A 60948-nucleotide genomic window follows, 5' to 3' on the forward strand; every position below is an offset into this window, starting at 1 on the left:
GTTCTCTATAAACGACAAGAGACATATAGGTTACTATTTTATAAAAATATTACGTACACAAACTTAGGAAGGTCTTCTCTCAAGCTAAGACTAAAAACATATAGAAAACTGTTGTTTGCATTATTAGATTACCTATCTTGATTATGGCCAATTCATGATTCCTATAAAAAAAATAAGACCATTATCGATTTCAATATATCACTCGAAATCTTTTCCTAATCAAGATCTACAATCCCCAATTCGAAATAGAGCATCCAATTTTTTCTAAACCCTACATTTTATTTTTATCAAAATCAAATACTTTATTTGTCAAACACTATATATCCAAATTAGGGAAAAGAGAAGGAATTTTTTATTTTTATTTTTTTTTTAAAAAAAACCCTTCATTAAGATTGATATTAGAAAAGTCAAATATCTCATAAATAGTATTTTTATTTATTTATTCTAATATTTAAGAAATAATTGTCAAAAGTTGCTCCCGCCCTACATTGAGGAGGCTTAGATTGTAACAAGATAATCAATCTCAATCAAAATAGTTTCAAAAATGTGATGGCTCATCTACCTCCTTAAAAAGGTCACCAACCATAAATCTCTAAGTGGGGTTTTTACTAACAATAGAACTACTTGGATTGTTTCATTTCTTGTAATATCTCTCATTTGCTCAACTGTCTATTTCATTAACTTCATGGACCACTAATCTTAATTCTTAAACACACGTGTATTAGCTTAGTCATCACTTTAATTAATATCAGATTATCTTATTGATTAACAGTGTGAACTCTCCAATTGATAAAGATAGTAGCAGTGACTTTGAACAGTCAAATCAACATGGTTAAATATTATTAATTAAACTAGTTTATAAGCTACTTATAGGCTTGGCTTAGTGCGTGGTGCAATAAACATATTTATTTATTGAATAACATATACGAGTACATATTTGATTAGTTAACATACAAATTAAATTTATGCGACTCACTAACAACATTCCTATTCACTTCAGCTTAATTTCAGTTCATTTCAGCTTAGCTCCAATTAGTTCAGCTTAGTTCAGTTCAATTCAGCTTCTAATTTATTTCATTCTCTCATAAAATATTAATTTCAGCTTTGTTCAGTTCAGTTTAGTTCACTTCAGCTCCAATCAGTTCAGTTCAGTTCAGTTCAACTCCAATCAATTCAGTTCAGTTCAGTTCATCTCACTTCAATAAATATGAACAAGCCATGTTACTTAGGGCCTGTTCACTTTAATTTAGCTTAATTTCAGTTAAGTTCAACTCCAATCAGTTCAGTTCAGTTTAGCTCCTAATTTCCTTCTCTTATAAAATATTAATTTCAGCTCTATTCAGTTCAATTCATTATTTCATGCAGTTCTCCAATCAGTTCAGTTTAGTTCAACCCCAATCAGTTTAGTTCAGTTCAATTCAGCTCAGTTCAGTAAATGTGAACAAACCCTTAGTTGTATCACGGGCTAGCGAGCTGAAATGATGCTTTATTGGTCTTGATGAAGCTAAGGATACATGCATATTAAAATATATTTTAGGACAAAATCTAGTAAGGACAAAGTTTGTATAGTACTCCCAAAACTGAAATAGAAAAGGCCTTGAAACTCGGTTCAAGCAAAATTTATATAACATACTTAATTTTTAACGGTAAGGAGAAGGATCCTGACCGAACTTCAACCCTCACAAGGGACAAGCTGATTCAAGGATAACATACATATACTTTTTGAAACCAATAACATACATATACAATATACTTGAAAGATGGAATCATATCGTAACTTATTTTAATGTATATTTGCGATAATTATTCACTTGATTGCAGAGTTAGAAACCAACACGGTTACGTGTACTTGGGCACAAATGGAAGACCCAAAGGGGGAACCAAAAAGTAATTAATTGAAAAATATGCTTAAAAAAGTAAAACTTTTGATTAAGGGCGTGCGCTTAAGTTACTAAAACTATAAAAATTGTGTGTCGTGGGAGCCATTAATTAGTAGTGTTTTGAGACATCTTTGTTCATTTTCTTTTTGGGTGGTTTTGAGGCTGTTCTTTTAACCTTGGCTTGTAGCTTGACATAATTATAAAATACATGTACTATATGGACTTATATATCTATATTGCGGTTGCTTTGTTCATCAAAAGTTGTGTTTTTGGGTGTTTGTCTCCTCTTCAATGATCCATGCTTTTTTTTTTTTTTTTTTTTTTTTTTTTTTTTTTTTATTTTAATAATTAGGGTTAGGATTAATCATCATGCAAAAGGCATGCATGCATGTTTAATAGAAAATAATTTATTTATTTTTGTTTCTATATGAAATTGTTATGTCATTTATATTAGAAGTAATTGTGTTTCTTTTTGTGTGTTTGTCATAGAATGCATGGATTGTGCTATTGCAAAATTAGTTTATAGGTTGATTTTAACTCCCAAACTAATTGGTTTGGTTATGGACACAATAAATATTTTTCAATAGAAAAAATGTGCAATTGATCACACATATAATTTTTCTTTACTTGCTTAATTCCTTGAATTGATCGAAACCTAGAGAGAAAAGGCAAAACGAAATTGTAGGGGAGGGTAGGTAGGGATAGTCATCCGTGGTTACAAATGTAGGGATAAAAAAGAAGGGAATAAGTCGGAGGTATATGAATAGGGTGAAAATGTAACATTCAATCCTTAAAAAAAAGCTTTAATTTACATATATCTCTATAAAAAAATTTTACGACCACTCTTAGAAAAACGAAATTCTATCACATCTTTAATTATTCCCTCTATGATTATATTCTAAATTGTTCCCTCTTATCAAATACAAATTAAACATTCTCATACAAGAATGTGGCCAAGTATAATGCCATAAAGCTATTCGTATAAATGAAACACCTAAAAAGTAAGGCACAAATATGTAATGTAAAGCTTCTCTTTCCCTCCTTAAAGGTAGCAGTAATATACCTTTCTAGAAAGCATCAAAATAAATCAATAAACACAGTTAATTAGCAAGCCTTATGATTGCGGACCCATTATTCTAAACCAACGCTATTTTTTTTCTACTCTCCTTTTATTTTATTATTATAATATGAGTTTAGGGCTATATAATCATATTCATGGAATTTATTAATTAAATAAAAGTCTTTTTTTTTTTTTAATAATAATTTTAATCATGAAGGACTACATGAACTTAATCTTCCTAGTTGCATGAGAGCCAAAAAAAATAAATAAATAAATAAATAAAACCTATAATAATTTGAATCCTATAAATGTGAACTCGACCAAGCCTCCAAGCTAGAAAGTGGTGATGCTTCTTTGTCTTTGGTGTTGTAGGCTTGTAGATTAATTAAGTGCTAACAATTGTTTTAAAAAGTTAATTATCCATCTCCCTTTGTTCAAGAGATCATTATATATGGTACAATAATATTTGGACCACCATACCATCAATTTAATAATTAACGAAGAGAACATATGATCGAAGTTTTTAATTACTTGTGCTCATTTGAGCTATTAAATACTATACATATCCATTTTGTTGTGAAAAAAAAGGGCAAATGCACCCTCATCAAAGAAATGTTATTGGCTAGAACAAGGAATTGAGATGATAGATGTCTAAACACAACATGAAAAGGTGTCCTTAAAGTTTATTGCTTGTCATTAGTGATAGGATATATGGGAGTAATAGTTTTTATGAATTTAATTATATTATTACATATCTTATAATTTTTTTCAGCTTAACTTAAATAACTCCTTATAATTACTCTGAATTTAAATTTTAATGTTAATACATTAGTTTATCAATAATAATTTACTCTAAATACTGTCAATTAATTTTAAAATGAAACCTCTTTTTAAAATATCACTTAACTTTATACTCGTACTTCTTCATCATTTTAGAAAAAAGGTATCAAAATTAATAATTAATCCGATAGAACTTGATAGTTTTCATAATATAACCCAAGTGGCTACTCATGTGATTAATCACAACTATGAGTTTTGTCTTCTTAACAAACATTGTTATTTACTAGTGGCTCTAAAAAGTTGAACCTTCACTCTATAAAAGACAATTTAAGCTATGAATTAGCATTAAAGAATACACTAATTTGACCATTCATGTGATTGCTCGTGGACTTTCTTTCACTTAAAGGATGCTTTTGTACTCGAAAATATTATTTTTACCATGAATATAATGATTTGGCTAATTGAGCATTTTGTTTGCCTCTTGTCATGTGTATATTTTATATCATATATAATGTCAAAGCAAATTTGTCTTTCCTAAATTTCTAGAATGTGAATTATTTTAATTTAATTTTATCAAAGTTCATGCTAACTATCATCACAAGGGATTACATAAACAATTTCCTAGAGTTAATCTTAGGGTAAATTTTACATTTAATCTTTATTTTTAGTTTTTAATTGGGGGTGTTTAGTGAGTGTTTGAGTCAAAGTGAAATTTTTTATTTGTCCTGTAAAATGTAGAGATTGTGGATTAGATATATAAAATATCAAGTCAAATTTTGGTCCTCATTTGCTAATCCAGCTATTCTTATCTGTAAGAATCAAATTTGTACTCTTTTCACCAATTAGATTAGCTTATAAAGATCATATATTATATCAAATAATTCTGAATTCAAATCCTACAAACATCCGATAAACCTATTAAGCTTTCTTTGTCTCTTAGGATATTATCCATATAGCCTCTATATATTATGCTAATTGGCCTAAGAATGAATAATAGATATATACAATAAAAGTCCATGCAAATTGTCAAATATAATAAAGTTTTTAATATTGTGCTTCATCTACCATAAATTGACCTCCCCTTGATTTGAATTTCTCGTTTCTTAAATCCATTTGGTTATTATTTCTAATATTATGGTAAAAAGATTTGAGTTATTCACATAAAAACATTTGAACCTCTTACAACAGTTACAAATAAAAGTGATTAATTTTGTATATATGAGAAATTTTATGGGAAAAATCTTAATTAATTACTTATTTAACTAATGAGTTATCAATGTACTCCGTATCTATAAGAACTAGACGATAATAATAAAAACATAATTTTTTTTTTTTTTTTTTTTTTTTTTGTATGAGAAATGTTATGGGAAAAATCTTACTTAATTACGTATTAACTAATAAGTTATCTATGTAAATTTTTTTTTGAAGGCAAGCTAAGCATATATTAATTAGAAGATAAACAATCCATAAATACATATGGAGCAATTTCATGAGGACAAGAGTTTTCCCGTATTTACTCAGAACCATACGGAATAAGCTTAGCTAGAGCGTGTGCAACATGATTTCCATCACGCTTTACATGAGACTAAAGCAAAGACTTTAATTTGGACCCTAAGAGAATTATATCCCCAAGCACTTTATCATATCAGCAAATAATGTTTCCCCTTTCGAAAGTTTGTCAACAATGAGCTTGCAATCTGATTCCAGAATAACATCGATCATCCAGCTTGAACCTCTTCCCCAGCTGCAAAGCGAACAAGAGAGCCTTACGCCTTTACCCTCTACTATATAAGAACAAGACGACAATAATAAAAACATTATCAGATTTGAAATTTAAGAGCAACATAAAATAATTTTTTTTTTTTTACTTGACACGTTTTGATTATACATGTGTACCATGCATGCTTGACCTTGAATTTGATCAATATCTTATATTTATCCGTTTATCACTCATTAAAAAGAAAAAAGTTAAACCCAATAGCACTGTATACATACTATCAAATGCTTTATAGAGTAACAAAATAAATATAACAAAAATTTGTGACTAGAATTTATCCTTAATTTAGCTTTCAAAACACTCTTTAATTTCTATTTGTTTTCATTAGTGTTGATCATTTCCATAATTCCATGGCATTAATTATACCTTGATGATAAATTGATAACCCATTGTAGTCATATTAGTTTTGATTGTTTTCCGTACGTATAAGTTTTATTTTAACAGTTTTATGATGAATTTGTTTCGTAATAAGATTGGAGATTAATCATGGACATTTTCCATGCAGTTTCCTTTATTGTAACCATCGATGATTATGGAATGTAAATATGGTAGACCTAACAGGCACTTGGTTTTTTTTTTTTTTTTTTTTTTTTTTTTTTTTTTTTTTTTTTTTTTTTTTTTTTTGAGTATATGATTATACTTTTGTGTAGAAAGAAAAAAGGACTTTAATTTAACCCCAACATGTAAGCAATAAGCGCAAAAGTACACAACTATTCAATACATGCATATGCTTGGTGCCATTAGCTCTAACTTCTAAGGACAAATTATTTTTCTTCAAGTGGTTATATACTTATATGACTTTGATTAGTCATGTATTTTATGCTTAGCTCGCTAGCTTGCAAGAAATACCATTTAACAAACCATATTGATAATAAATAATATTTGTGTTGAGTTGATCTTCTTTAATTTCTAACGGGGAATCTAGAGCCAACGTGACAAGAGGTCGAATCGTGGCATATTGTTCACTACATTTTTCCTGTGAACCCTTTCTTGCAATATGAGAAAGAGGTCGTGGCGAATTCAAATTGATAACAAAATTATCAACTTCAAAGGTTTTATTAAAGGAGAGTAGAGTTTATTCGGTCTCATTTTATAAGTATTTAATTATTAGATTCACTGTAAATTTTGGTTTAAAAGTGTCATTTCCACATTATACAAGTAAATTATTATAATTTCATTAACCGCAAATTATTTATATCATAAACAAAATGTTTCAGAATGGAATCAATGGATCAATTAAATTGAGACGGATGTAGTATAAAACTTAATGTCACATATTCACATGCAGCTGGCTGTTCGGTTAAATGGAGCACACTGGACAAATGTGATTTGACTTTGCCATATAAGGTTAGTAGTAAATTATTCCTAATAGGCATGCAAGTCAAACCAACAAAAGTCAAAGCCATGAGATTAACTAATTAATTAAGACAAAGTCAAAGACATAAGATGATTAACAACCCAAGTCAAAGACATAATCAAAATTTTCAACCTCTGTTAAAAGAGGTCAACGTACGACTGTTTAGGTCAATAAACATTATTGATGAAACTAATTTATTCCTTTCTAACAAATGATTGTTAGTTTTGCACAATTTATCTTAGAATAAATTATAGGTACAAGATTTTTTTTTCTTTTTGCACTAAAGCCTAATTCTATTTGACGCAAAAATCTAATATGTCCAATGTTACCTTTTTTTTGTTAGTAGTTGCTTCAAACTAAGGATGCATAAGTTTTGAAAAAGTCCAACTCAAATTAGACGAAATTGCAATGATTATGATGACTTATATTTGTACTTGAAAGTGTAAGTGGGTTGAAAAGAAAATTACTCCGTAAAAGACTCAATTTAAAGGTAAAAAATTAAATCATTTTTATGGCATGTTAGACTTTAGTATGTATATATAAATGTGTTTTGAAATTTAGAGCCATTAGAGATTTAGAGGAAATAAGAAGGAAATTCACAAATAAGTCCAATTTATTTCGAGAATGTAATGACTATATCTCACTATCAGGTACTAGTTTGGAGAATGCTGTGCTGAAGTCTATAAAATTATTGCTTTAACCAAATTTCCAAAATATCAGAGGCTTTTAATCAACAACGTATGGTATAATTACAATTCACGGCTAATACAAAATTTATTTATTTATTTTTATCTACGACAATTTCAAATTAAATGAATAAATCAACAATAATGATGATCGATTGAAATCACATGGTAAATTGATACATTCCTATAGCGTATAGTGAGTGATTTTAAATCTTTTAAAGTTGTAAGGAAATTTATTTGCAAGGTAGAATAATAGACTTAGCTTAATCAATGGTGTGTGTATGGGTAACAAAACAATCAAAGGCAAAGTACTGCTTACCCTGTCACGTGTATGTCTTGTCTGATTTAATTGTACATGATTAATGGGCGGGCTGAGCTGATCCAAGCTTCGAGCCAAAATATATATGTGTCTAAACCCGCCCAAATAGCCGGTCCGGGCCAAAAAAAAAATTAACTAAATTGCATTAAATTGATTTTCCAAGCCTGCCCATTTTTAAAAAGTGTCGGGCCCGACTCGATTTCGAGCCGGAAAAAACTGCCCAAAATTGGGCCGGGCTCTCTTGATAAGGTCTACACATAGCATGTGTCGATCTTCTATCTCCTCACACAAATTTCATGTATATATACCCATAATTTAAATGCATTATTGACAAGAATTTATAGCTCAGGCTCCCTAAGACTTATCACAAATTCACAATGTTATTGAAGAAACAAGACATGTCAACCATACAAACTAAACACACGTATGTTGAGTTTATATTATCTATATCTAGTTCAGATGACACTAAAAACTTAACATGAAAAAATATAAGTGAAACTATATTTCTTTTTTGTCACATACCGTGGTTGTAGCAACCACTAGTACACTCTAAGGTAGTATAAAAGGTATCAACCTTCATGTCTCGAGCCACCACCATAGCTCCTTTAATTTTGATACCTTTTAAGCATGACCTTCCCAATCATATAGTTCTAAAATTCTAAACCAACATGAGCCAATAATGCAAGTTGACCTACGTGCCAAAATTGGCTTGGTAATATATACCGGCTAACATCTTCAAGTTTCCTCAAGCTCCCATTTGAAGTCTTGATCATAATATCTTATCTCCCTTCCCCAAAATATTCAACTATTCATCATTCACAAGATACGCGTTTCCAAACTTGTCACTCTTAATAAAGTTTCGAAAAATCTTTCTACATGGAGAGGAATAATGTAATAAGCTCTTGTATCTAGGATCTAAGACTCATTGTGCTAGACTATCCACACGTTTAAGATCAATGTACCAAGCTCATAACTGGAAGCTAAGATAACTGATGAACTTGCATCATCATGGTTCTTATTAGGGTTAGATTCAACCTTCTTCTTGGAATTTGGGCATTATTATGGTTTTTCGTTTCAATGTTATTTCACACCACACCCCCAACACACAATGTTTGTATTTCCCCTTTATTTGCTCCTTATGTCATCATATTTCAACTTCTCCTTTCTAATAGAGTTACTAATGGCGACTACAACAATATTCTATGTTTTTGACAATGATGACAACAAAATCAAGACTTGCACCTCCTCCTCTAACTTAATCTCAATTGAAGCTAGTGAGACATTGGCCTTGTTTGGCAATTGGCTGTTGGCTGTTGGCTGGTTTGATTGGCTGTTTGTATTGGCTTTTTTGTTGGCTGTTTGACTTTTTATTAGTCTAAAAACATGTTTGGTAAAATTGGCTGTTTAATATTATTAGTAACTTAGGTAGCCAAAAGCCAATGAAAAAGCCAATGAAAAGCCATTTACCAAACAAGCCCATTATCATGTCGAATTCATTGATATGATTAGTGGTTGAACTGGTATTTTTCATCTCAATTTTAAACAAAATACACATCAAGGACACTACTTTATTCATATCCGAGGGTTTCTCATACATATTGGACCACGTTTAGCACATTTAATTTGTCATTGTCTTTTCATCGTTGACATTGTAAGTAAGCATGGGCATCGTGCCGTGTCAGGTCGTCACGGGCCATTCCTGGGTAGGGATTGTGCCGGACCGTGCCGTGCCAAATTTTGGCACACCCCAACGCCCACGGCATGACACGACCCACGTGCCTGGCGGGCCGTGCCGTGCCGGTCAGCGGGCCAACCCGTTGATTATAATTTTGTTTTTATTTTTTTTAAAAAAATATATATATTTTTTAACAACTTTAATTTAATTATGTTAATAATTTATATAAACTTAATTAAATAAGTTTATATAAATAAACTAATTTATTTTTTAATTAAATAGGTTTATATAAATGAAGGTGGGCATGAGCCGTGCCACGTGCCGGGCTGCTGGGCCGTGCCGGCATGCCCGTGTCAGATTTCAATTTTTTGTTCACGACACGGCCCACGGCCCACAAATGGGCTGCCGTGCCGTGCCGAAATCGTGCCGGGCCCGTGCCGGCACGACCCATGCCCACTTATAATTGTAAGCAACACATGTTATTTTTAAGGTCAATCTAATCACTCCAAGGGCTTGCCTATCCAATATTTTCCAATCTTCCTCCTTCATTTTGGATGGTTTCTTGTCCTTATAAGGGCCATAAGGCTAAAATACGTTCTCTTGGTACAAATACAAACTCTTCTATTCACAATGAGAAAGAGTGAAACATAATTTCAAAGAATCAAACTTTAAACAAATAAAGACCCAAACTTTGAAAAACAATCACAAGGAACAAGTTTCACACAAACCCTTAGTCACAAATACATTAAGGATTCGGTTCAACATGGGCACAGGGCTCTAATATGAAATGTTGTGATTTAGATATGAAATGTTTGCCACCCAAAATCAACATAGAAAGAGCAACAAGCATCCAACTATGAAAGAAAATAAACAAAAAAGAAACAAGTTTACCAATTACCATCCCGTCGAAAAAAAAAAGGTTACCAATTACCATAAGAAACCCGCGAGCCAGGTGATAGAGACCCACCTTTGCACAATGAAGTAGTATTGAATATTGACGATGAACAAATCAAAGCCACAAGCATAAATTGTATGAAATTCAAATGCTCCTCGATCTACATCTTGGTTCAGGTAGCCTCCAAGTTCTTGTTTTTAGGCTCGGGTTCGGGCGGATTTAACTTGTTACCTTCACAAGCATAAGCAACCCCTTATGAGTTATGACCTCTTATTGGATTGATCTTTTCTCCACACCCATCCTAACACCACAAGTCCATGAATCCATCAACCCAAACTAATACACATTAATTAGCCCAAGAAAAATCTCTCAACATCCACCTATCTTCTGGGCTTACCATATCAACCCCATCTTCTCTCTCCACTCTACTCACTCCCTTATCTGCGTATCTCAACAACAACAACAGTAGCAGAGGAAGAAGAAGAAGAAGCTCAGAAGAGCAATAACAATGGCGGCCTTAACACAGCAATTAGCAGGAGGATTAAGATGCCCACCACTCTCAAACTCCAACCTTTCAAAACCCTTTTCATCCAAACACACTCTTAAGCCTCGATTCTCCCCAATTGTATCTGCTGTTGCTGTTAACAATGCTCAGACTAGAGAGAGACAGAAGCTTAAACAGCTCTTTGAAGATGCTTATGAACGATGTCGTACTGCTCCCATGGAAGGTGTTTCCTTCACCATTGATGATTTTCATACTGCTCTTGATAAGTATGACTTCAATTCTGAACTGGGTACTAGGGTAATTCCTCTTTTTCTTTTCTTTTTGCAAATTTTTATGATTATTTGGGTAATTTAATTGATTTTGTTTGATGGGTATTTCTTGGAATTTAGTTTGTTTCATGGTATTGATTATATATGCTTGATTACACTGTATGTTTTGAGATTACATATTCTCCAATTTTGTTCTTGGTTGTAATTAGGTAATTAGACACAAAAAAGTTGATTGATAACCATGTGTTTATTGGGTGGATAGTGCTATAATTCTGTGATTAGCAATTCTGTTTGTGGATGGTTTTATGCTAAGTTGTGAGTTTGATTGGTTTTGATTGGTTTCGGATTTTATGTCGAAAATTAGAAGCTTAAAAATTGTATGATGGAGTATTATATAGCTATGATGGAGAGAAGGTGTCGAAGTGAATTGTTTCAACTTATGCCTTTGAAATGAGTACAAAGCCAACTAGAATTACTGTAGTTAGAAATTCAGCTAAGCTGTGAGATTTTGATTAGTTTCAGACCTTTATGTCGAAATTGTAACATTAAATGTTATGTGATGGAGTATTATAGCTTTGAAGGATAGAGAGTGTGGAGTGTCAAAGCAAATTGTTGGACTTTTGCCTTTTGGTAATGAGTATATACTAATTAAGCAAGTTAGAAGTACTGTATTTAGCAATTCTGTTTGTGCCTGGTTATTGTATGTTAAGCCATATATTTCATCGGCTTTGGTCTTTGACGTTGAAACTTGAAAGTGGAAGCTTAAATGTTATGCAATGCAGTAAATTAGCTTTGATGGCTAGAATTAATGTATTCTATATGAAGGGAAAGACTAAATTTCATTATGAATGTATTTGTAAACTATATGAAGGGAAAGACTAAATTTCATTATTAATGTATTTGTATTGAACTTTGGCTGATTATTTCCAGCTTCTAGGTAATCGCATAGTCATTTACCATGTATGAACTGGTTAAGTTATAACTTACAAGTGTTATAAGCAGATGAGTCTTATAAATTTATTCTTTCCAAATTTAAATCAGATATATGCCTGGTTAAAACCTTTTTGTGATAGTTTAACATTCAAATGTTTTCTCTGCAAAATTATAATTAACGCTTAGTATAGAAAATTATTAAAATGTATCCTGTTTTGTGGGATAACTTTTGATGCCCACTTAACTAACAAAGTTTATATGTGAGATTAAAATCTACTATGGAGCATAGAAAATAAAGACTTGAGGAGATTTATGGACTGGAGCCCTTGTGAATTCATGTCTTATAGCTATGTCTAAACTTGTTCATTATCATTTTCGTATAACAATGCCCAAATATTTAACCTTTGCTGATAACATTGGTGCATTAGTCTCCACTTTTCCAGAACATTAAATTATTTTGCTTTAAGAGCACAGTTGAATATGCACACAAAAAATTATGGCGGCGTTGGAATTTTATGCTTAGCATGCATTTCATTCTCTGCCTTCTAAGAACAAATCAGTTGACAAGGTAGTTTATATCAGTAATTGTTTTTAATCTGACTTGCCTTTGAGACAATTACCCATTCTCCTTTCTCCTTATTTTTTTCTTTTAGAGTTTCATATGCCTTGCTCTATTTTTTATTCGCCCTTAAAATGTCATATTTTCTTTCTTTTCTTCACCTCAGGTCAAGGGTACAGTATTCTGCACAGATGCTAATGGGGCATTAGTCGATATAACTGCAAAATCTTCAGCATACTTGCCTCTCCAAGAGGCCTGCATTCACAGAATAAAACATGTGGAGGAAGCTGGGATACTCCCAGGAGTAAGAGAAGAATTTGTAATCATTGGTGAAAATGAAGCTGATGATAGCTTAATCTTAAGCTTGCGACAAATCCAGTATGAGCTTGCATGGGAAAGGTGTAGGCAGTTGCAAGCTGAGGATGTAGTAGTTAAGGGGAAGGTTGGTATCATCTTTCTGACATATAATCCAAAGTCTTTGGTAACATTTTGAGCAATACCTTACTTGGATCAAATGGAGTGACTGTGGGTATTCCAATGGAGTTCTCTGAGCCTGATAATTCATAGTGTTGCAGATCATTCACATATTATTCTTATTGTCTTAGATTGACTTTTCATGCTGTCCTCTGAGCCTGAATGTTGAAGGAGATAATTTATCTTTTAACCTATTTAGTAATAGCTCATAGTTTGCTTTCTTCATGTCAGATTGTTGGAGCGAACAAAGGTGGAGTTGTGGCTCTGGTGGAGGGCCTTCGTGGCTTTGTTCCCTTTTCACAAATATCAACTGTTAGTTTCTTCCATCTTGCTTTCTTCCCCCTTCCCTTGTAATTTTCACCTTTCTGACTTTTAATTGGAACTCTTATGCTGCTAGTTGAGCATTACCTAAGCATCAATAATATGTTGTCATGGTTTTGTACAGAAATCTACTGCAGAAGAACTTCTTGAGAAAGAGATCCCTTTAAAATTTGTCGAAGTTGATGAGGAACAATCTAGGCTAGTAATGAGTAACCGAAAGGCCATGGCTGACAGCCAGGCACAGCTTGGTATTGGATCAGTTGTTACAGGAACCGTTCAATCTCTTAAACCTTACGGTGCCTTTATTGATATTGGTGGAATCAATGGCCTTCTGCATGTTAGTCAAATTAGTCACGATCGTGTTTCGGATATTGCAACAGTCCTACAACCTGGTGACACATTGAAGGTACTACTAATATATCTGTCATTTAAAATGAATTAGCCTTTTAATACAGGAATATGATTAAATGCTTGAAAAATGTAGGTCATGATTTTGAGCCATGACCGTGAAAGAGGTCGGGTGAGTCTGTCCACAAAGAAGTTGGAGCCCACTCCTGGTGACATGATTCGTAATCCAAAGCTTGTCTTCGAGAAGGTAATTTATTCCATTTTCTACTCCTATGAATCATCCAGTTCTTTCAACGTGCCACTATGATGGGATAGATCAATAATATGTAGTATGTAGTGTGGAGTCAACAAATATCAAAAACCTACTCTATATTAGGTGCTCCTGGGAGCATGTGCTCTTAGGCAATATGACAATGATTCAAGTGGGGAAGTATGGGTTTTCCTTCCTTTCATCTATCCCTTGATGGTTGCCACATCATCTAAATGTCAGAATACATGATCTTTCAGTCACTTGGATACCTATGTGACTAGATCTTGATGTTTACTATATTTCGACTTTGAACTTTGTTCTCTTTTCACCTAAGAGGTCCTCTCCAATGAATCTGTGGAGGGAAAGGATGAGGAGCTTCTTAATGTGTTGTTGTGGCATCCAATTCTTTTTAAGAATCATGTTTTTGATTTAAAATTTCTTGGTTGAAGCTGAAAGCTGAAAGGAAGAACCTTGAGAACCTAGACTAGATAGTTCTGTTGTTTTTCTGAGTTAATTGTCAAAGGAAAAACGTGAAAATATTGAAATCCATCAAACTTACAATCATTTATGTCATCATAACCAGGCTGAAGAGATGGCTCAAACATTCAGACAAAGAATTGCACAAGCAGAAGCTATGGCTCGTGCTGACATGCTTAGATTCCAGCCTGAGGTATTACCCTGCTTTTCTTTATAAAAAAAAATAATTCTTAACATCACTTGCAATATTTTGATCAGAACTACATAAGCATAGTGCCCCTTGTGCACATTGATCTTACTATTTAATCTGTTAAACTTGCAGAGTGGTCTCACTCTCAGCTCTGATGGAATCTTAGGCCCTCTAACTTCAGATTTGCCAGCAGAGGGGCTAGATTTGAGTGCTGTTCCACCTGCTGATGAATCCTGAAAATTTTTGTCCATCTTTGGTCTGTCAGTTTTGAATTATGTATCTTAGTTTGTAATTATAATTACTGGCATCATATTCTTTACACTTGTAATGAAATCTGTCCAATCATCTCATCTGGCCAGTAGTTTTATCGCAAATATACTTACTGTTTATGTTATAGTATAAATTCAGCGAGTTATATTTGAGAGAGCCAATGGATCAAATGTTGCATTGTTTTGGTACATGTTTACTGCTAGATATCTTGATCTTAAAATATGTTCGATAGATGGTCTTTTTCTATAGAATATCAAGGGAGGTTTCCTGCAAATTTGAACCATCACCCCCCTTATGTATAGTAAGCTCTTTGCAGAGCACATCTATGGCTTCCCTCAATAGTTGGATCTTTTGTATCCAGCAAAATATGAGGAAAAAAACACAATCTTTTGTAGATTTCAATTAGCTACATCACCCAAGAAGTTTTTGGGATAGATCTCTTCAAGATGTAGTTATTTGTAATAATTGATATACTCTCTTACTAAATCTTCGATTCCAACTCTTTGAAAATCAGTTATTCGATAATCATGCCAAACAGAAAAACTTGTGTGAACCTAATTCACAATAATATTATTGTGAACCTGAGGTGTATACATATGCATCTGACCTTATATTGAACATAGTGACCCTAATATTAAATATAATAACCTAAATTTTAACATAAAAGCCTTTATTAACAATTGTGTGATTTTTAATATTATTGCAAATCTATGACAGCAAAACTAAATTTTATAGTACATCAGGTTTTCAATAATATTAGAAACCTTTTCAATATGCCAAAAGCAATTTAGTTTTGCTGCAATAGAATTTACTCCTGCCTTTTAAGAGTTTGTACATGCCAAAAGCTTTCATATTTGCTGTTGACTTGACAAACCTAGTTGCTTTTCATTTCATTAGAACTAGGTGCGTGCCTGCAGCTATTAATGAAGTTGAAATTCAACTAACTATGAAAGATCGAATTGGTTAGTTTCAAGTTTTAACAAAGTTTTAGAATTTGCTGAATTGCTCACTTTGCTGAATTTGCTGAACTCGAGTGATAGAGATTAGGTGACTCCTGCAATTACATTGTTACGTAGTAGTAGGCTCTTATTTATGTCTTAGGGTGCTCCATCAAGTTCCAAATTCCTGTATCCTTGTATAATTTCTATAGTACTATACCATATTCCCATCACCCACTGATTCTATCCTTTCAAAATTTTCACTGACTGCCTGGTTATGTTACAGGCTAAACAAAGTTTAAGTAAAGCTCTACAAGAGATCCTCTACGATTATAGATGAAGTCCAAGTATGTAAGAATTTACGAGTTTGTATAGTCAGTTTCTCAACCCTGTGGAAACTGGAAATAGCTGCTAAAAGGCAGGAGTAAGTTCTATGATAGCAAAACTAGATTGCAGCTTTCTGTACAAAACAAGATTTCTGTGGCCGTTGGGGGACAGCTTCAGCAGTATTCTCCAGATTTAGACAGATGGAGCTAGCTTCCAGCTTTGCTAGCAGCCTTCTTTCCTTTCTTTTGCTTCTGCTTCAATTGACTTAAGCCCGCAGCAGTAATCTTTGAGTTTCCAATCATAGCCGAAACCAGTTCAGGATCAGTACATGCTTTCATGAGCTCCTTCTCTCGGCTGGATGCTTCAGGCATGTAATTAAACAAATTCATCGCGGTTTTTGCAGCTTAAAAAAAAACAGAGAGAGATGTACATCAGATCTTAGAAAGGTGATAAATTCATAATGATCTAACATATCCTACATTCATCTGATCCAAAACTATTTCATGAAGTTCAAAGAAATTTCTGTTAACAACTAAATCCACTAATGTCAGCGAAAAGATTGTCTAAAACAGCATATATGGTTGATGGCTTCCATCGGAGAGAAAAAGTTGTGCTATCGTATGAAAATCATACAATATTTCCGCATGGTAGTTTCTGTTCACGTGTTAAAATATCTTTCAGATTCCAAATTACAGTGGCTAGAAAACACTTACATAGATATATGTCCTAAAACTTCATTTAAACACTAAATCCATAAAAGATTATTGGTAAATGTACCATATTGTTCACTTTTGTAAAGCAAGTGGAATGAACTGTTTTCACCTAAATTGACTTCTAAACCTGAAAGGTTTTATATAAATTATATAAACCTGAAACACTTAATCACTTAAATGAGCTGCGCCTTAGTTACTTAATGGCTGTTTAAAGGTGAGCATATCAAATCAGTTAGAATAAACAATGGAATGGAGATGGTCTCAATACCTTTTCCTTTCTTTGCCGTGCCGGGAACTATCTTCACTCGGTATTTGTATGTTTGTAATGCATTATATGGACCGCAGACAGGCACAGCATATAAAAGAACATCATTCGGTAGTGGGTTACCAGTCAAATAATCCACATCATTAAGCTTCCCTTTTTCTTCTTCACCTATCTCGTGTATATCATCCTCCTCCATTGCCAACTCTTCCATCTCAGAAGCAGCAATAGCTGAATCTCCATCAGGATTCTCAAGCTTCCCATTCTTATGGTCACGTGATATACCTTCAGACTGCTCTGGGCATTCACGAGAGAGATGACCAGGTTTCTTACACTTATAGCATAGTTTCAGAACATCTTCTGAGCCTGTAACATAAGAATAAATCAGCCAATTCTTCGTGGATACCTATCTAATCATATATAGTTCACAAACGTAATATAGTAATTAACACGCAGTTCCCTCGTCACAGTGGATTTCAAATTATAAGAGTATTGCAAGTGTTATAACTTATAAATAGGCGATTTCTTTTCTTTATTTTTTTTTTTATAAAAAAAAACACACTTTATGCTTTTGTCCAATACTTTATCCACCTTTTTCACACACGCACAAACAGACGCGCGCCTGCCCTCCCCCCCCCTCCCCCCCCCCCCCAACTCACACACAAACACGCGCACACGCGTGCGCATAGTATAGACATCCTTCACACACACACACACACACAGAGTACAGACATCCTTCACAAAATCTGATTTATTGCTCCCATTTAAAGCATAAAAGTCAGTTTTCTACTGTAGATCTGATCGTGAACCACTGCTCAACCCTTGGCCACATCTCAGTACTAAATTCATGAGAAAAGAGATGCCTCAAGTGTCGAGTCACAATTGACCCACTAAACACCTTTAAATTACCACATAAAACAAAATTTATTCCAGACATCGACTAGAGGGACTACTAGCTGTCTTACAATGGACAAACACGAGCAACTCTAAAAGTAAGGCAGAAAAATGTTTTCTGAAGCATATTCCTCCTCCACCATTACTGTTATACTGAGAAGGCAACTATTTGTTTGCATGCTTGATCAATCCTAGCTAATCAATGCTCTATCCTGATATTATTTTCTATCTTTGTCTAAGAAAAGAGCTTTGTATCCCAAAAGCTCAATTTGTTCAACATCAACCAAAAGCACAACGATTCCACATGTAATGCTATATGTAAGGCAGAAAAATGTTTTCTGAAGCATACTCCTCCACCATTGATGTATACCGAGAAGCCAACTATTTGATTGCATGCTTGATCAATCCTAGCCTATCAATGCATTATCTGATTCTATTCCTTATCCTTTTCTAAGAAAACAGCTTTGTATCTAAAAAAACTTAAGTTTTGCATATTCAATAAATCAAAGGCACTTGATTACTGAATCCCTGATAAGCTTGAGTTTTGTATTTCGAGTTCCATTTTATCTTGATGTTGTTCTTGTAAATAATTGGTTCAGTGATCGGTGGAGGTGTTTGATTCTTATAAGCTTATCTAACTCTTATTTATGTAATGCTGTAATGGTAAATGTGTGCTCAAGGGAGTGGCTTACATCCTCTCAAGGATTACGGCAATTTTATTAACTTTAGTGGTAGATGTTCTAAGGAGAATGTTGGAGAGGAGGGTGATGGAGGCTGAGATTGAAGATTTTAAGATGAGGAGGGATGAGATGCAGATTTCCCATTTTGCAAAATGTAGACAATACTCTTTTTTTTAGGGTCAAAAAGTTGTTATAAAATTTTGAGGTGGTTTCAGGTTTGAAGATCAATCTCTTTAAATGTAGGCATGCAGCTTATTAGGGGCGAATCTTGAGATTATTGTTTTGGTAATAGTTTGCAGCTCTGTAGTTTAGTAGACCTTCCACGAGGTCCACCCATCAGGAAGAATAACTTTGACCTGATCCAATCACGTATGTCTATCTCTCTCTATTCAAGATTCTGGTTTCTGTTGTAATTAAAATAGAGAATGAGGAAATAATTTTTTGTGGACTTGATCTAGTGATGTGGGGATATACAATCATATGGGCTGAAATAGGTTAGCCGGACAAAGGTAAGAATGCTAGTCTTTAGTGAAGTGGTGTCCATATTGCAATTCTGGGAAATGTGTGTGGCATTTTTCCACTAGTTTCTCAAGCCATCAAATACAAACATAGTTAGCATAAAAATGGGTAGCTCTTAAAGTTTTCCTTGGATGTTCATCTCAACAGTGTTCAATCTGCAGTCCTATAGTGAGGTTCAACGTAGGAATAGTTGTATTCAATTTTGGGAAGAGATTTGGAGGGGAGAGCAGACTTTGTGTTCAAATTTATTGGTTGTATGCCCATGTTTTTTACTATTATGATAAATCAAGGGAGTTGCATTTTTTAAGGCCACCACATGATAAGCAGATAATGGAGCTCTCTTTACAGGTAAATTAATTGAGGGGTTCGGTAAGGAGAAGAAGAATTTCTTATGGCACAATGCTTTAATGGAAATTATGTGGTGCATGTAATAAAACAAAACTCCCAGATATACTCACGACTTCACGAGTTGCTTTGTCTTCTAATTTATTGTGGAGTAAGGTCAATAACATAGCATTACTATGGGCTATCAAGAGTTACCCGGCTAATTGGGGAGTTCCAAAAAAAAAAAACAACTGGGTTAATAATAGCCTTGCCCTCATGATTGATATTCCCGTTTTTCAGCTTTGAAGAAAACAAAAAAACAAAAAAAAAAACCCCTTTTTACAACAAAAAAAAAAAAAAACCCTTTTTTCTTATCCAGATCTAATAATCTCTATAGCCACACACCCAGAATACTTTATAAATAAAGATAGGAAACTGGTCCCATGCTCACAAGTCACAACAGCCGATAATCCTAAATAATGACTCCCTCCGTCCGTAATTAGTTGTTACACTTTCCTAAAAATCTTCATAACTAGAGAATTATGGATACAACATAATTTTACAAATGACCCTAATAACTATCCTCTCCCTGTTACTAATTAAGCAGTGGCAAGTTAAGAAATGCAATCACAAACAAATATTATTATATGAAATTACAGTTATTTTTAGACATCCAAGAATAGCATATGTGACTGGAAAACTTGGGTGGATGGAGTAGTTAATAAGCAAAACTGCTTCATAATGCTCCTGTGTCGTTTTTCAATGTCATGCTTGGAATTTTCACTTAGAGGCCCCCCAATGACAAGAAGACAAAGTAGTTCACTTTTAAGTTTAAAGTTTCTAGGGTGAAGATGGATGATTGGTCAGGAACCTTTTCATGTGTGCCTTCTTTTTATAGTCTAATTTTACCTCAGCAACTCTATTTTACTTGAAAGGCTACGGGTTCCACCTAGGTGAGAGCATTTGTTGAGTGACCTTGGTGCTTTGGCACTAAGAAAGATTAACGCTCTATCACTATAATGATTATGCTCCAAAAGCAAAGGCCAATCTGGATAGCAGTGAGGCTTACAAGCACGTCATTTTTCATTATCAAGTGTCACTATCTTCGGACGGAGGTTGTTTGCAGTGCAAGGTGAATCTTGGGTAGTTGGGTCCTTCCTCCCCCCCCCCCCCCCCCCAAAAACACTCTTCCTTTTAATTCTAGATTAGTAGAAGAATAGATTGGTATGGAGTACTATGGACTGTGGAGTCAAGAGGAAGAAATTGCTGTGGCACAATATTTTTACAGCAATCTTCAGGTATGTGATCAGAACAGAATTTGCGTATTGTTGTGGGAGCCATCTTATCATGGCATTTCCCATTGGATAGGGTAATTTATACTTTGTCCTTGTGGCTAAACTTCTGTAGCTACATGATACTTCTACGAAATCAAGAATTACTTCGTTGGGATCCCAAGGAACTGAATTAAGATGCAAAGGATTCTTCTAATTGAATACCGCATGTGATCCATTTAGTACTCCCTAAATGCTGTTGATGCATATATTCTCTTCTAATAATGAAATAAAAAAAATAAACATTTCACTTATTGTAGCATAGAATCAACAGCATTTCAGACAGCTGGGTAACATCTGACACATATTTAATCAAACTAGTAAAGACATACCGCCATGAAGTTCCTTTCTTGTGCTTGTTGCCACATTTTGATCTTGGGCATCATTTTCATTCTTGTCACCCAGTGTCTTTCCAGCGGACTGAAATTCCATGAAAAGTGAATATAAGAAAAATAAAATAAAAGAATATACAGTATTATATTTCACATCAAACATACATTTATTTCAGGAATCCTTGCCACGTGGCACAGGTGCATTGACCTTCCTTATAATCCTTACAAGAAAATACATTTTTATCTCCTCGATAAACTCAGATTGTAAATCAAGTGGCAAACTTGTAAATAAATCACGTAATAATGAACGGTTTATAGGTAAAACTGCTACAACTATGCCACTGAATAAACAACCTGTATTTAACAAGGTGATTAACATGTGCTCCCTATAATCTTTACCATGTAACTTGCAAAGCATGAAACAAGTGTGCCAAGACTTAAAACCTTCAGCCCTTTCCGATAAAAAAAAAATTATAAAATTTACCACCAATCCAATGGAAGAATGATTTAGTAGTAGTCCAATGCATTCTATCATTTCTCTCTCCATTTAAAACTTATATGCCATAAGATACCAAGAAGTAATTGGTAATCAATTCAAAATATGGCATAAGATACTAAGAAGTAATTGGTAATCAATTCAAAATATGGCTTAGAACCAACAAAGGGTAACAGTTATCAGGCAAGTGAATGATCACTTCTCATCTAGAAGCCCATAGATTTGGAAAGTAAGACCTCAAAAAAGGGCAAACAAGTGATTATCACAGTAATATCCAAGATCTGCCAGTTTGCAACCAAACGATCAATCAACGTTCTAGTAAAGTAAGATGATTTCTTTCTCAAATCACAATAATCCGTATAATTGTTTCACATCCCAAATTCCCTTTGAGCACCTAAACAAAGATAATTTAGTAGGAAAGGTTTGGTATGATGGGTATCTAAAACACTAAGGGCATGTTCTCATTGACTGAACTCAGCTGAGCTGAGCTGAACTGAACTGAACTCAGCTGAGCTGAGCTGAACTGAATTGAATTGAATTTCAACGTAAGAGAACAGGGCCTGAATTGGGAGGAGGAAAACTTAAATTCAAATCTGGATAGGAGGTACCTTCAAGTTGATATATGATATAACTACATTTTTAGATTACAAACAAGAGTCATGAATTCATGATGAAGCCTATGCACAAGTAATCTACTAGAGTAGAAATGAAAGCACAAACAGATACGTTCAGTAAAATTCTAAATCATGGCCATCAATAGTGCCTAACATATTAAAGGCAAAAATAAGGCTATAACTAGGCACCAAAGGGGCAAAAAAAACACAATTCTTACACAAAAAATATATAAACTAAAACAAAACAACAATAAATGGCACTATATCTATCAGAAAAGCAAAAAAGACAGATACTGATAGATCAGTTTGGTTATACAAAAGTCTCATGAACTTCAATAAAAAAAAGTCACCAGCTTACTCCCAATCTGTAAGGTTTTCAAAGATTCACATTTAAGCATCTTTTCTTATAACTTGAATTAGGTAAAAAATAGCTTGTCAACAAGAAGCGAGCTTCTTTATATAATGATTAACATACCACACAAATTTAGGGCACAAAGTACTATAGTGTCACATCTACCAATGCAACTACAGAATAATAACAAATTTATGCAACTTACCGCAAGTAGAGTCATTCGAATGCTCCTTTCTTCCTCATCCTGGTCTGCATATTTCTCCTTCATCTTTTTGAGCTTACCCCTCTTACCACGAGCAATTTTTCCACCACCAGCAGATAAATTTCTGTTCTCAGACTTAATGGTTGAAGAATGACCTTCATCTACTTCTCCTTGCACATCAATTGCCTGTTCATCATCAATTTTCTGGCCTTTCTTTAATTTCCTCCTCTCAGCTTTGGAAATATGAGGTTTCTCTTTGATAGATACTGTTTTCTCTTGAGTTTTTAATTCTTCAGACTTAGTAAGTTGCGAAGTCTGTTCATAACTTCTACCAGAGACAGCACCAGATCCAAGCTCAAGAGCTCTATCAATGAGATCCTCAAGTTCAACTGAAACAGCAGAATTTTTCTTTCCTTCAGAATCATGTACTGGAGAAGGAGAATTACTCTTAATTCCAGATTCTTCTAGAACTTCTGCTTTGGGATAGGATATACTGTCATCTTGAGCAGAACTATGGCTCAATGATCCTTCTAAGAGTTCTGAATAAATTTCTGTTGATGAAGTTATGCTCCTACTATCATCTTTCTCTAAATTTTGCTCTGTAGCTTCACCATCTGAATCAGAGTCAGAAATTTCTACGTTCCCATTTTCTTGGAGAGCATTTGATGCCTCATCCTCACCTCTAACTCGTCTTTCATTTAAATGCAATCCTAAAGAACTTTCATCCACACGGAACAACATACCAAAACCCATTATAAGAGGATGGGGAGGAAGAAAATTCTTCTTTCCACGTATCATGAAACTTCCCACTGTAAGATATTCTCCTGTCGGAGCAGATTTACTGACTTGGTGAGGGTAGACCCACCAAGCACTAGTAACAATTTTTGAGTCCCATGCCTTACTGAGGCAAACCTTTGAATAAGAGAAAATGATATTGAATCCAAGTTTACACACATAAATTAATCAGTACATACAAAAATCTTAACCAACAGATCAACTTACAGTATAACTTCCAGCTTGATTCAATGTCAAGGGGGGGACTGGCTGCTCCGGCTTGTGATTCTTTATTATAGTACTTGAAGCTCCATGCATATCAGCATGCACATACCTGTTACAAAATTATGATATATTAATGCTAAAATTATCTTAACTGGCAATATCAGTGCAGTTAAAGGGGATAATATAGCAAAGCATGCTTTTATACACTCAAGAAAGCATTCATTCACACAAATGTACTTTTTGATAAAAGTTATGGATTCCACTATTCAAAGACACTAATAAGGTTTTTCCTTCTTTTAATTTGTCTTGAACTATACATCATCCCACAAAGGTGTACACACTTTCCATTGTAGGTTGTCCCAATCAAGTTTACACACATCTAAATTATTTAAGAATGAGACCGCATCTACTTTTCCTCACACTTTAATATAAAAAATTACTCTCTTTCTAAATTGTTACCCACTAACACTGACACAAGTAACTTTTAATTTCTCAGCAGTATACGCAAATCAGGGTGTATTTGTTTACTTTTTTCTGGCTATCCGTTCTCACAAGAAATTAAATGCTCTAATCCCCAAGATAACTTCATAGTTGATTAGTTGACTGGCATGGCTTTAAATATAAGTGGTTGAATGTAGAGAAAAAAAAAAAAAAATTGAAGGGGACAAAATAAAAGTAAGGGTTATTAATTAAGTCTTGATGTGATGAAGTGAGGGGGAAAAAATAAAAAAAAAAAAAAGAAAGAAAGAGTAAGATATAACTCATATAAGCCATAATTATTCACTTAAAAGAAAAAGAAGGATTCATATGGGATATAAAAATATCGTACTGAGAATGTTTACTTTTGGGATAGAGGAATCGATGGTCAAAGTTATCACTTGAATATCATTTGATTCGGGACACATGATTTTTTTGTTAAAGAAAGCAATAGAAAAAAACCACTAAGTTCATGCGTAAAATGACTTTAAACACAATATCATGGTTTATTATAAATTTTATCATGCACAAATGATCTTATTAACAGTAAGAACAATAGCAAAAGCTAAACTTACATGTTTTACACAAAAAGATAAAAAAATAAAAAAAATAAAAAAGTTGATTGAGGTAGAGAGGAAATAAAATAATATACAGATTCTATTGGCTGATTTTTTTTATCACATTAAGGTCATTGATATTTCACAAATTATCACAAGCCATTCAAGGATGTGAAGGAATTGATAAAGTACGAAGTATAACAGCAGCCAAACCTCTGTCACATTTTGCTATGCAAATCAAGCTAATATTAGAATTAATACTTACAAATCCCCTTTTGACATATAACGCTTAACAATCATCTCATTTTGCTGAGCATCACGTCCACTGATAACCAAATAGTTCTCACTGCTGATGAACCAATTGAATTTCTCAAACCAATGGACTTTACGCATATGAGATATTGTGGCGACTGCTTTTTCCTGATAATCCAGAAATAATAAGATTATAATTAGATACTAAATGACCAATATGGTAGAGGACTTGCAACATTAACCATTTTTGAGGTACCTTTGAAAGCTGGAGACGAGTTTTTCTCTCAGCTGCTTTAAAAGCCTTTTCATGAGCGGTAATAGTCTTGTCCTGTTTGTTCTCTTGCTTTTTCTTCATGTCATACCACCGACGAGCATTACCATGCGCTGAGAGGGATAAATCAACTTCTACCTGGAGAAGAGAAAGATGAGAAAAAGAAAAAGGGACTCGGACTTTTAAAAACATACTAGTACCTGGAAAGAATATATTGACTGAAGTAAATAAGTTTGGTGAAAAGTGATGTCAAAACCAGAAATCAAGAGCCAATATGAAACTTAGTACTGGCTTTACATAAGAATGGCGGATCTTTGACCAAAAAAGTACGGGGGTCAAGGTTTGAACCTTCAGCCTCTAGTTAGAAGTGTAAATATTTAGTTATTGTGAAAAAACATTTTCTATACATCAATATATAGAAAAGCTCAAGGCACACATGTTTCAGAGTTTCCTGCACCTAAGGTGTGCCTCAGTGCGCTTCCAAGCGCCTCATTGAAGCGCATATAATAAAACCAAAAAGAAAAAAAAAAAAAATTGTGAAAAATTGTGGTGCACCTCGGGGGTGCTCCTCAATGTGCCTTGCTGCACTTTAGCTGCGTTTCATCAAAACCACTTCCGATAGACCACAAAAAGCACATGACCCCTAATGCCTTGTGCCTCAATGCCTAGGCACACCTTAGGGGCGCTTTTTCAAACACTACTATCCATAGTTAAGCATTAACTTCTTTACATCAATCGAACAGCTCAAAAAAAAATTATGGAGGGCCAGGACTCTATGAGCCTTATCGAAGATCCTCCAAAATCAGATTAGAACAAAATTTAGCACTTCTGTATGCAAAACCATCACCCAAATCATCATAAATAGCACGAGATAATTCTGGCATGCAAATATTCTGGAATAATTAGTTACTTATTTTACCTTATCTGCTGGAAGTGTCTTTTCATCATCATCCATCTCATCAAGATTATTGCTCAACAGAAGCGTCATGCAGTTCTTTTCCAAATAGAGCTTGTCAATTAAACCAGCCACTGGATTTCCAGATTTTTTTTCTTGCTTCACCATACGTGCAAGATCTTCCCAATTCATACCATTTGCTAAAGCGACACGGACAGCCAAGATAGCAGCATCAACATCCTCTAAGTTATATTCAATCAATTGTGCCATTCTAACAGAATGCTCAACTTCTTTTCTCAAAGTGACCACACGATTTTCCTACAAAAATAAGCCAACAGTTCTTAGCTCCAGCAAACATAGAACAGGAGTATAACATAATCTAAATGACTCGTATGTCAGATTTGATGAGAGAGAAAGAAAAACTAACATAGAGTGTTTTTTAAACTGGACTACAGAACATAAACGATTGCACACATTATGTGTCAACTATGCAATAAATGCCTAAGTCAGAGAATTTATCATCTCTATTTCTCTTAAGAGTACTTCATATCTCCTTAAGTATTTTATTCTTACAAAATTCCACTGGTCAAGTTCAAAAACAGGTCATGAGCTAGAAGCATATAATCAATTATTTTCAGCAGGAAGAAGAAGACCTCCATACATAAGACTCTACTCATACTTCTTAGAACGTAAAACAATATCATATACACAAAATAAGTGAGGAATTCTTTGCAAGATTAATAAACCTAATTTTAACCACACATTCCTTTCCTGCTCCCCTGCAATTACTATACTTGGGAACTAAGGGTCTGACTATCCTTAACATGACAAATGAAAAAGGTTTTGAACAATAAGGCTCTCCACATAATACACAAATCAATATTACCATCTTGAAAGTATAGACAACATGTACAGAAATAAAAATACACCTGATCCATGCGTATTTTATCGAGCTTTTGCATAGCAGATCCTTCTTTTGCTTTTTGCTGCTGCTCAGATCTCTGACTCTCAATCTTACTGTAGAATTCATCCAAAGCTGCATCAAATGTTTCAAACTTCAAACAATCCCGTGATTTGAATTGATTTAGTAAAATAGGGCAATATTCATCATATATCTGCATACAAAAGAACAAAAGAGATGTAAATGTCACATGTGAATAAATTGAACAATTTCAAAAAGATGATAGAAATCCTAAACACTACAAGTTAAAATATAACGAGTTACTTTTTATCAATACTAAATATACCAAAGAGTCAATACATCAACCAAATGAAAGAAGCTATTGGACAACCTTGCTGGAACTCTCTGGCTTTGAGGTAATACAGTCCTTTCCCCCTGGTTTCATTGCTTGCATTAATATGTATCCTTCAGGAACTTTACTTCCATGAATAACATCCTCGAGCCAATCCTCAAACCTGCTCACAGCTTGGCCCAAAATTTCAACTATATTCTCATCCAGCTTGTTATCTTTAGAAATTTTCATGCTTGGTGCCAAACCTGCATCCAATATAATATGTTCAGACAGCTGAGGACCATAACCTAATCCCTCTCCAAGGACTATCTTCAAAGTTCGCTGTTTTGCACGAGAGCCATCATTTCCAGTCTTGTTCGAATCAGGAACTTTTCCACCCTTTTTAACACTTTTTTTTACTTTAGATGTGTCTAAAACTGTGCTTCCATCTTCGGCAGCTTTGATTTCCTCATCTTCACCACCCTGATCATACGAAGCTGCAAGAGCTTCCTTCAGCTTGATGCTGGAGCTTCGTTCAAATTTTCGACACGATTCAATTGGGTATCGGTGCCGCGACATGATTGCAAAACCTTTATCATCATCTCTGTTGAATTATTAATAGCTCAGCAGCAGAACAGAGAATTGGTTGAAGGGAAGGGTGTATTAAGGGGGTGTCACACTATCACTCATATACAGAATGAGGTTTAAGGAAAAAGGCTGTAGTCCTCAAGCAATCATGATGTATCGACAAAATCAAGAAAAGTCAAAGTAATGATCAATTGCTCATAAGTTATTAGTTGAGTCCAGTTACACAAAAACGTCAAATTTTGGAACTCAAAACCCTGACAAGGGGAAGCTATACACTAATACTCTGTTGCTTCTTTTACAAGTGCGCCAAAGAATAAATTATAGTATTAAAATTCAGAGTCTTGAACTCATGGGCACCACAAACTTCAAAAATATTTAGAAAACTAGAAAGAGAAAACTAACAACTCAAGAAAACACCCGGAACTGATTAGCACTATCTTTCACCATCCCTTTGAAATAGAGAGATACATCTCCTCTTTTTTTTTTCCCCATTTGAAGGAAGATATATCTCCCAATTTAATACTTAAATAACAACATAAGATATAATAGCTCATGTTTGGAGGTTGTTATGTTTTCTTAAATTTTATTAATTAAATCATAACCTCTAGGGACTTCAATAACAATGGTATCCAGTATGTAATTGCATCACAAAAACCTCCATCAATTATATTGCAGGCTACTTGTCGAGTTGTCACTATGGTCAATTATAACCTATAACTTTCGCATTATAGGTAAGCCATTGTGCATAGTGGAGTCACCTTCAATAGACCAATACGCAAAGGAAAAAAAAAAAAAAAAGGGCAATCTATCAACTATGGCAACTGACACAATCATTGAAGAACATAGTTTTGCCAAGAGAACACTCAGATTGTCTCAATGAAAAGGTTACAAGAATTTAAAAAGATTAAACATTCTACAACCGAAGATGACACATGAAACATAAGTATTTCCCAACACCATTCATGCCCACTAATCAATTCTCTAAGATTCTATATTTCACATCAAACTGCACCATTATTTATTCAGATACAGTTTAATATTTTTTAGATCTCAAAATACCTAAAATATGCAGATACAGATAGTAATGAACACAAGAGTGACTTACCTATGAGACCGAAGAAGAGTTAAGACAGTGTAATCTGGATCAGTAAGAATAATGTTTCCTTGAGCATAAAGCTCCAATATGACGTAATACGCATGGGCACCCAATCCAAATTGGAAAACAATAATCTGGTAGCACAAACAAAATATTAAAAAGAGCACATAATCATCAACAAAAAAACAAGGAGACTACTAGGTTATCTTCAAGATAAACTGAAATTGTATATCACAATTGTTGATTGAAATTACAGTCTTGCCAACAAATGACGCACAAATACAGCGTAACCTACTTTCAATTGTATATTCAGCAACTTCAATTAAGCTCAATGTCAAGAAATGCTTGTTTTATCAATCTCGACGAAAATCTTAGGATTACTCAAAACTGAAAACAATCCATTCAAACACAATCACATACATAAATAAAGCAACAAATCTCCTTAGCATAACATACCCCTATCAATTATAAGCTCTAAGTCAAGAAATGATTGTTTTATCTATCTCGACGAAAAAACTTAGGATTACTCAACTAAAGTAAATTCATTCAAACACAATCACATACATAAATGAAACAAGAAATCTCCTTACCCTATCATACCCAAGCTGCCTGACATCTTCAAGCCTTTTAGTACGAATATGCTTCCTCAATTTAAGAGTAAACCCAGATGGTGTATTACTCTTATCCCTACAAAAATCCAATTGGGCAAAAAAATAAGTCAATAAAACCCTCAAAAACCCACAAACTCAATCACGGGGCGGTGTTCGTATTACCGGACATATTCAGTTGTATGCAACCTAACACCACTTTCAATCAACAACAAAACCTTCTCACTCTCCCCAGATTCTGTAATTCCACTACTATTCATCAACTTGAACATATAAGTCTGCAATTGCAAAATACAACCAAATTCTTGATGAAATTAACATAGTTACAGTTTCAAATACTGCAAAAATTATTGAAGAACAGTGAATTGAAATTGATTTGGGAGTAAAGAATGATACCTTGGGAGAGATGTCGTAGACATTGGAACATCGCATACCAATCAAGTTTCGAAGGCATTTCACTTCGGCGGCCACATCGGCCGTGTTCATACGTACCTTCACCATTTTTCTCTCTCAGATGTTTTCCGGTAATGAGTATGTTCGAGAGTATGTGTGCGTGATGGTATCGTAACTAGTACGAGCGCGGAAAATAAATTCTTTTCAAGGGGAATAAAGTCGTAATTAAATGGCGTAATTTTGCACGGTTTATAGGTAAAACCGCGACCTTATGGTATCGTTACTCGTTAGTGGTTTATTTGTTTTAGAATAAAACCGCTATATATGTTACGCGTTATACCTAATTGTCCAATTTGAATTGTGAAATAATTGCTCGCTACTAACCCGATTTAATGTTAATTGAGCCGCTTATAACTTGAATATCTAAACCTATGAGTAAGATGTATCTATATATTTGTAAGATGATGGAAAAGATCATTTTTAGTTAAACTTGTTTTGTGTTGTATAAGAAATAAGCCAAGTTGAAATGTGATTTTACGTAAGTTTCGAATTTGGTGAATGACAGACAAGTCCAATTAACAATGATGAGTCTACAAGATCAGGTTGTGGGTCAGTATGAAATTATGGATCAAGTCAATAACATTTTATGTTGATTTAATTGGTTCAGGTTTTTATGGGGTTAGTTGCCAGTTTGAGTTCAAATCGTTGTTAGGTTGGGTTAAAAGGGTTGTCACTATGGTGTTAGTGGATGTGTTTTGTGTGAATGGTGTATTTTTTGGGTAAGTGAGGTGGAGGGTGTTGGAATATGCTAAGGTGTGTTACTAGTGGTTTTTTTTTTTTTTTTTTGAATGAAGTCCTAAAGGACATTAAATTTCATTAATAATAGTCATACGACATCTACAATTGACAATTAACGATAATGAAAACGAATTTAACAAAATCAAATAAGAATTAATCGGGGAAGGGCTAATAAACCAAATACATAAATATAACAATTCGGCACATTCTCGGTTCGTTGTCTCATACAACTTTTTGAGTGGATCCGTCGCCGCTTCGCAATTGTGTGAGAAAGAAAATTCTTGTGTTGATTCCGTAACCGGTGAAATCCGATGGAAGCCCCTTCAAAATTGACAATGGAGGCTAAAGTTTAGGAGAGAGAAGAGGCTAGGGTTTTTGTTTTGGAGTGTCGTCAATCATCAATCAATCATCAATCAATAGTATATACTAAAAGACACACCAGCAATGATACATGTCAGTTTCTGGTGTGTCCTTAGTATTTTTTTAAAAAAATTAATAGAATATTTATTGAAGAAAATTTTTGTAAAATTTAATTACTATATAAATAGAAATAATATTTTTCTTTCAAAAAAAAAAAAGAAATAATATTTACCTTTAGTTTATAAAAAAAAAAAAAGAAATTATATTTACCTTTTTTTTTTTAATATTCACATTCAATTAACTAATTAATATGGAAAATAGAATAGCAAAATATAATCTTTGTAAATATTTTTTAAAAATACAATCTTCCGCTATAAGTTTTTATGTGGCAAACACAATATCCGTTTCAAGTATACAATTGAGAATTGAGATAGACAAAAGTTAATGACTAAAAACGAGATATTACAATATATGATCACTGATAAGTATATACGTACATAATTTTTTTTGTCAATAACCGTGCATGGCACGGGACCTAACCTAATCTTATGTAAAGTTTTGGTGGTTATAATTTTTGGATTAATAGTTATAATATTCTAATCCATTTTATATCCAATGATGTTATTTATTTATTACTGATGATTATTACTTCATAATTGGTTTCACACATGTAAAGTTATTTAAGGTTAAATCCTACTCCCTCCGTTTTTTTATATGCATCACTTTGACAATTGCACTATTCACATACCATGGTTGACTTAATTTTTTCACCTCTAAAATATAAATAAATATTATTATATAATATATCATTAGATTTGTCATAATGTCTAGTTTCATAATATAATTTTGTTACAATTATACTAATGCACAATTAAAGATATTAATGGTCAAAGTAACGTCTCGGCAATTGTGCCAGTCAAACTGATGCATATAAAAAAAAAACAGAGGGAGTACCACAAAATTTAAGTACGTGTCAGGGTTGAAATTTGACCACTGCATAGATAACACCTATTTATTATTTTTAAAATATGTGGTTGTAGTTATAGAGATAATCAAAATATAACCACGACTAGCCTTTTAAACTCAACTTCTTAGCCTAACCTAAGTCTTAGGCTAGCCATGATTATTATTTAACCTTCCATTTACAACATGATGAAAAAGAACCATTACCGGCCTCAAGATTTTAAACCAATTGAACTAAATGACATTCACTATCTTTTTTTGAAACCAAATATGCAAGGTAGTATTATTGAAGTAGCAAATGATTAGACTATAATAAGAGGCACCCACTGATTAATTTGTACTTTGTATATAACTTGATTAAAGAAAAAAAGGTTAAACAACCAATTGTACATTCTGCTACGAAGACCACAGGCTTAGAAAATAATATGGGAAATGAGACTTTCTAAAAAGTTAGGTGTTGTTTGGTTAACAAAAGTTTAGTGAAATGAGGGAAGTTCCTTCATTGGCTTGATAACCACACAATTTTAGGAAATTGCCATGAATTTAATTATGAAATTTAATTCCCATAATTTGAATTCATAAAAATCTCTACTTCCTATGTGAATCAAACAACAACACATATATAATTTGTTGGTTAGTTAAATTATGTATCTATACATTAATTTTTCACGTCAATAAAAAAATGTCTTTTCTCATCAATAAGAACGTCATTTTTTTTTTTTGGTACCATTCATTTTAAGAAAATTTGTCAAAAATGTCCTTTCAAATGGTCCATTGTGGTAAAGGTCCTTTCACAAAAAAAAGTGGCAGCAAAAGTCATTTTATCCCACTTAAGTTCTCAAGAAGGTCCTTTAACCGAATTCTGGTCATTGACTTTGTTTTCCGGCAAAAAATTCATGTGACTTGCACATGATCGCTTAAAATCAATTAATTATGTAGTTTTTCTTATCCTCTTTTCCCTTTAATAAACCCTAATTTTTTCTTCATCAATCTTCTTTGCAAACCCTAATTTCTCAAGAAGCATCATCAAAATTCGATTCTAGTCTCACATAACACACTCTCTCTCCCCTCTACTTATTTTAAAGAAAATACTTATCTCTATATCATGCATACAATTAGTTTTAAAAATTAGGAAAAATTCTTAAGAATAATATTACCTTGATCGATCTTTTAATAATAATATGACTTTTTAATTATCTCAGAATAATACTACATGTAGTATTAACCTAATAAATCTTCACCAATTGGTTCACATGTTCTTTTTATGGGATCTGTTATCTATTTTCACCATCTCAGTCACAATAAAGTAATTCCCTACAAAACTTAGTCCCTTAACTATTATTCTAATCAAGCCAACCTTGAACATAGTTATGAACAAGCAATATACTCTTATCTACAATGTTTTTTTTTGCCATTCCATGGCCATTGCTATAAATTGTGATTTTGCTTAATACTCCCTTTGAGCGTAAATAAATTATCAGGTCTTCTTTAATCGGCTGTAATTGAATGTTTATTGATAACACACTCAAGGAGCATGGCTTTCTCTAAATCTGCCAATATAATGTTGATTCCACGAAAGCTAACATGGCTCAATACAAGGAAGGCTATCACCCTATACATAACGTTGCAAAGCTTAGAATTCTTAAACTTTGAACTCAGACATTTACATGAACATGAAGCAAGTTGATCATATACTTTTATTTACAATGGTTGTTTGCCTGGTCTTGGCCATCTCTCTTCTGTGTGATTTTGCTTGATGGTGCCTTTGAAAATGAATAAATAAGCCTGTTGAACTTTTGAGGCTGTAATTGAATGCCGATTGAGAACACCCGAGGAGCATGTCTCTGATCACTGGAAGAACTGAGATATGGTATTGCAGAACATTCACGGCTATATCAACTCAGGTCGAATCCAGCATCTGAGCTTATAGCATAGAGCAATTTACTCTCTAATTGCTCCTTGCTACATGACAAAATAACTAGTGAGAATTCATCACTTGGAAAAAAGACAAGTTTTATTTGCTGCTAAAATCGGGGGAACAAATGCATGCACAGAGCAAAGTCCTAAGTAAAGTATGCTAGAAGCTTGAAGACGAGAAAATTGGCCTCTCAGCGCTGGTATTAAGTATGCAGATTGCAGACTCATCAAATAGCGTTATGGGCACAGGGATAATTCAAAATAGGGTACATTGCAATACAAAAGCTTATTTTAAAGAGCTCATGGGCATGAGCAACTGTTGCTCTGCATGATTGATTTAAAATTTTGGACATTGGTGATATTTGATATCTGGAAAAAGACAGAACATTTCTTCTTTATTGAACAGGATGGGCGGAGGGGGTAAGGAACAAAGGGTCATATGTTAAAAAAAATAAAAAATGAGTGCTGATAAATGTGAGATGGGCAGTATATGGCTATTTCAAGGCAGCTTGCACTATGTTATTACTCAGAAACTAATCCAAAAATTAAGCTAGGCCTGGAAAGGATTGGCTAGGCCAAGGCAGCATTCAACACTTAGTGAGTTGGTGAGATTGTCAATGGAGATTGGCAGCAAAAGATATGGTCAAGTACTACTTGATGAAATAAAGTAGGACAAGGACACAAACCTTCTATACGGCGGAAGCTTCAGAAGGTTCATACAAGTTGCTGATGTTGGCAAGCGTTCAAGAGCTTCCTCTGAAGCACTACCAGCAGCTCTACAAAAGTAATCAAGCATATTCATAATCAGAACGTGTCATTTCCACACACAATGATGTCTTTATATAGAAAAAGCAGAACCTTTGTATGCAAAACTGAGGCTCCAGGGATTTGAATCCAAGAAGTGGTCCACGAGAGCATCCAGTGACAAATCTGGGAAGCAAAAGAAATAGCAAAAGTTGGAGTCTTGTCCAGAAATTTAAGCAAGTACTCAATTCACTCACACTTGTACAAAAACACTTCCATCTACAGAATTGCAACATGAGGGGAATGCAAGACGAGAGACAAAAAATATATATGCAATATATATAAAAAAAAAAAAGGCAGGGAGTAAGGGACCCATATATGGGGGAAGAAAGATAGAGAAAAACCTTAACCAAATAAAGCAGTGTTGCAATTATTATGCAACTTCCAACAAGGGAAGTGCAGCGAATTTTGAAAAACGAAGTAACATAGTGGATTATTAAATTAGCAATTGGTTACATTAAACTCCACTTGCTCAACACTTTTTCTATGGGGTTACATGATTTTGACGCTATATCAAATCCAGCAGTAAAATAACGCATATCCAGCATTTAAGCAAATGCATATATAGAAAAATGTATACATAATCCGTTCTGTTTTAATCGCAACATTGGGGATTTCACACTTAATTTTAATATCTTAAGTTGTATTTTAGCAAAAATCATAAACGTTGATATTTTGAATATATATTTCATGCTTAATTTTAATATCTTAAGTTGTATTTTAGCAGAAATCATAAAAAGTTGATATTTTGAAAATATATACTACGTATGAAATAGCTCCCAAGACAAGTTTTCCTTCAAACAGCTGGGCACCTCAAACCCAAACCATCATTAAGAGATCTATGGGGAAATCGTTCTTATTGTTCCAATCCATATGTGTTACTTAAAGCATCTGATAAAAGAATGGTATTTAGATTGGCGTCAAAAAGACTACTAAAACACTCACTTGAGAAATTTCATCTGGTTTTCCTGAGAGAGGCTCTTGAGGACTTCCCAGAACATCTCAATAACATAGTGCTCCTGTCAAAAAGAACAACAGGTTAGCTAGATCTATCAACTCAGAATTACTTATTGTTTCAAATAAAATTTTTAAAAAAGGAATTAACAATATTAATGCAAGTAACAATAAGGAAAAATGTTGTAAAAGGCCAGAAAATGCACTAGTGAAAAATCTAATGATGACTCTCAGAGTGTCAAATCTTCAGGTCAGTCAATATCTCCAATCAGAACAGCCTGTCTTATCCAATGATTGAATCTTTAGAAGAAGAAAAACCCCGGTTTTTTTAAAACAAGAGTCTCATGTTTTAAAATAACAGGTATACAGCAATTTACTGTGTGTCGGGAAAAAAAAGGAGAGAGATATGGATAACTTTTGTGACACTATGGGTAACTTTTGATAGTTTATGGGTAATTGAATAAAAAAAGTAACTAGATAATATAGGTAACTTTTGATAGTTTAAGGGTAATTCCGTAAGAATAAAAATAGCTGGGTAAGGGATAACTTTTATGGGACTAAGGGTAACTCTTGTGATAATAGGGTAACATTTGGTATACAATAACAGGATGTACATTAAAATTTATTGTACACTCGATGCATGCAAAACCTTTTGAGAGGGAAAATGGATCCCACATCTCCTTCCTCTTTTTTCCCCAAACAAGAGAAATTGTCATCCTCCCTTTCCCTTCTCTTCTTTTCCTTCCATTTCCTTCTATACAAACAGAGTATTAATACCTAGTCTTTTTTTATCTTCTCGGTAATTAGCAGCTAGCATTTTCATCTTTTCTGAATTTTGTATCTGGACTCTTGTACTTTAATTAGGTTTGTACATCATGATTTCCATTCTTATTATAATGGAACACTCTAAAAGATAGAATCAGAAATGAGATTATTCGCAGGAAAGTAGGCGTGGCAGGCATTGCAGATAAACTAAGGGAAAATCGTCTGCGTTGGTTTGGGCATGTAAGACGGAGACCCGAGGGTGCACTGGTTCGAAGAGTGGAATAGTGGGACCATGGAGGGCTTAAACGAGGGAGAGTAAGACCGAAAATGACTTGGTTGGAAGGAGTTAGGAAGGATATGAGGTATATGGATTTGCATGAGGATGAAGCATTGGACCGTAAGAGATGGAGGAGGAAGATTTATGTCGATGACTACACGGAATAATCGAATTTGGTTCATGTTAGCCAACCCCTCTAATGGGATTAAGGCTTTGATTGATTGATTGATCAACAAGCCACTATTGTACTTTCTAGAACTTCAAGCCTTGAAAAAGTAACTTTCTGCATCCTGAACCCCAGACTTTTCTCTCACAAAAAAGTAAAACTTTCTGCATTAAGATAGATGAGTACAATTTATTAAGTGTTAGGAGAAAAGGCAAAGAGAGAAGACATACTGCATGGTATCCGCCTGAGTATTGGGTATTAGAACGTAGATCGTCAATATCCAAACCATCAAGTGAACCTGATATCAGAATCTACACAGGCGAAGAACAATTAAGGGGCATCCCAAAAGTACAAATTGATGCAGAACAGAAAAGGTAAGTACTTGGATAGAAGGCAATAACATAGCTCATTTGAATGAGAAGAGAGCATAGAACAGTATACGCGGAAATATTTTCTCACTAATAAACTCTATGATAACTGCACTTATAAACTCTCCATCCCCAGCGTTCCAGCCGAAATAGGCTTGAAACTAATAAAGTTTAGCACTATACAGGAGCTTTAAGCTGCTCATAATTTAAATTATAGCTTCCTTCTTCGTGAAAAAGGCAAAATGATAATACCTGAAGTTCATGCTCATTGAACATATCAATCCATTCCTTTTGTATAAGTTGCTGAAATCCTCTGAGGAAATGCGAACTTTGCTGACGTATCTGATAGTAGTAGTATTCATTAGTTTCATATATTTATGTTGCAAGTAGGTAACCCAAGCGTACATATATAAAGCAAAATGTATTACCTGATAATTCAATCGATGATTCGCTATTAGATGTATAAATGGAATCATATTTTCATTTGTAACACGAATATTTTTCCCTCCAGGAATCAACTCTTCTTCAGTTTGTTCTCCATATTCATTATTCACGATAACAAAGTACAATTCCAAGTTTGAAACATCACCTTGATAATGCTGCAGGTGGATACAAGATTAAAGTAAAACAATACCAGTTAGCTGCAAGATGGTAAATTCTGAAACACATCATAAAATGGCAAACAAGGAAAGCAGATGATAACTGATAGCAATCAGCTAAACAACAAGAGATTACATTTGATATTTCCCATACTACCCTTCCATCTCACAAAAGAAAAGGCAAAGACAGTGCATATAGAACTAACCAATCGCAGTAAGAAAAGAAAATCAACCTGCATGATTACTTTACAACCTAGGATGTATAAAGGAACCCTCTACCCCGCAAGGACTCAAAAAGTACATACTAAAAGAACCATGAAACAATATGTTAATTATATGCACCGACACTTCTAAGCTAAGAGGAAACTATCAGGAGCAATCCTGAAAGTATCCTTATTACTAGTATGTATGTTTCATCGAGTCTCAGTACTAAACACATTTGCATTTCTCTACCTTTTATTGCCTAACCAACGATTTAAAGCCTTACTGTTAATTCATGTCGAATAATACCTATATATCACATAAGGTTTTCAATGAAGCTCAAGATATGGAAACAATTGACAAATTTTCACATCAAGCAGAAAATTGATAGTACAGGTTGAAAAACACTATTTTTTTTTTTTTAGAAAATGCTGTATTAGCAGTCATATTATTTATAAATTCAGTAATAACACACATTGGAATGCTAAGATTTTAAAGATCATTAAGCAAGACATGCTAGAGCATTATATTGATGAGAAGCCATAGCCATCACAAGAACTGTTTGAATAGTTATCATCGATCACATTGCTGCAACAACCACATACAACCAAAGTTGCAAAAAAGATATGATAAGACTTCCATAACATAACCAAGTCCAAGATGCATACCTTCAAAAAAATAAGGTGGCGGTATAGTTCTGGGTCCAGTGAAGGCAAGTCATTTAAATAGTTATGCCTGGGATCAAAGACACAAGTGAAGGTGAATCCAAAGTGGACTATATCATTGCAGTGCTGGTAATCAAAAAGTTTTAAAATACACACATGCACACACACTCACAAAGAAATATACCATATGCCAAAAAACACTAGGTCAACATATTTGGCTCAATGACCAATTAAGCAAATAGGTGTAGGTGAGACAAAAATAGGAAACAAGTCCCTGGGTGCCATGTCAAAGTTTTAAAAGGTTTCAGAGTAGTTAAGTACATAATAGCAAGAATAAACAATTGACTGGACATAGTTCCAATACCATATAAGAATGGACTATAGAAATAAATAGTGAGATATACAGAGATTAGTTCGGGCCTTACTTTTGTTTTAGTTTGCTCAAAAAGAATGTTGCAAATGGTATGTCCACAAGAATTCCTTCAAACATTGCCTGTCCAATAAGAAAAGTAAATAAGAAACAATAATTCATTTAAATCTTGAGAAATTGAGGTTTTTCACTAAACTCGTTATAGTTGGAAATTGAAATATTTTTTGTTAATATATTTTTGCAGTACAAAGTGACCATAGCAACTGCAATCCAGCAATACACCAGCTGGAGCATAGTCTAGGAAGTTAAAAAGTACACAAATACACCTCAACCCAGCAAATGAGGAGGCTTTTTCTGGAATACCTTTCTCAGAAGAACTAAAGAAAGAATTTCAACGAAGACAAAAAAAAATTTAAATTTGTCAACAGTACTCACAAACAAAGAAGAAAGAAAATATATAGTACAATGAATTAAAAAGAAACAATCACAGAAGAACAGGTAGAGGTTATCCATTGTCTAGTAAAAGAGGACACAAGACATTAGATACCATTTTTCCATAATTGAGAATAGCTAGTCTAGACACATCTGATCTCAGTGTACATTAACAAATAACAATTACATTTAAAAAAAAAAAAAAAAAAAAAAAAAAAAAAAAAAAAAAAAAAACTCCAGTTTCCAATATTAAATAACTAAGATAATCAAAGTGAATATACTTCAATACAGTGTAAATGTCTAAATACTTCATCCAATAGTTCATTTTAAGAGTTAACATACATAACTACCGACTAGACAAAGCTTGATATTTTCAAGTGGCCAAAAGAGTTAAACATACAAAGATACTGACTAGAATTAATGTGTTTTCAGGAAAGAATATTCTATCATGGCATTAATTACAGCATCTTAATTTATGATGTCTATTCATCCTAAAATTATCAACCCACCATCTTCAATAAAGAAAAAAATTGGGGCCTCCCTTAATCAACTTTATTACAGCAATCACTCAATACATGCAACTAACCCTATGTACATAACTACATACTAAATGACATACCCAAAATTTCAATGCCATGCAATCTTCAAAGACCACAAAATAGTCTCATGTAGCTAAAGGCTATCCCCCTGATAATTTGTTTATGACATTATGTACTTCAAATTACAAAGCCAAAGTTCAAGGCATCAAATAAATTGTTCTAAACAGTACATTGCATCAAACAATATACTGAAAGCGAATTTCATTATAACCAAAAAAAGAGAAAGAGCTGCAATAAAACACTTGTGTTTTCTCGTGTTTTATCCAAGCTTCATTTCAATTCGTAAGGAAGGGCAAGTACATGATTAGGTGAAGATTGGAGAGGGTCAAGTTTGTGAAAAAAAACACAATCATAACACATTTTCATTGATATTCCAAAATTATCACTAAATTTTTACTAGAGCTAATTGTGAGGTGATAGTGAAGAGTAATTGGTACGAGTGAATAATTTTTAATACCTCATAAATACAAACTATGCATGTTACATTTGGGAAAACTAGCAATAACCTGAATGTCTGGAGTATCTAACAAGAGAAAAGAGCAGAAGATTATGTATAATCATATTACAGTCTGTTTTGGAAAACTATCCCGCCAACTTATAGACCCTACTTCTTGTGCCAGCTCTTTCGGAGACACTGTCAATTCATGATATCATTACCCTACCCACATGATTCCGAAACACAAGAGGGAATAGAATATCAAAAAACTACTGGCCTCATAAACATTAAGGAATTACATTCTCAACCACACCCAAAAAAAGCAAAAATAAAACAAAATAAAAATCAAAGTATCAGAAAAGTATGCTCCCTAATATTCAATTTCACAGGGAGGAATATGACGTTACTAACCAAGATACAGTCATAATGAACATGGCATATCAAGGTATGCACCAACTTCATGCATGAAGACCTTTCAACTTATTAGGTAAAAGAATCAAAAGTCTAGAAATGCTTTTCATAACTGAATTGATATAATCCTTAGTGAAACTTAAGGGTATCGATTACACACCAAACATCCCCAGCTATTTTCTGAAACAACCAGAAATTCATATCCAAATGAGTAAAATTCTAAAGGTTTGAAATGGATTACAGAAGCAACAACAATTACCTTGTCATCAATTCCATATGTATAGTTAACTAACGCCAACACAACAATTTCCAGGACCAAAAAAGGGTAGGAGCTGTGATTTATGTTACAAAATATAAATTTTACCTTCGCCAGAATTGTTCCCAAGAAATGAAAGTACTGCAGATGCTGTTCATGGACTAGACCTGACCCTGGGTTAGGGTAGAGTAGGTGATCAGCTGTCTCCTGGATTCAAAAAAGAACAAGTAAATATTCTGAACTAACAGCAACACAGGTATCATTAAATCAAACATGTAAGTCAGAACAAAACTTCATCTATTTCTGAATTATAAAAGTTGTAATCAGCTACTTTGTATAACCATAAATTCAAAATCTCAACCACATACCAAAGAACAACAGCAAGCGACATATTTGACATAAAAACTAAAATGACATAAACAACCAAGATAATAATTTTCAATTCATAGGCAAGAATAAATAGATGTGAGAAACTGAGGATATAGCACTACAAAAGGAATCGTACATAGTATACTAACAACACATACACGGTCACAGGCCTGAATAGATCCAAGCCAAGAACCCTCACATCTTTGACGGGTAAACTAGAATTAAAAGTTACATTAAAAGGTATACTCCTAATATCAGAGGTACATAGGGAGAGGGTGAGGGGGAATAAGTGAAAGCAAAAAAGGTCACACAATCAAAGTGTTATAAAAAAAAATCACCCAGAAGAAATATAAGTAACCTCATAATCCAATTAGTAATTTTTCAATATGATGGTATAAGTAATCCAACCAGATTTTTAATTGCTTCAAAACTACAACTATGAAGTGTGAATAACAGGCAAGCAATAGGAGGTTTAGCAAGGGATAGGATTACAAAGTATAACTTCATGGAAATTGACAACCTTAAACAATCCATACTGTATATCAAAAGCAGCTCGAGTGACATTCTCCATAAAATCTTTGAAAATCCCACCACCATCTACACCAGCTTCCTCAACCCCAAGCTCATTAATGAATGTTACACGAATCTGAAAAATGGGAACAGCTCTCATTATAAACCCATTGTTACCAAGGAAAAAAACAATCTTAGTTCAAATAAAAACATCAAATTTGAAAGTAAGAAGATTACCCGCTCTCGAAGATCATCATCTGACAATGTACTCAATTGATTAAAAGCATCTTCCAAAATGTGATCTCGCCGTACTTTGACCCGATTTCTAGTAAAGACGGCACGAGAACCATCTGATTTCTTTGCTGCAGCCAGCAGTGACTAATAAAAGGAATGAAAAATCACATGTTACAACCAAAGCTTGCCAATAATGAAAACTGGAAGAGCAGGTTTTGCAATGAATAAAACCTTAAGAGTCAAAGGTTTTGCAATTCAGCAGAGTATTTTACACAATTGTTGCTAAAAGAGTTAGGATGGGAATTTGCAGACTGCCAGTAGGAAAAGACAGGCCTGTTCACTTAGATTCCTCTATTAGTCCATGCAACGGTACGCGTGAAAATGTTAATCCAACCTAAAGTGACCACCTAATTTTGAGTTTATGGCTCCATTATAAACTGTATAATTTATGGAATTGCACAATAAAGCTCTAGCCCAGTACCAAAATATCAGCTACAGCTACCTACAATTACAATAACACCTTCATATCAGACTCTCAGTTGTAGTGGCAGCTGCAAAGAATCTGAGGAAGTTTATACTAATATTTTATAACACTTACCATGATGCCATGAATCCACCTTATATTTCCATTTCTTGTTTTAGAAATCATCATGCCTTTTCATTCTAACTCTATTAGTTTCACCTCCAAATTTCAATGAGCACAAACTCATACTTATCCTCTTCCATTGTTTCAATTTTTATTTTATTTTACATTGACAACCACGACCACAAATTTTACTTCACGTCATATTCTAGAATTTCTATTTGTTTTACCCATTTAATCTTTCTTTTATAGGTTGCATTAACCTTTTCTGTCTCTTTCATTAGCTGCAAAATTCATCTATCTTCCTTAACCTTCCAAATCATTATTATTTATACAAGAATCACAACAATTTTCTTTGAATATAAAAATGATATAATTTCTGAATATAAGTTATATACCAATTTGTGAATATAAATCTTAATTATAAGAAGTAATTTAGCAAAATTTAAGACAAAAATAATTTATACTTCTACAATTTAATAAATTAAGCAACATGTAACAATACAATTTTCAGCTGTCAGCATACAACAGCCTTTTATACAACAGAAAGCTAAAAATTCAGTAAGTAGTAGCATATGCAAAAATCTGCAACGGTATGATACCTCCGCCTCTACTAAGAATGGAATGCAAAAGTGCAAAACACATTGAACAAAATAGTAACAAAACTTTATCAAAGGAGACCAAATACATCAGCTTTTCAAGAGCATAAAATCACATTTCAATGGTGAACAAAAGGAAACAACTAGATGATTACTCACAGCAAATATTTTGACCCTGCTTGTAAATGGAACCAAGAATGGAGCTTGCTTAATTATTTCACGTGCCCTAGTGTTTTCCTGCATAGCCTGGGAGAAAATATATTGCAAGGGTCAGCACTGGACAAAGCTGAAGTCTATGAGGGTTGAGGGTTCACAGATAAAAAGCAAATACCTGAGAAATAAAATAGTCATTTACACCCTCTGCATGAAAATCACTTGAGGGGGCAAACTGCCTTCTATTGTTCCAATCTTGCAACTGTAATAACAACATGACAAGTAAAGCAAGTACATGAGCTTTTTATCGCTTTAATTCAGGTAATGTAGAAGCGTTTAGAGTCTTTAGACACTAATGAAAATCAACAATCTCAGTTCACATACTATGCATTATCCTCTCTATTTCCCCTCCTTTGTATAAATAAATTTCATATTGATAAATAAAAGAAAGAATACCTAGCTCGAAGAAATAACAGGAAAAATATAAACAAAAAAAAAGGAAGAATGACCCCAAGAGACACAAGAAAAACTACTCTATCTTCTGAAGGAACTTGTCAAGAGACCCATTTCCCTGAAATCCAATAATTGTTCTCCAATCCCCCCCACCCCCCCAAAAAAAAAAACAGAAGAGCAGAGATCTGGTCCTCATGCAAACTGACGCTCGCACAAGAGACTTGCAACTGCTCCAGGATAGTAGCTGAATCAAGGGTGTTCACAAATATCCGATCCGGAAATCGATCCGAAAATCCGATCCGAAATTTAGGATATCCGATCCGGTTTTTAAGGTTTCTGATATTCCGGATTGGATATCTGAAAAAAAAAAATTTCGGATTTCCGGATCGGATTTTTTCCAAAAATTTCTACTACCCGAACCGAAAACCCAACTATCCAATCCGAAAATTCAGATATCCGAAAATTTCGGATCGGATTCAGATCGCAATTTCTCCGATCCGAAAATTTCGAATTTTCGGATCGGACCAGATATCCGAAATTGAACAGCCTTAGCTGGATGAACACACTCGATCCCTACAGCTTTAAAAGCTGCCTTTACAAACATGTAGCAAGCTCAATTAGCTCGCAATTAAAGAGCAAAACTCAATTTGTTTTACATTACCAAAACACAGCACCAGACTATCATATTTTAAGGTTCTCCTAGAAATTAGTCATTGCCCTCATTGGTATTGGGTTGACAGAAGAAATTGGCCAAACAAAAGCCTTGACTGCTACTTAGGTTTCCGAACATAGATATAGAGAAAAGCTGATTGAGCATTTTCTACATTTGCTCTGTATATGGTCACATAACCAATAATTGAAACACCATAATCTAATCAAGAGGGACCAATAACAAGATATATTCAAGAACACCAGTCCCTCAACGGAAATCTCAGCATGTAATAACCAACAACCATCCTAAAAAGATGAGTGTGAGCATGACACCTTATGAAATACAATAGTTTTAACAAAGTCAAGGATACTGAATAGAAAATGAATCCACCCAGCTCTTGTTTAATCCCAAAAAACCAGTGAGTACCATTCATGTACACAAAGCTACCACAAAGTTATATTGACACATATTGTTGAGAACTCAAAAGGCAATCACAGTATTTCTTTGAATAACGTCTGTATATCCCTCAAACCAAAAAATCAAATTCTCACAACCACACCCTGTGTCAGATCCAAACTGTATTATCCAGATCAAACTATTAGGACCCAACTGTTATCAATTGGATATAAAAATATTTTCAGAAAGAAATTTACAGACAAGTGATAACAGTTATCAATTAGGAACCAACAGTACATTTTTCACATATTTAACATAATCTTTCTACCTAAAAACATGTTATCAACAGAGAGACAAGTCAATAAAAATAATTCATATAGTTCATGAGCCCTGAATACCTGAGTGAGAAGCTCAGCCACAACTACGCTGACCCTATGCTGCAAAAATTCTAATGGCTGCTTCTTATAAGCCATACTCTCATTATTAGACTTAACCAAGTTCAATGGAGCCGCTGGATTCACCCACAGCAATTGCCATAACGCCTGTAAAATTCAATTAGATCACCGATTCAGTAAAGTTGGATATACCAACATAACAATATTACATAAATTTATGGTTGAAGATAAGTGTACATGAGTATTTGACGAAATATAAGCATTCATGGAGCATACATGCATGCATGACCATATACATCTACACTATATATTCAAAAAGGTAAATTTCTGTAACACTCCATCACAGGTATACTCCATTTAGAACAACAACCCATGATTTAGCAGTGTCTATTTTGTAAAAGCCTAGAAAGGGATTTCAGAAATAAAGAGTGAATGAAGCATCAAATATCATCAATGCCCAAATCCAATAACTTTTATTTCATATGAAATGTTTTAACAATTAACTGATCAAGCCAATGAAAGAAATGACGCTGGAACAAATTAATAGTAACAAGTGCAACATTTCAATAGCATAGTAAAAAGAAAATTTCCATGGCATAATTGCATTAACAACAAATCCTTTTTCCACATCTCCCTCATGATCACCATAACTAGTATATTATATAGCATCAATGTATACATATGCCTTACATCATGCTATAAGTGACTTGTCTTCTGCCCCAATATATAAGACCAGGATTACAAATTATTATAGCGAAGTAATAAGTTATATTAACAAATTAAAACCATGTGCATCGTGCAAATCAACACTAATCAAAAGTGAAAATCATGAAGCTGTTGTTTCATGAATTCGTGTTTTTATACAATTTCTACCTTTCAAATTTATTTCTTTCATTTATTATTATTGCATCATTGTACAAATTCTTTAAAACAGTTGAAACAAAGTTGGACAGGGATGAGCAAAATTTGAGAGTTGGATTCAATAATAAGAGATTGGATTTAAAGGTTATAGGAATGTAAATTGATACATTAATGTTGAATATTTAAAGGGAAAAGATGAGGAAAACAAAGAGGCCATAGAAAAAAAAATAATAAATAAAGGATAAACATGAAGATAAAAGGAGGTCAGTCAGGTGGCACATGTCTCTAAAGGATAGTTTTTCAAATTACTAGGTATAGATTTTATAATCAGGTGAGTCAATCAATGGTCAATGAGCTTTCCACAGGTAGAATGGATTAAGAAAATTGTGAGGCATTTGTAAGGTATATTTAAAACATAAATATCATGCATGAGACACACTGTAAATGATGCATATTCCATTTAATAAAAATCATCAAAAGATAACAAGTAAAAGCTATGTATGTTACTCCGACACGGCTGTTTTGGTCCCATACCTAACATGAGACGATCCGGTATGGAATCCCTACCAGATCTGTGACTGTTCAGTAGAGACACAGCAGGTTATAAAAAAGAGAAATGGTGAGGAGAGAAAAAGAAAAGGTACAAGAATCACTTCATTCCATTTATCCTAGGTCTGTTATTTGGGTATGAAAATTACCTATATTATGTTTAAAAGATAGGGTTTTGCTAAGTACATAAATCTGATCACACAAAACGGATATTCATGATGGTCACTACTCCAGTGATTTTTGGCAACGGTGAGTCGTGGTGAGTACTGGTGACCAACTCCAATTTTTCACTCAAGTTGCCTGGTATGTCTTATTTTTAATTTTTATTCCAATTAAAGGAATGCAGGGGAGGGGTGAAATAAAGCAGTCAATCAGTCATATAAAGTGTGAGTATGTGAAAAATTGGAAACCCATGTGACACATTACACAGCTGTACTTCCTATCTCATTTTAAAGCTGATTACTAAGTCTTCAGTAATGTAAAAACTGTAAAGTCAAAGCTTTCTTTGACATTTTCAATTTAATTTTTCAATCGTATATAAAGAAAAACCTTAAAAATCCCATGTTGTGTTGATTGTGTCCTTTTACCTATGTATAAAATTAGGATATATCTTGAAATTCGAGTTTTTTGGGGTCTAACACTCGGATCCATACCCATATATAACATCCATCTCCGAGTTCAAGTAACACAGTATATATATACAGGACAGCTAACTATCAAAGTAGACAATTTCAGAACTGTCTTTGATCAAATCACAATGGCTAGGGTACAAAATTTAACTGAAGAGCATAGCTGGCAAAAATTACCTGTCGTAGTATAACAATCAAGTATCTAATATCCTTCAGAGCCAACGGTTTTTCCTGTTCATAGAACTCTTCATTATCAACTATCATAAGCATGTGCCTGCCAGCACAATGAAAGAAATTATAACCTTTGCACAGTTTATACAATTGAAATTAACAAACAGCAGTATCAGGAAATCTATAGTGGTTAATTGGTTATCAATACAAAATTTCAGAAACAATATACTTCCTAGAAAAGAAAGTTGATAGCTCAAAGAACCTTGAGATAAAATTCTATGAACAAAATTTAAGCACCTTCAACACCTTTAACTTAAAAACAAAGGAGGTATATCGCAATTATATCTTTTTTAAAATAAAGCATGTAATGAAAGGGTCGAATATCTTGTAAATTGTAGTTCCGCATTAAGGATAAAAAAAAGTGACACTCTTCCTGTGTAACCTAAATAGCAAAATATGATCTACGATCTGGACATAGGTTTGCGATAAATAAACAGTGCAATAGAACACTAAAATTGATTTCATATAGCCCTGATATAGGTACGAAACCAAAAAGAACCTTTCTTTTAAATCAAGAAAAAAAAAAAGAAAAGAGTTTCACAAATCGAGAATAACAGTACTGTCCACAGAGCTCCACAATTAATGCATTATTCAATCAAATTACCAGTATATGTATACACTATACAGTATACCAAACAGGTGTCTTTTCAGCGGGTTTTGTTTCGTGGTTCTTCAATTAGTTTCGAAATCAGGTTAGGGAGTTTCACTCATATATGGTATAATTTCAGCCAAAGCTAAAAACACTAAATCACAAAATTTGTTTCGTCTTCAACATGTTCACACTAGTAAAAGCAATGACATAGTTTTTTTTTTCGCCAATAGACCCCCAGATAACACAAACGTGTAAACACAGACAATCAACAAAGAGGATAGGTGAAGAAACAAATCAATACAAGATTCAAAATGATCCACAGAAAATGGAACGGGGAAAAAAATCTGGAAAATAATTTTAAATCGAAGAGCGATACAGGATTAAAGATTACTATCATAAATGGAAATAGTGAAGAGGTGACAGGGTTTATAAATCCACAGTAAAAATAAAGAAGGCTAACTATAAGGAGACAATAAGCCAGAAACATCATAAGCAAACAGGCAGCTTACTTATATACAGGGCAGAATACAGCCAGAGGTAACAGCCAACCAGGTACACCTTCTTGCAGATAAGAGGATCGTTCTGCCACCAATGACCACTTCTGAGTCTCATGACACCGCTTCATAAAGCTCCAAAGAACAGGAACAAGAGCAGTCCTGTATGCTAGGATTGTCATAATGCGTTCAAGTGGCAAAGTGTTAAATGTCACATGCAGGAACGCACATGCTGTCCCAACAGCTGTCACTTCTCTATCGTCAGGTACATTATTATTGGTCAACGAAGGAATTCCTCCCAGCAAAACATTTATCTGCAAAAAATTAGGGCATCACTTTATGACAGAAAAAAAAAAAGGTTTGACTTCTAGTGACGGTGAAAGTGAATCTTAAAATAAAAAGGTATTAGGAGAACAGAAAAGAAGGCTATAAGCACACCAACTGGAGAAGAAACCGTGGGTCTATCGCATTAGATATCTGGGATTCCAAATCCTTGCTTAAAACAATTTCATTAGATTCTTCCACGTCAGGCATATCCTCATCTTCTATAGCAGAATCTGAATAAAGGTTGCACAATCAAATATGAGTTCAGGAATGAGTTACACTTAGCACTCGAAGACTGCGGAAGAGTTTTTCAATTCAACAAACTAAGAGAAGTAATCGATAAAAAGAAAGGGATTCATTTTAAGACCCCAGTAAAACAGAAGGCAAATGTAGAAAATAAATATGGATAAGTCTAAAATGATCTTACTTTCACTAGTTTCTCTACTGACTGACTTTAGACGGGGTAGCATCTCCAGTAAAAATGTCGCTGCTGCTGCTAAATCAATAGCCTGAGAGATAACAAGGAAAAACAATCATCTATACCAGCAAGACTCTAGACTATTCTGAAAATCACAACAAGAGGAAATAACATCTATCTATAGAAGAAATTTTAAATAATAATAACAATCTAAGCAACTTTAAATGTTTGACCAAGAAAACACACAAAAATTATCAAAAATTATATCTTGGTAATAAAAAATTTCATTCAACCAAGATCTATGCATTATAAAGGAGCATATAAACAAGATTAGATATGCAATCAAACACAAAATACAAATTTAACATTCCTTCTGGGAGGATAACAAATGATGTATGTAGGGAAAAAAAAAAAAAAAAAAATCTACAAGAACATTTTTTAATCAATACCATCTCAAACGAGCAGTCAGCCTTTGATAACACAAGTGCAGATGCTTCTAATGTGTTTCCAAGTAGACAAGCATAACTTGGATACCCGGCTGAGACATCTTTTGGTAGAACATGAGTGTTACTTCGCACATATGACAACATCTGGTGTACATAATGCTTGCACAACTGCTGCCTAGCAAAGACCTGGAAAGATAATGAAAGCACCAACTCAAGATTACACTGTAGCCACATATAGAAGCTAGAATAAACATGCCCTGCAAGGCTGTAATTGCAATATCAGACTAAATCACTAAATGCATCTTATTCAGACACAAGGGCCAGGGAAAAGGCCTTGGGGAAGAAAATGACTTCCTGTGTCCACAACAGCAGACATTATGTAAGCATAGCTACCATATAAGATCAGCATATAAAATCACTACGGCCCTGTTTGGCAATTAGCTGATTTGACTAGCTATTAGCTGGTAGCTATTTGCATTAGTTGTTTGAACTAGCTAATCGTAATTAACTGTATGTGTAAAAATGTTTGGTAAATATCTGTTAGCTATTAGCTGCTTTAGTATATAAAACAACAAAAGGCTAAAAGCTCCTTATAGGAGATATTTGAAAAAGAACTTTTTGGATCTAAAAAGCTCTTTCAACGGCTCCTAAGTCCTAACCAAACACCCCAAAGAACTTTTTGATTTTTGCAAATTTCATTGTTATTAAATACTCTACCTACATATAGCTGAGTCTTACTCAATTACTGTAGCTATGCAAACCAAGGAAAAGTAAAAACTAGGACCTATATGTGGGTACTTTTGAATTAAAGTGGAGAGAGACGGAGTAAAAGATTAATTAAATAAATTGGGCCCCACAAAGTGACATTGTGGATGATAAAAAATGAATAAAAAGATGTCATAAAAGGATTAAAGTAAAAGTGAGTAAAACTTAGAAAACGGAAAGTGAGTAAGACTTAGGAAAGTATCGGTATAGATCTCGGGGGGGGGGGGAGATGTGGTGAAATTTGTGTAAATGGCATTCAAATTTGAGTATTTGTGAATATCTGATTCATTTTTAGATCAAAAGCAGAGAACATCTTAACCAGAACCAGTATCCAATTTAACAAGAGTGCCTGATAAAATTTGTAGCAAACCTACCTCTTTTAGGCGCGGAAAAATTTGCCACAAGAATGGTATTGTAAGAATTTGTGATGAAAAGCTCCACCATTGATCAGCATTTTGGCAAACACATGGCTTCTCACCAACATGTGGTATTATAAGGGTAAGCACTAGCTCCAAGGAAGAAACTTCAATCATATTCTGAGAATTCAAACTTTCCTTCACAGCATAAAACACATTATTTAGTTATCCAAAATGACATCAAGAAACATAAACTCCAAGGGGGATCTGAAAATATAACTGCAAAACAAAACAATATAAAAAAGGATATATAATCACAGAAAAAGATAAGTTAATCACCACAGAAAATTTATCACAATGACCAGCAAAATTTAACAAGTGAACAAAATGCAAAAGAGCAAGAAGTTTCATCTATAAAATGTGTGCACATCATTATAACAATCAGAAAATTGCAAAACATTGATCTTATCAGGAAGAGGAAAGAGTCAAAGCAGAAAAACAATCTTAACAGCAAACCCATTGAAGTCTTCCCAAAGGTAGAGTAAGAGCAAAAGATGACCAAGATGGTGGCCTTAACCCTCACAAACTTAGTTTAAAAAGGCACAAGGCACACCAAGGTGCACAAGGCCCCAGAACCTAGGCACAAGGCTGTATGTCTAATGGATACTTGGCAAACATTTTTTTTCCTATGTTTAATATAAAGAGGTCTAAGTTATACTGATACTACTTCAAATCAGAGAATAAAAAGCAGTACTCGGAAACCTTTATAGATAACACTTGACAACTTTAATCACTACTGAGGGGGTTTTGCACCTACCTGGCACACAATAAAACAAATAACTCCAAAATAAACACTCCAAAACTACTTCACTACTTGACATGTTTTGGACACCACAATTCTAAAATCTAAACCCTGTTCCAGAGTGGCAAATAGACCAAAACCACAACATTATAAGTTTGTTACTCTGTTACTTCTCTTTACCGCTCCATCTTCTTACCACTGCATCCAACACCTTAAGAACATCATGGTGAGGTCTAGTTTAATGAACTAGTCTGACTAAACATTGACAATTATTTTACACTAACGTATAAGGATAACAGTTATATAAAGGGACCAATCTCAATGCGTACTTTCCAAAAATGTAAATATTATAAAATTTTCAAAATATATTTAGTAATAAACATTTGAAAATTTAAAGCTCTGAATAATGATCCTTTTCTTTTCCTTCTGATTTTAGCAACCACGTGACTCCTCCCCCCCACCCCACCACCACCCCCCCCCCCCCTTTTCTAATATTATATTATACATATATTGTTATCTCTAACATGAAGTGTGAAGCCTCCACACCCACGTTCAGTATGGTCGTATGGATTATCATATATGTTGGAGGTGCAATGAAGAGTCCAAGGATCATGGATGACAAATCTTTACAGGCACTCACAAAAGTCACCACTGATTCTTGCCAAAGACATGAATAAGAAGATGAAGATAGTTAAAGAAAATTAAAACTAAAGAATCCTATTGACAGTGAATGTTAAAAAAGCAAGATGATAAGAGAAACTTCAGGCATTAGTTCACACAGCTTGGCATTAATTACTGATAAGTTTCCCACTTTTTAAGCAAAATTTTACACGTGTTATAAAGAAATCAATTACAGTAAAGCTCCAAAAAAAATAGTAAGTATTGAAGGGACAGCAAAGATGGACATTAGCAAGGATAAGGATATCAACTCTATTTATAAAATAAGCAAGTATACCTTTGCAGCTAAAGTTATCTCTCTAAACAAGGTAAAGGTATTTCTTTGCAAAAGATAGCTAACTGTTCCACAAGCCCATGGAAGTTCAGGATCAATCAACTTAACCAAAGCTTCCAAAAAACCTGCTAAGATATGTAGATTGGACTCTGACCAAGATGATTGTTTCTTGAACTGACTACTGCATAGGTTGTTAAAAAAAAAAAAAAAAATAAGAAAAGCTATATAATGGTAGACGATCATGATATGATCAATGATTAAGATAGAGTGTAAGATACAAAATATCAAGTGAATTTTACAAAACCTTCACCCTATAGAAGAAGAATAAAAAGTTCTTCACATCAATCCATAGCAATTTCATATGCACAAAAGATCCAGTAAACAAGGAAGAGAACAAAAACACAGTATTTAATCAACAAAGAGGAGAAGAGAGGGTGGATATATACATGTGAACATGCAAGAAAGCAAAAACACACTGCTTAATCAACAAAGAGAAGATGTGAACCTTAGTCCAAATCACATCTTTTCCCAATTATGCCGCAAGTAAAGAAAAAAATTAATCACAAAAATGGTACACATACAGTGACAGCAAAGCAATCCAAAGAGATATAAAATAGGTGGGAAGTTGGAAACTAAGGCTTTTTTTTTCTTTTTAGGATTAGTGAGGTGCACACTACTATTAAAAGATACAGTCAGCAATCAGACAAGGAAACTTCTCCAAAAAAAATCTATTATTTCTTAAGCTTGCCATCAATTGTGGAGTGTACTGATTGGCTATATCCTAATTCAAGAACAAAAGTGAACCTACTATTTCCAATATGATTTAGAGTAATAGACTTATGTTCCAATTCAGGCTTATAATTTCCAAAGATACCAATTTCCAGATGCATAGGGGAACAAGAGAAAACAATTGTTTTGAATTTCTTATCTTGTTTTTTTTTTTTCAGCCTCTTTCCATTGCAAGCTTTACAACATTGTTCCTAAGAGGCCAGTTCTCTCTCATCTCTCACGAGAAAGGGAGGGAAGCAAGAAAAGAGCAATTTATTTCAAATGCACAAGTTACAGCTAAAAGATATGGCTCCAAAAGAAGATGCTGTAAGCCATATTACATGCTAAGGCCAAATTGCCAAACGAACCTATAAGCATGAACAGCACGAATACACGCATAACTCAATTGCTTCACCCGATAATCAACTACACTGTGGTTTGATGAATAATCCATGCCTGTAAACAATGAAATGACACCCCCTGCAAAATGTTCAAAATTATTAGCATTGCCTTATACACACATTGATTTTAAAAGAAAGAAGCTCACTAGTGGCGATGAACTCCATCCAATACAATTACGTAGTAAAACTCCACAAATTAAGCGTTATCAAAACCAGTACATATGGAAGCTGAAAACACTCTCTCTCGTTATCAAAACCAGTACATATCACACAGACAAAGTTAAAATTGTAAAACTTGCCTGAAAGGAATAAATTTGAAACGATTCTACATTTGTTAGAGTTACTAATTAATAAACCAAAAATACCCTTCATAAAATGGGTGAAAATGGGCGTGGATAAGGATAGATTGGTAAAATAGGATAGGTGAAACATTCTCGCTCCTATTTAATTCTTAATAAATGTGCCATCTTTATGTGTTACAATTTTAAGAAAACGAAGTAAGTAGATAACACTCATTACAGTTTACTTTAAAATTACAAAACTTGCCTAAAAAGAATAAAATTTCAGCACTTCTACATTTAATAAGATTTACTAAGTTAAACACTAGTATATACCTTGGAGTGTAAATGACTAATACATTCATGAAGTACTCGCAATCAAGATAGGTCAGAATTTGTTAAATTCATAAACAAACTTGAACAAAAAACCTTCTCTCTTTAAGTACATGAAGTACATGAGCAATAAACATCATGGTCAACTCAATAGTGTTCAAGAACAACTCGTTTAAGTTTTGAACAACTCGTTTAAGTTTGTTAATAAGCTTGTTTATGTCTAATACAAATTTGGTTAAAGCGCTCAGAAAAAACCTAATGTTTTAAACCTAATTTAGTATCTTCCCTTTTCATCAACTTGCATGTTATCATTGTTACTCATACACATTTGTAAAATTACAAATTATTTCATCAATATAGGCATGAAAACATGGCCATTGCATGAAATCTTGAATGAAATTATATGAATGCAAAAAAACTTAAAAGTATATACTTCCTCCACTTTATTTTACTTGCAACATTAAGATTTTTGTACTATTCATACACCCTTAGTATGTCATATTAAGATTTATACAAAAGAAAAAAAAATAGTCATATGGGATCTTCTTCAATCCGTCTCAATTTACACTTTATTAATTTCAATAACTTTTACTAAAAAAACAACCAAAGATATTAATAGTTAAAAGTGTACATTGGCGAGCGTGAAATCTGAGCTTTGTAAGTAATATGGAGTGGAAAAAGTATTTTTTAAAAAAAGGTAACTTACGGTTCATTTATTTGATCAAGCCCGACTTAAGGTCGCTCAATTCAAATGAGCACATTCATGAACAAAAGCTAGAACAAGTCAAATGCTTAGAATTTGAAAAGCTTATTCAAGCTCCTCTAACGCTACAAATTCTTATCAAGCTTAACTCGAACAAATTAATCTAGACTTAACATAGATCATTTTCAACACTATATAGATCCTTCATATAGTGGACGGGAAGGGGTAGATAAGGATAGATAAGTAGTATAGGGTAGGTAAAATATTATCTCTTTGCTTAATAAACGCGTCATATTTTAGAAGACCCGCCCCTATGGCTCTCTAAACACCAAAAATTATATTAGTTTTCTTAAGATTGCGACACATACATAAAAGGGATAAAAATACAGCACTTCTACATTTGATAAGATCTATTCTCTCCATCCCTAAAGCTTATTCCCATTTGAAATCTTGACACTATTCTTAAGATGTAATAAATTGCATTCAATATTTAAAACATTACATATCGATGTTAGGTCTTATTTGATTCATCTCAAGGAATATATTATTAATACTCTATTGTTACATTTCATACTATATACAACTACAATAACTTTTGTATACATCCGGTGTACAGTAATTTACTGTACATCGGGGGTCACTTTTTATCAAATTTAGGGTCACTTTTACAATTTTTTGGGTAACTTTTATCAATAAAGTATAAATACTTTGTAACATTTATTTATGTTAGGGTAACATTTATCCATATTAGGGTAACTTTTGCTTATTTTAGGGGTAACTTTATAACGGATGTACAATATTTATTGTACATCCGATTTATTTAAAAGTTTGTGATACAACTAAAGATATTTATAATCAATTAAACGCATTGACAAATGTGTATAATTATAATGTAGAGAACATGTAGGAACAGAAAGAGCATCAATTAAAACACTAATGAATACCCTTCAAAGTGAAAGGGAGTAGATAGATAAGGACGGGTGGAAAGCATAGAGGTAGGTGAAAATTTCTCTCTAAATCTCTCCTCCTTTTTTTTAATAAATGCATCATTTCCACATGTTCCAATTTTTGGGAAACCGAGTGTGTGTGTACATGTGTGTGTTTGTATGTGTATACACTTCCTCAATCCCAAAAAATACTATTAAATAGTCTATACTAGGGATATCAAAATCATGAAGCTACTTTGAACTATCGGGGCTTTAATAATCGAATTGTAAAATAGAAGCGTAATATTCTATGAAAATGTATAATTAAGACATTATACTCAAATTCATTTAATGTGTTTAAATTATTAGTTACAAACCTAAATACTGATAGAAAATAGTTGTTTCCCACAAAGCAACCACACTGACTATATATATTTATTAATAACTTTGTAGGCATGTTTTAGATTTGTGAGGTTTGCGCTAGTTAGATACATATGTAAAATCATGTAGATTTGTAAATCGAATCGTATGGCCATATATAAGTCATATAATCATAAGATTCTAAGACTTGAATTGTGATTTTAAGTCTATGACTTTTTCTGAAACTAACAAAACAAAATTCATTGAATGTGTTTGTACCAATACTTTTTTTTTTCTTAATAAACATGTCATTTTCATATTTGATAAACTCTCTCCATAACATAAATTAAGCAAGGTCATAGTGTAAGATCCCCTAATAAATTTCAATCAAATATCTGTTTATAGAAATACTTATCTCTCATGAACTGAAGATCACATACCTTTATTGAACTACTATAGATTGTAGAAAAAATATTAACATTAAACTCTACATGTACCCTATATTTTCTTTCCAATCATCTTAGCTATCTAAATCTCTTCACATGCCTCATAAAGATTCTGGGCCAACTTCCAGCATCTACATCCAAGACTTCATTATTTAATTAAACAAATAAGCCAGCATCAACATACAAAATAAGCTTGGGAGAGCACCCACTTACCAAAGCCCACACCCATAGCATATCAACCATCAATTAAGGAGCATGTGAATGGCCCATCAATAGAATCATGCTATGTATGCAGAACGTATGACCACAAAAAGGTGAAGGGGTTCCAAGTATATACTATGATAAATATCAAGAAATAACAATTCCACGGGGAAACACTAAAATCGATCTGCACTCCCAGAATACTTTGATTTTGAAGGCACATTACCAAACAAAACACAGAACCAAAGAAGACAATCTCTAATAATGAAAGATAAAAAGTATACGAAGAAATTACCAGTATCTTTAGAAAAATGCTGAAGTAGTCTACAGGTCTCTGCAAGAGCAAAGAGGTCATCCCGATTTCTTGGATTGAAGAAAAACAGTAACTCGCGGAGATACCTTGAATCCGGAGCAAAACATTGTCTGAAAAGCAAAACATAAAATGTACATTAACAGATATATGAAACATTGAAATCAGGTTGAAGGAAGCAATCAAATACAAGGCTAAACCTATATATGAAACATTGAAACATAACCATTTCCAAACAAATGAAGATACATCCAAGTCCCATCAAAAATAAATAAAAGCAAGCCCCATCAACCAAGGATACACGGAAAAAAAAAAAAAAAAAGAAGAGATAAAATAGGGGGTCAAAGCAAACAAATATCATATTTACCTGCCTACATTCTGGCATCGCTTCCCGTATGTAGCAAAAAACTTCTCTCGCACCTTATTATGTTCAACTTCAACAACCTTCCAGGCTCTGTAGCATTTCTGCAATTAGTGAGCACGTGGTGATCAAATATAGGTACAAAAGGCTTTTGCAGCTCACATGACTACCAATCCACTGAATAAAAATTCCTTTCTTGAAGAAACAGCATGAGCATAGGACACGGAAAAGTAAGCATATCTATAGATAAATGAAGCTGCTAGTCAAGTCTAACAATGAGTCTATGGATAAGCATTTTACGTGCAGCAGGATAATCATACCATTTTTTCATTTTAGTTTAAACTTATTTTCAAGGTGTCCTTAAGTTTTTCTATCAGGAGCTAATGCAACTTGCTTAAAGAGCCAAATAGTATGAAGCTTTTAGCCACAACCATTTGAATGTCTAAAGTTCCTCCTAAACCTTTTCACCGTCATTATCAATTCAGAGTAACATTTAAGAGTTCCTTAACATCACAAACCAGTGATAGCCCAAAAATTCGAAACATGGATTGAGCTCTCCACTGTACTCTTCAACAATTTTATGCATTATTTTTAGCCCAGACAGACCAATCAGTAGATTCCGTGCAACCATACAGCGAGGGCAAAAAATTACTTTCGCACAAAGTAAGCTTACTGACATGGGTATAGGAAGGAGCTCAGTATTCGCCTGTTCCGCACAGAACTGAACCTTCGACTAACACGGATGGTATCACACCATTATTGAAATTAGAGACATACCTTAACAGCTTAATAGCTACTTCCGCATCGAAATCTATCAATTCAAATACAAAAACACAAAAATTGCAACAATATTCTAAAATGTTAACCACCCATAAATATCATTGCATAACATTCTTCTATCTTAATTCATTCAAAAATTTACCACTTACCCACCAAGCAAATATTGCAACAATAAATTAGAAAATAACACCACAATTCTTCACATAAACAGCACAAAAATACCCATATAATTCTCTAAAAATGAACTTTAATTTAAATGATAGCAATTCAATAAAATAAAATAAATCAACATTGAATTAAAACAAACAAACCTGAATTTTAACAGCAGCAGAATTCTGCTTGCGTTGAAACATTCGACGATTCCGCTCCAACCTAGTTTGCTCCAAAAGCTTTTGCCTGTCTCTCTCCTTGGAGCTCCGACCACCTAAATCAACCCGTTTTCGAGCAGATGGATCGCCCGAGAAGAACATTGTTTCTTGCAAAAATTCTACATCAGAAAACAAAAACCCACAATTAATTCAATGAAATAAATGTAACAATTACATTAAATTGAAAAAATGAAAAGAAAATTTAGTCTTGGAACAAATAAAATTAAGTAAATGTAGAGAGGGTTTTCGATTGATTCTTGATACCTTTGAATTTGCCCTAAAAAACAAGTTTGGGATTAAATTTGTGAGTTTGATTGTTGAATTATTGTTGGAAAAACAAAGATTTTGGAAATTTGGTTGAAAAGAGTAAAGATTAAATGGAAGTTGTGATTCTTCTCCCTCTTTCCTCCCTCTTCTCTTTGTGTATGTAAAGAAAGAAATCAAATTTATATTAGGGGGACTGAAATTTTGATGACGGCATACCTTAGTTCATTTCTTACTAAACAAATTTTATACTTCCTCTATTAATTATTATTTGCAATAAACGGGTTGTTAATCAAATTTATATTAGGGGGATTGAAATTTTGATGACGGCATACCTTAGTTCATTTCTTAGTAAACAAATTTTATACGTATAATAAAATAAATAAATATTTGATTAATTTTTTTGCTAAAACAAAAATAATTTTAATTACTTGTGTTGATTTGGGAACTATTTCTACACTAATAGTGTCAGAAGAATTGTGGAGTTTCGGTTTAATTTTATTTTTGATAAAGAAGATAAAATTGTCGATGGTATTAGTGGTTGACTCCATTAGTAGCTCATTACTCCAATACTCGGTGATTTAAATCGTATGTCATGTTAAAAGCAATTAAATGAAAATTGCTAATGGTATTTAGTAGTTTACATTAATAAACTACAACTTACACTACACTAATAAGTGTAAGGATCCTTTAGAGTTGAACTCTATAGATTTCAGCAAATCAAAACCCTTGAAAGAAGATCAATGCCTAATATCTATGTGTTGGGATCCTCTAGAGTTGAAGATTTGTAGAGTTGTAGAGTTATGAGAGTAAGAGTTTTTAATATTTTTTTATTTTACTTTAATTTTTACTTTTTAAATTTATGCATGATAGATATTGTGTAAGGATCATCTAGAGTTGAACTCTATAGAAACGCATACGGTTGATTATTTATGTTTTTTTTTTTTTTTTTTTGAGGGAAAACCATG

The 60948-nt window shown here is 33.5% G+C and overlaps 3 protein-coding genes across 3 annotated transcripts; 1 reads left to right on the forward strand and 2 right to left on the reverse strand.

Moving 5' to 3' along the window:
- The first annotated feature begins 10788 nt into the window (after positions 1–10788).
- Positions 10789–15199, forward strand: LOC145608719 (small ribosomal subunit protein bS1c). Its single transcript, XM_081664325.1, has 7 exons — positions 10789–11231; positions 12862–13137; positions 13401–13481; positions 13615–13896; positions 13975–14085; positions 14672–14758; positions 14888–15199. The coding sequence occupies exons 1-7, from the start codon at positions 10938–10940 to the stop codon at positions 14990–14992; spliced, it is 1236 nt and encodes a 411-aa protein (XP_081520451.1). The 5' UTR covers positions 10789–10937; the 3' UTR covers positions 14993–15199.
- Positions 15200–16140: 941 nt separating this feature from the next.
- On the reverse strand, positions 16141–30545 carry LOC145608636 (uncharacterized). The gene is made up of 14 exons (XM_081664247.1): positions 30381–30545; positions 30150–30262; positions 29967–30063; positions 29386–29510; positions 27753–28296; positions 27390–27575; positions 26485–26778; positions 25551–25703; positions 25308–25462; positions 24012–24117; positions 23013–23921; positions 21346–21433; positions 17272–17631; positions 16141–16693 (listed from the first exon to the last, which is right to left on the reverse strand). Exons 1-14 carry the CDS (start codon positions 30483–30485, stop codon positions 16497–16499), a joined length of 3432 nt encoding a protein of 1143 aa, XP_081520373.1. The 5' UTR covers positions 30486–30545; the 3' UTR covers positions 16141–16496.
- Positions 30546–34033: 3488 nt separating this feature from the next.
- On the reverse strand, positions 34034–60206 carry LOC145606718 (E3 ubiquitin-protein ligase UPL6-like). Its single transcript, XM_081662545.1, has 27 exons — positions 59981–60206; positions 59660–59835; positions 58575–58672; positions 58193–58320; positions 54618–54729; positions 53485–53662; positions 51746–51925; positions 50610–50792; positions 50170–50251; positions 49857–49975; positions 49434–49732; positions 48279–48375; positions 46066–46209; positions 44345–44428; positions 44173–44259; positions 42835–42975; positions 42608–42733; positions 41827–41925; positions 39640–39707; positions 39218–39284; positions 38178–38348; positions 38002–38091; positions 37612–37692; positions 36165–36238; positions 35274–35345; positions 35102–35191; positions 34034–34460 (listed from the first exon to the last, which is right to left on the reverse strand). Exons 2-27 carry the CDS (start codon positions 59816–59818, stop codon positions 34394–34396), a joined length of 3096 nt encoding a protein of 1031 aa, XP_081518671.1. The 5' UTR covers positions 59819–59835; positions 59981–60206; the 3' UTR covers positions 34034–34393.
- Positions 60207–60948: the final 742 nt, after the last annotated feature.

The sequence above is a fragment of the Chenopodium album genome, chromosome 23 (assembly GCF_948465745.1).
Source record: "Chenopodium album chromosome 23, dcCheAlbu1.1, whole genome shotgun sequence".
In the NCBI taxonomy this organism is placed as follows: Eukaryota; Viridiplantae; Streptophyta; class Magnoliopsida; order Caryophyllales; family Amaranthaceae; genus Chenopodium; species Chenopodium album.

Excerpts from the sequence above, each read along its gene's own strand:
- LOC145606718 (XM_081662545.1), bottom strand. The coding sequence starts at position 59,818 with ATGTTCTTCTCGGGCGATCCATCTGCTCGAAAACGGGTTGATTTAGGT. Across the intron at positions 54,730-58,192 it reads GCATTTTTCTAAAGATACTG|GGGGTGTCATTTCATTGTTT; the intron begins GTAATTTCTTCG and ends AACATTTTGCAG. Across the intron at positions 48,376-49,433 it reads GTATTCTGCCCTGTATATAA|GCACATGCTTATGATAGTTG; the intron begins GTAAGCTGCCTG and ends TTGTGCTGGCAG.
- LOC145608719 (XM_081664325.1), top strand. The coding sequence starts at position 10,938 with ATGGCGGCCTTAACACAGCAATTAGCAGGAGGATTAAGATGCCCACCA. Across the intron at positions 13,482-13,614 it reads CCTTTTCACAAATATCAACT|AAATCTACTGCAGAAGAACT; the intron begins GTTAGTTTCTTC and ends GGTTTTGTACAG. Across the intron at positions 13,897-13,974 it reads AACCTGGTGACACATTGAAG|GTCATGATTTTGAGCCATGA; the intron begins GTACTACTAATA and ends TGAAAAATGTAG.
- LOC145608636 (XM_081664247.1), bottom strand. The coding sequence starts at position 30,485 with ATGGTGAAGGTACGTATGAACACGGCCGATGTGGCCGCCGAAGTGAAA. Across the intron at positions 30,263-30,380 it reads TCTACGACATCTCTCCCAAG|ACTTATATGTTCAAGTTGAT; the intron begins GTATCATTCTTT and ends TTGCAATTGCAG. Across the intron at positions 27,576-27,752 it reads AGCCAGAGAGTTCCAGCAAG|ATATATGATGAATATTGCCC; the intron begins GTTGTCCAATAG and ends TTTTGTATGCAG.